This window comes from Hippoglossus hippoglossus, chromosome 9 (genome assembly GCF_009819705.1).
Source record: "Hippoglossus hippoglossus isolate fHipHip1 chromosome 9, fHipHip1.pri, whole genome shotgun sequence".
Taxonomy (NCBI): Eukaryota; Metazoa; Chordata; class Actinopteri; order Pleuronectiformes; family Pleuronectidae; genus Hippoglossus; species Hippoglossus hippoglossus.
In genome coordinates, this window is record NC_047159.1 from 17797683 (window position 1) to 17858630 (window position 60948).

A 60948-nucleotide genomic window follows, 5' to 3' on the forward strand; every position below is an offset into this window, starting at 1 on the left:
CAAGTACAGTTAAACAGGAGCCTAAAACAATAACAGTGCACGTGGCACTGAGTGAACACACTGTGCTGCCAACTACTTTTTATCTCTGTGCAAACCTGCCCTCCCACCTTATTATTCCTGTACAGTGCCAACCTGACTGACTCAGTCAGTTTGCCTTCAAGCTTTTCTCCCAGAGCATCTTTGCACATGATTAACATAGTGAAAGGGTCTATTTTACCAGAAACATGAACCTTTTCTAAACCTAACCAAGTAGTTTTATTTGCTGTAACTTTACTTAACTGCAACTGAAAACTTAAGGGCCTTAAGGCTTTCTGTGCGCCAACTTTTTCCTGCAGCGCTCAGACTGAGAGACAGTTGAATACATGATACATCGCTTACTGTGTAAAATACAAAAACACCCAAATAAACTGCAAGTGCACACGCACACACACACAACCTGCATGATAGATATTCAATAAACCATGGAGTTTCGACCAAGTTGCAAACTTGAATGTGTGTCTGGTCTGTACACAAATTTACAGATATATTACACAGAATGTATCTTTTATATGTGATATGTGAATATACCTCATTTATGATATTTGTATTATCTGCAGTTCCACATAACGCATAATGGGTCCATGGACTGTATATAAAGATGTACAACGTGTCTCCACTACGTCACAATGTCCAGAAATGAAGCCAAAATATCCCAGATACGAACACCGCCATCTTGCACCAATGATTTCGTTTGGGGCATTTTTATAGCATCAGATAAAAACCAAAGTTACCAGGATAATGAACCTCAAAATTCATTTCATGCGCAATTTGACTTTTTAGTCTGGTTGATGCCCCATTCACTAACACGAGCCATTTTCAGACATGACCTGCGGGTAAAGTTCTGAGAATCGGGTCCAGAATTTACCCGCAGTTTTCCTTTCACACATGCACAACGCAGCGGGAGGTTTCCTGCACAGACGCGCTCACAAGAGCAACAAATTCTCTGCATTATTCAGGTGATGGCTGGAGCAGCAGGGTAAAGCAGACAGGGGCAGGAAGTGACGTATAACTCCTCTACAGGGATCACGTGATTTTCTTTACAACACACAGATACCATCATCGGCTCTTATCACCACAAACTCTCGAAACATCTTCGTCGGTGTCTTCAGGTGTATGTCACCGCTTTTTCACTGGGCGACATTTTGAGTTTTCTTCCCCTGCTTTGTTCACACATCGGATTCTCCTGACTTTCTGCGGACTTTATACTACAGGGGCAGGCGGAGAAAGTCCCCAGAAACTCCGGAGGCTCTAACTTGGACAATTGCGTTCACACATGCACCTCCTCAAGTCAAAGTGAGGAGAATCTCCGGAGTTCAGTGCATGTCTGAAAACGGCTATGGAGGAGGCAGGGCTTGTAACATATACTGCAGCCTGTCACCAGGGGGCATACGAAATGCTTAGACTTCACTTTTGGGGAGCAGTCATTTCCTCTCAGCAAAACTGTATAAATAGCAAAGCTGAAGGTTGAGAAAGAGAGACGTCAAACATAATGGTCTCACAGAAAGAATGCATGCGTGTGCACCTGTGTCTTGAGGTCTATCAGCTGGGCTTGGAGCAGGTTATAACTCCCCCTCCTCATATTTCTCCTCAGGCTCCTCGTTTACTGGCTGCTTGTACCAGCACCTGAGAGCAGATTATTGTTTAGGAGACTTGCAGCAGAGCAGGGAGAGTAAGTATCTCCTCTCCTCTGCGCTAATCTAATCAAATTTGATGTTTCCAAACACACAGCAGCTGGCTAAAGGCACAGCGATGATACCCGAGGAACAAAGCCCACGCTTGTAGCTGGAGACTTACTTAAGCTTCTCCAATTCCTGCCTCAATTTGGCATTCTCTCCCTGAAGCTTAACGCTGACAAGAAAGCAATTTAACGGCCCAATACTGTCTCTGTGTGTGTGTGTGTGTGTGTGTGTGTGTGTGTGTGTGTGTGTGTGTGTGTGTGTGTGTGTGTGTGTGTGTGTGTGTGTGTGTGTGTGTATGAAGCACACATCCTTGTGTGGCCTGATGGGGGCAAGTTCTCCATGATCCCTTGTTTACTCAGTAGAAACAGAGCAAGGGAAATTTAAACACCTGCAGAAAGAACAAAAACAAACATCCTTATATAAATATATCTTGGCCCTCAAATTTTTTATTATTCTACATAAAGATGCATTACATGCTGCCATTTGAGTACAAACAATATGATAACAGCATTAATAACCACCACCAATAGGGCATGTTTTCACCCCTTTCCATTTGTTTTATTTGTGGCCAAGATTGCACAAAAACTACTAGGCAGTATTACCACGGGACTTGGTGGAAGGATGCAGTATAGGTCATGGAACGACTTATTAAATTTGGGGCTTTTTCAACATCTTCCATGATTTCTCAGAGAACTAGAATGGCACTCAGAGGGGGCTATACCTCCACCAAGGCCCAACAGTCCCCTAATGAAACCACATCTAAATTCACTGGATACAGATTTGTATTTGGGTCTGCACCAAATTACACACATTCATAAATATCAGTCCCTTAAACATGCCTCAACATCATCAAGATCCATGAATTTTGTGAGAAATCAATGAAAATGCTGAAAAATGCCCTAATTCACAATGTTAAAGTTCTAGAAAAAAATCATGGATTTTCCCCCTGATTTGGATTTCAGACAAAATTTAGTGGATTATATTTTCATGGTAAATCTGTCCAGTAGTTTTTGTATGATTTTGCATAAAATACTAACCTACCAACAAATGGACAGTGGCGAAAAACAAAACCTCCTTGGCAGAATTATTGTGGGTAAGCAATTTGGTACAAAATAATAATAATAAAATATTTTTTGTGTCGCTAAGACTCTGTTTGATTGTCCTTATATCATCAAAATACAAAGGTGTTGGTTTAGCATTGGGTGGGGGTCTCCCACTTTTCAGCTCTCATACATAATTAAAACATAATAAGTAATTTCTTTTTTCATGTGAATGAAATAACAGTGGGAAGGGGCTGATTGCTTTGATGCACAATGTTTTAGATCAAATGCTGAGATCACTTCAGCTCCGTCGGTGCTGCAAAGGTCCTTTCATCACTTTGACCTATCCCGCTCTCACTTTCATCACACACTAACGAGGGCCTTATTAATTTATAATCAAAGGATCCGGATTCACTCCGGGTCCGTGGAGGATATGTTCAACTCTCTGTACACAAAGAAAGTGCATATGGTCATCACATTTTGAACACGCGGACCAGTTGACACACATGAACAGTCACTGAAACAGTAGAACGTTTAGAACAGTTTTTATTCAGATGTATTTGAGTCTTTACAGAGTGAAGTGAAGAAAAAGGAGACGTAAAATGTTGGGAGGCCTGAAGAGAGAGCTGCTTTGTGTTCAAGCGTAGCAAAAAGTTCCCTTACGCACATCTGGAAAAAAGACTCTATCTCACTGTGTGTGTGTGTGTGTGTGTGTGTGTGTGTGTGTGTGTGTGTGTGTGCGCGTGTGTGTGTGTGTGTGTGTGTGTGTGTGTGTGTGTGTGTGTGTGTGTGTGTGTGTGTCTGTGTGCACGCCTGCAGGAATGGCCGTTCCGCCACGTTCCAGATAATTCCACACACAGACGGGTCCACACTCTCCCTCTGTACTCTCGGCCTAACACACACATTGGTCACCGTGCTCTGTGCATGTGTGTGTGTGTGAGACTGTGTGTAGACTCAGGGAAACAGACGAGTGCGCCTGTCTGTTATAGGCTGTTTAACTAAAAAATCTGTGCCTCGAGACTTTCAATCTGCAGCCTGCTGAGAGCCAGAGGAGCAAACCACACGTTCCATCAGTGAGAAACACTTTCCCTCTATCAGTGCAATCAATCATATCTGTACAGATTTCCAACGAGACTCTAAAATGTTACAACATCATATGAAAGAATTCATGTTATTGCAGCAGCACAAAATTAATATCAGAATTCCAGTGAGAAATTGAGTTATGGGGTGATATGATAATCTAATCCAAATCAGAGTTGGTCTATTATTACTCGTGTCCAATCCTGTTACAGTGTTATCACATGCTCCCATTTGCCTCCAGCAGGAAATAGTGGAAAAATGAAGATACACATAAGTAACACACATAAGTTATTCTGCAAGAAAGGGGGGTCGTGACGGAGGCCAAAACAAGTACTGGCTTGATAAGCAGCTTGTTAAGAATCTGAATATATATTCTAAATATATGCAGAGTGGAAAGTTTTTTTAGATATATTTCTATACTTTTAAAGGCCTGAACGTTCAAGAGTAGTTTTTTAGATTGTTGAGAATCAATGAGATGAACATGGTGAAAAACAAATTCAAGGATTTAACACTGGGCAGCAACAATATAACTCTGCTCTTACTCTCATCCTGTAATAGAAGACCTGACCCTGTTAGAAACAGTGTCTGCTTCACATCTGAAGAACACTTCGGTTCGAACAAAAGGCCAGGAAGACACTCACACACACACACGCACGCACACACACACACACACACACACACACACACACACACACACACACACACACACACACACACACACACACACACACACGGGGGAACACAAGGAACATTTTCCAGTTTCAAGCCTCCACTTAAACAACAATGTTCTATCAGACAGAAGACAGCAGCTCCAGTGGTCTACCAGAGTCACAGTGCCATCTAGCATTTAAATGTGGAATTACACAAACAAGTCTTCATGTTTTGTTTCTAATGAGTATAAGTGAAATATCAAACCATGACAACTTAGAACTTTTTTCAGTTTAGGCTCTGTTTGAAATATGCTCCTCAGACTCCATGGTCTTTTTCAGGCTAACTTGTGCAGGTGTTGTATTATATATCATCACATTGTAATATATCACTGTAGTTTTGCACTTGTGTAGAGAATAGAAAAATAGACACAGCTGCTGGAGCTATCAATGTACACTGCAACCTGCCAGTGGTTACACATTTTTCATGTTTATGTACTTTATGCTCCACTACATTTTCACTATGCCTTGCGTTACATGTACTTTGTTTTTATACTTTAAAAAGTAATAAATCATTAGAGGATTGGTCCAATCAGAGCAGGCTTGTAACATTAGGCCCCGTCTCCTGCAGCAGAAGCAACACTGATAAAGAAACAACAGAAACGTTTCTATTATTCTAGTATTTAACAGAATATACAGTAGGCTAAAAATGTATTTAAAAGTAGAAACGTTAATGTGGTACTTCTACTTTATGTATATGTGAACACACAGCATGTGCCTGGACTCTCTTTGGACACAGGCACTTGCTGAACCGCACAATGTTAAATAAACCAGAGAAGGAATTCCACTGAGTCAACACAGTGTGGAGAGCTGTGTGTGTGTCTGTGTGTGTGTGTGTGTGTGTATGAGAGAGAGAGAGAGAGAGAGAGAGAGAGAGAGAGAGAGAGAGAGACTCTGTTTATACCTTACCTGCCCAAGGAATGCACAGAATTCAGCTGCCATGGCAACAGAAACCACTTTCACTTTCACACACACACACCTAACCTTCAAATTTCACTGGGATGGTCCCTGTAGCATCACTTCAGATGTATTTGTTTCATTTTACGATACAGTCTGCAATATACTTTATTGTCCCTGTGGGGAAACTTGTCTTAGCCTTATACAGCAGTGATCGATTGTGATTACAAGCCACAATAAAAATGACACAAATGTCAACTGAGCAGCCAACCATCAAATAAATACTATCCAACACATTTTCATAATAAATAACAATATACACAACATATTCACACATTCACAGAACCTAATATGTTATATATTATATTTACTCACACATTTACCCCTATAACTCTGTTGCACAGCAGATATTTGTCAGTCTTTGGTGGCATTTTGATACGTTGAGCACGGTCTTTGGTAAAATGTTCCAAGATGGCCTTTTGTACCTGATTAAAGGTTCAGTGCGTAAGATTTGATGATATCCAGTGGGGACACCCTCACCTTAGCCTCCACTTCCAAACATGAAAGAGAACCTGTGGAAACCTTCAGTTGTCATAAAAACTCAAAAGGTGTTTAGTTTGTCCAGTTTGGGCGACTGTAAAAAACATGGCGGCCTCTGTAGAGAGGACCCGCTCCTGATATAAATATTCAAATATAAAGGGCCCATTCTAGGGTATTTCTCAGACTTTGAGCAGAGTGAACCCTCTTTTGAATATAAAACAATACAAACAATACATCTCCCAATGAATGTCTGGAAGCACAAGAAGTAAAGTGACTGTTGGACTCGCCGAATGTTCACAGGAGAGAAATGTCTAACATAAGCTGTTTGTTTGGAGACAGAGCTGCTACTGGACCAGATGCTGGGCGGCCATCTCTCCACAGGGCGGCGCCATCATGACTTCTGCTCTTCCATATTTAAAGGCGGAAAGGCAGGATCAATGATTTACACACAAAAAAAAGTGTTAAAAGCAAAAAGATGAGAGACTTTCTGTCTTTGATATTATTTTTACAATATTTATTATCCATTTAGTGCATGCATTCCACTGTATATATTCTGTTTCAATTGTATATATAATTTCTATTATATTTCTTTTTTATACTTCCTTGTTGTTATATTGCATGTTTACTTATTTATTACTTTTATTAATGTCTACTTTTTGACTATCCCTATTACTACTGCACCACAGCAAAGAAATCATCATGTCATATTTTCTTATTAGCAGTAATTGATTATTTAAATCATTGCGGGGCAATAATATGTTGAAGTATATAATGTAGGATGAATATAATATTCTGTGTTGGTACCTAAATTTAATGTCAATTGTACATAAAATAATTGTGGAATCAACTTTATTTTGGCCCCTTTAAAAATCACGGAATAAACGAGAGAGTACAGAATCCAAAGTAGAGGGTCAGGTGACTCTTAAAATACATGTCTAATGAATAACATTCGTATATTTTGATAAATGTATGAGATACTAGTCATAATTATGAGATGCTAAATCATAATAATGAGATACTAAGTCATTATTTTGAGAAAGTCTGTCATTATAATGACTTATAGGATTTTTAATTTGTTCATGCCAGTGGCGGAAATGGGCTTCCATAAATTACACATGTCACACACTCACTCTATAATTGTGTATTTTGTGTCGTTTTCCACGTGGTACCACCGTGTATCACGTGTTTCCGTACGTCCCGATGACGTCAGCGCGCCAGCCCGAAGTAACGTGTGCTCCTCTCGTGGAACTTCCGCCCTGCACGTGTGTTTACTGTGCCACAAGCTAGCTAAACAGCCACATTAGCATCATCCGTTATTACACGGTAACTGTGTGTGAAACATGGGGAAGCTGAACGTGGTGGTGTTGAGATATCTGTCCAGAGATGACTTCCGGGTCCTCACAGCGGTAAGTCCCTGAGCTCCGAGCGGAGGGAGGTAGCATGTGCTAGGCTAGCTCTAGTCCTGTAGCCTGACATCAACACTACCACACACTAACACCTCACTCAGCTGTAACAACACACTCTGATCACCTGTCACCGCTGCAGATGGTTAAATACAGTCAGATTTATTACTTTGCTGTTAATTAACACATTAGAAATCCCCATATGTAAATGTTATGCTGTATAAACGCGTGCTTACATGTAGAATGTGGTTATGGTGCCATCAGCAGCCTCTGGGTAACACTGCATCATATTCCTTATGGAGACATGATGTCAGGTACAAGCAGTTGAATGACAACCAGAGATCAATACGAATTTTTAAATAATATTTCTGATTTCTCTTAAGTCAACATTAAACATGCTCCTTTATGAAGTAATGTATTTGCTGTGTTTATTACATCTGTCCACATTAGCCTAGCATAAATCCCTGTTTCAATATATATCAGTGTTGGTGATGTTAGACAAAATTCTCAGTAGAGCTGATCTAGTAATCATTATGTCAATCAATAGAAAATGATTCTATAACTCTACTGATAATTGATAGATTGAGTTATTTTATGAAACAATTTTTACTCAGACCAAACTATGGAAGGCTGTAGGCAATTCAGATGTGTATCTTTTAATCGATGTCTTGAATTTTAAGGCCCAAACAAAAACTGGTTAGTAAAGAACATAACTGACAATTTAATCGATAGTTCAAAATTGGTAACTACAGCACTGATAACCTAAACCAACCAGTGTCTGTGCATAAATGTTTAATCCATTTAACCTGAAGATAATGTGAAGCTTCGGTTGTCTCTGTTCGACGAATCAAGTAGATATCTTCTGAAATTACAGCATGGTATCATTCCCTAAACTGCATTCTTGCATAGAAAGAGTGCTGAGGATTTAGTCTCCCATCACTTACAATGGAATCGCGTTAGGAAGAAATGACTTCAGGAGGGCCAGTATAAATAGACTGGAATGATTACAGCAACAACGACTGTTTAATCATACATATGTACCTGTAAGTGTTGTTTCAGAATAATGTTAAATGTTTTGTCCTGGTAATTTCCCCACACAGGTGGAGATGGGGATGAAGAACCACGAGATTGTTCCAGTGAGTCTCTTGTCGTCCATCGCGAGCCTCAAACACGGCGGCTGCAACAAGATTCTCCGAGAACTCGTCAAGCACAAGCTCGTAGTCTACGAACGCTCAAAATGTAAGACGACACACAGCAATGCTGACTTTATCTCACAAGTACAGACAGATAAACCGTACATGGAGGTTCTTTTTGTAACATGGTGTGTACATGTTGATTTCAGCTGTGCAGGGCTACAGGTTGAACTACGGAGGATATGACTACCTTGCCTTGAAGACTTTCTGCGCCAGAGAAGTGCTCCTTTCAGTTGGCAACCAGATGGGAGTGGGTAAAGAGTCAGGTAAGAAAACGATCTCAGTCTCTGTTAAACATCTACCTGGTCTGGTCCCTCAAATAAAGACAATTTCAGAAAACACTCAAAATAATATAATAGTAATATTGAATTATTCGTAACACAAGTTGTGAGAATGTGTCTTTTTCTTACTGATAACCATAAATGAGTGCTGAAAAGGCAGCTGAACAGACGTGAACATAAATAAATCAAATCGAACAAGACATCAGTGTTAATGATTTCATGCCAAGGCCAATCTCTCATTTGCTCATGTTCATGCTAAGCTTTTCTTTTTGTTTACTTCCTGCAGACATTTATATTGTGGCGAGTCCAAGCGGGGAGCAGTACGCACTGAAGCTTCACAGGCTGGGTCGCACGTCCTTCAGGAACCTAAAGAACAAGAGAGATTACCACCAACACAGGAAGAACATGTCCTGGCTTTACCTCTCTCGCCTCTCTGCCATGAAGGAGTATGCCTACATGAAGGTAAACAAATCAGACAAAGTAGAAATAAAACACCACCAGTTACTGTATAACATGTACAGCAGGAGACTGTACAGTTTTGTATGGTGCATCTTTTGAGTTGTCTCCCAATCTTTCAGGTATTGTACGATCAAGGTTTTCCCGTTCCCAAACCTGTGGACTACAACAGACACGCTGTAGTGATGGAGCTCATCAATGGATATCCACTGTATGTAAACAAGTCTTGCTTCTTTCTTGCTTTAGAATATTATATAGTTCACTCTCTCTACTCTCTGTTCCTTTCTATAATGTGTTTGTATGGTTTCTCTCTTCCAGGTGTCAGGTACCTAAGCTCCAGGATCCATCAGCCCTGTACAGTGAGTTCATGGAGCTCATAGTCAAACTGGGCAATCACGGCCTGATTCACGGCGACTTTAATGAGTTCAACCTCATGTTGGATGACCAGGACCACATAACACTGATCGACTTCCCTCAGATGGTGTCCACGTCACATCTAAATGCTGAATGGTTGGTGTTGCTGCCATAAAGTGGAAAATCAACAGTTAAAATTGATAATAAAAAAAGATGTAAATGTTCTTTTTTTTCAACTTTTGTTTTCAGGTATTTTGACCGAGACGTGAAATGTATCAGAGATTACTTCGCAAAAAGATACAATTATGAGAGTGAGCTCTTTCCAACCTTCAAAGACATCACGTAAGTCCTTCTTTATGTTTTATATTCTATTGATGGGACAGTAACATGAGGAGCGAGAGCAGAGAAGACACACAGAAAAGGGCCTGTGCTGGATATATACAATATCTTTATTTAGTGGGAACATAGAAATCTCTCTCCCGTTGTCTACATTGTTTTACCAAGTTAAACTACAAATGTTTTTTTATCATTTAGATTTCTACTGCTCTCACCAACACAGTTTATAAATTGCCGAAGATACCGAAAAGGTTTGAAGTGAAACAACTCTTTATTGATCTTCTGTTGTCGCCCAATCACAGGCGGTCATGTTCTCTAGATGTTGAAGTCTCAGCTAGCGGCTTCACCAAAGATCTGCTGAGAGATAGCGAATTTCTACACCCAGCAGGACCTGAGGAAGAGGAAGATGGTGATGATGATGATGAAGAGGAGGACGAGGACAACAAAGATGAAGAGGCAACAAATGAGGAAGTAGAAAGAGAAGAGGAGAATGTGGACATGGAGGAATACAAACATGCAATGCTGGAACTAGAAGGTCTGAAAGTCAGCGATTCACATGTAGACAGACAAGATGAGGAGGAGGAGGAAGTGAGTGAAAAGAGGGAAGAACAGAAAGAGACTGAAACAGCACCTGCTCCCACAAGGGATGAAAAACCAGAGGAAGGCGTAGAGGAAGAGTTGAAGGAAGCGTTGAAGGAAGCAGAGGATGAGTGTCCAGAACTTTCCACCTCCAACAAAGAGTTCAAACCCTTCAGGTAATGACAAGTCAACACAATACAGACGACAAAATAAAGTACACATGATAAGAGGATGATTTTAGGTTTAAGTGCTCCACATGTAATCTTTAATTTTCGGTGTGTTTACTCCTGCAGAGACTCGGACAGTCTCCTGCACTTGGCAGAACACAGGAGGAAGAGGACGGACAGTGAGGGCACAATGGGCAGCATAGGGAGCTGCTCTACCATACCACCAGTAAGTTCAACACACACACAGAGCTGTCTGCACTTGTATTATAGAGGAGGAGTCAACGTGAGAGCAGGCGACATTATTACGGTACCATTACAAATACTGATTTGATCACATATTTGGACATTTGACCACAAACTACAGCAATACTAGAACACCGTTTTGGGCTAAAACTGATCTGTCCTGCACTGTTTCTAAAGAGTGTTCACATGCTGTTTCAGTTTGTGAAAGAATGAAATGTAGCAGAGACAACACATCTACATCGATTTCTGTCTGTTGTACAGTGACACGGTCCTGACATTCGTCTGTGGTAACCTGCCGTGGTTGTTATTGTGTGTGTGCTGCAGGACGTGGTCCGTCAGAAGGTGCGGAGGCAGCTCACCAAACAGCAGAAGGCGGCACAGAGGAGACGTCTGCAGAAGGGAGAAGCCAACTTGGTTACCGAATCTAGGAGGGACAACGAAAACAACATCAAGTCTAGTATGGATGGCGCCGACTTCTGGGGATGAATGGGACTGCAGTGATGGGCAGACAGCATTCATGTCAACATGCCTTTTGTTTGGACAACATGCATGTGACATGGGTCATCCTTCACTGTCTGAAGAGTTTTAGACCCATGATGGTTCCTGGAAAAATCCAACAAGACTTTGGAAAACAGAAAAACCTGAGGGAGGAGTTACAATTTAGATCTGAAGTGAAAACATTGTGAATCTATTTCCCTGTATTTCAATAGGTGGCTCCCCTCAATGTATAATGATGAGGAAACAATTGTCTGTTTGAGCTGCTGTGGATTATAAAGCTGTAAACACAGTCTAATGTTGGTATAATGAATCAATTTGACAATTAAACCATTTATATGTTACTGCCGGGTGATGTTTTTCTGTCCAAAATAATGTTTCAACAGGAAAATATGTTTGCCTCACACATGACTAAATAACGTACAATATTCCTACAACAGACAGAAATGTAAAGACTAACCTGGAAAGTCTCAAGTTCATTCTCAGTTTGCATATACTACTGACCAACCAAATGCATTATGGGAGCGCTTTTCTTTATGCAAATCACATTGTTCATAGGTCTCCAACTATTATGCTAGTTTGAATAGTTTGCTACCTCCGTCCTCCCAGCTGCCAATCAAAAAAGTAGAGATTGACAGGCATGTGAGGAACATGCACGTTCCAAAACACATCAGTATGTTTACTATGAAAAGTTCCAAGGAAAAGTTATATACTTGTTCACTCTCTCCCTCCCTGAGACATTTTATCAGAGGGTGAGACATGTGAAAGACGAGAGTAGAGAACCTGGGAGCTGAAGAAACCGCTTCTCCCTCAGCATTTGGTTCATTTATGTAAGAGGCTTTCAGAGAGCGGCTGAATTCAGACCCGAACAATGGCCATTCATATTGAAGAGGGTGAATGGAGCTCAGACTCTGGGCTCAGTGGGCTCAAATTAGTGTGTGAAGTCAAAACTATCCCACCCCCCCCCCCCCCACACACACACACATCTTAGACACTACATGTTGGACAGAGTTCTTCCTTTATGGTCCTGGATACTGACATTAGAAAGAAGCAGCTAGTTATTCTTAAACAGCAGTTCATCATTTTCATGTTCCTCAAGATGGGGCGTTGTGTTGTCTGTGGTTCAATTTGGCAATTTTGTGCAGGTCTTCAACTTTCCAGCTCTGTTCAGGGATTAGCCAGCTGCAAGGCCGGAGGGGAGGGGCTCAGCATTCCTGCTCGGCACCTCTGTGTGATTGTGTGTGTGTGCATGTGTAGAAAGAGTGAGGGGCCCTCTGAGCTAATTGGCAGTGAGGGTTACAAAGGTGGTCTGCTTCAAAAGAGATCCTGGTGAGATGTTCACACAGGAGAGGAGGAGGACGAAGAGCAGTAGCGAACGGGAGAGTGGTGGGCCTTTCGGATGTTTGATTATTTTTTTTAATGTTTCCATTCTGAGCCATGATGACGGTGGTTGCTCATTTCTGAGGACGTCTGTAGTGTTCTGATGGACAGTTCTGGAGAAGCACGTGGCAGCTGAGGAGAGAGGACTGACGGAGTTTCAGGTGGCTGTGGAAGTTTAAACGCTGAAAGAGGATGAATAAACTGAGAATGGAGGAGAGCATCATGTCATACCTGGCGCAGAGTGAGACTGACACCAGCCCCAATGACCGTGAGTATCAGAAACACATTCAATGGTCATATTTGTCAGTTTTATATATCTGATTGTTGCAACTTACATCTGTGTTCACCACTGACCTGATACTGACGCAGTAAAATAATACATAAAGTAAGAACTTCATTGTTTTCTAATATTTTAGCAAGATTTCCTGTGAGTATGATGCCGGCAACAAGTGTCAGTCAAGTGATGCCTGCACTGCAGTGAATTGTTTGGTACACTTGAAATGTTCAGGGCCAGAAAAAGCTCAAAGGTTCAAAACAGATGATTTGTTTTAGTTATGGGATGTTTCCCTGCAGTTCGTGATTCTACTTAAATACACATAACTTGGTATAACGTCTGTATTCATATATACCACATTTCTGGTTTTGATGACCACTCAAAGCGCTTAACTGTACAGTTTTTCCCATTCACCCAGGAACAATGTAATTTGGGGTTCAGCATTTGCCCAAGGACACTTTAGGGGGGGGGACTGGTATCAAACTGCCAACCTTCTGGTTAGTGGACGACCCGCTCTACCCCCTGAGCCCCAATAAATGCAAATTTACATAAATTGGACTTGTATATTCACTGCAGGTTAACATTTACACGTTATTTTACCAGTTTTCTCTGACCTTTTACTGAAAACATCAGAATTAAATATAACCCATCATTTATTTGACTATTTTATGCATCAGACTGGAAATGAAGACTGATGAATTGTGTCTCCTTGAGATAAATGCTTGCCTTTACACTCCATCAGTTCCCTTTCTGTCCTGTTCAGCACTGTCACTCTTCTTTTTTGACGTCCACCATGTGTGCAGTGAACGTGGTGGCCATGCTCCATCACTTCTGGGAGCAGAAGCAGACGAGTCAGTTGAGTGGTTCCCTCGGTGACCCAGGAGGTTCCAGTGGGGACACAGCCGTCCAGACAGAAAGCTTGTTGTTGTATGAATCTGCACCGTCCCCCGGTCCCCCGTACATCTGCTACGTCACCCTTCCTGGAGGAAGCTGCTTTGGGAACTATAAGGTGTGTTGGTCATCATCAGTGCTTTCTCGAAACATTTCTCCTGCAGCTGGTTAATGTAACATGCATGTGCTGCCTTAAAAAACAGACATGAACTCTAGTTATTCATAAAATGCTGTTGTTGTAACATGTTGTAAGTGACCACAAATAGAGCTAAAGTCACAGGTTTTATAATAGTTGATGCAGGTAATGTTCCTGTCCTGAGTTTATTCTAAGGATAAAATTACAGAGACCAAAGAAAGTGTAACATCAGTGGAAAGTGTAATTTAAGTCACCAATTCATTCCAATCTATGTAAATAACTTATTATTATTATATTGTTTCAATTTAAATATAAGTTATTGAAAGTTATATTCCAAAACTGCAATTAATCCGCTTCATTTTTCTGCTGCAGCACAAAGTATGCAGCCACCAGAATCAAGTTTTCTTACAAGTTTAAATTTTTCTAGCAATAAGCATTTGAATTTGTGTCAAATTGTATCACATCAGCTTCCACATGCAGAAGTGGGTGCTTGCAACACTTGAAGGCCTTTCAGTGGGAATACACACACACACACACACACACACACACACACACACACACACACACACACACACACACACACACACACACACACACACTTTTAAGGTTGTTTTAAATTGATGTTGCCCAGTTTAAATCCCATGAAGCCTCTCAATGGGCTCATTGTGACCCACACAGCAGCTCCCCAGCTCAGAGCAGGCATGTGATTGCTTATCTGTGAATGCCTCTAATGTCCTGATCTCATTGGTCTCACTTCTGATCCCATGATTAGCTGAAGTGAAGTGTGAAATCATCATAATGTAAGAGTGTGTGCCCATTTAGGCCTGAAATTTCTGTTTGAAGTGACAAAGTTTCACATCAGTTTCCCCCCCCCCCCCCCCCCCTCCTCCTCTCGTCATCGTGACTCGTCATCTTCATCCTTTCCTCGTCCTCAGGTGTGTGACACTCAGGCAGAAGCTCGGAGGGACGCAGCTCGCGTGGCCCTGATGAACTCCCTCGTGAACGAGCTGCCGTGTCGACGCATCAACTCTCAGTTCATCATTCAGAGTTTGCAGCAGGCGGCCACACACAGTGCTGTGAGTTTAACAGTCACTACTACACTGTGTTGTGACGACACGGCAGAAGAATGAGTCTCGTCATAAATGTTGACTCTTTTCTCTGTACAGGTCTCTACTGAAGATGTGTGTGATTCCAGCACCAGTATAGGAACCTACAGTTCGCTCCTCCACTCCTACGTAGGAAGGACGATGCTGGAGTTCCAGGTAAAACCTCAAACTAAACTTTAGCAACTCTGTTTTTCCTTTTTTCTTTGCTCATAAATCATCTGAGGCCATGTGGCAATTGTGTAAAAGATCGATTTAATTCAAAGGATTCAGGCTTTGTGAAGTGCTTATTTATAGTTCTAGGATCTTGAATATACTTGGATCCCAAATTAGAGCATTGTCATTTTATATAATTTGGAATTATTAAGCCAAACATAACAAAACCCATAACTGCTGGGTGGTAATTCCAGCATACATTGTTATCATTGCACTCCTACTCTTGTCTGAGTAAGACCCTGGCAGGGAGTCTTGGAATGAAACACCTAATATTTCTACCTTAGTGTAAATAAGCATATGTCTGCAGACCGAGGGTTGTTATTAGGGGGAAATGGGTTCATTATGCTTCCAAAGCACGACTCAAAAAGATGGAGGGCTTCCAAGTACTATACACACCTCCATATGTGCACAAATGTACTGTTAATACACTGGCACTGAAATGTAGTCACACGCATGTAAAAGCCTGCAGGCGCAGCACAGCATTATTCATGATGTATGTGACTTTCAGTGCTTTCTAATATGTAGAATTGGTAGCAAATATGTGGTAATCAAACAGACTCATAAACAAGGGCACAAGGCAGAGGCAGAGCTGGAACCAGAGTAAACAGGCAGTGCAGCGTGGACTTCAACCCCAGACTAGTTACGTTTTCCATCTGTGCCTCATTAGGTCAATTTCAGACTCTCTGTTTAACTCTTATGTCACCAGCTCTTACACATGGCAGCTGCTCAGCCAGACAGTGTTTTTATAAATGACAATGAAACCTACCTGGTGCATAGCGATTTACAAAATCTTTTCAAACCAATCATCCACAGTTTAGTTCACAGACACATTATGGGTTGTCTTTGTCAGACATATGTGCACCGAGCGTTAGAGTTTGTTATTCAAGTCATTAACTGAGGAGTTGCACAAGACTTTCTTTATATATATGTGTGTGTGTGTGTGTGTGTGTGTGTGTGTGTGTGTGTGTGTGTGTGTGTGTGTGTGTGTGTGTGTGTGTGTGTGTGTGTGTGTGTGTGTCTCCTCACCCACTTTCTCACTCTCTCTCTCCCTCTGTCTTACTCGCTCCCCGCACAGGAGATGATGACAGTGTTCCAGCTGCTGCACTGGAACGGGACACTGAAAGCATTGCGGGAAAGGCAGTGTTCTCGACAGGTACAGGCCTTATCAAAGATCTCAGTTCAATCAGGAGAGACTGCAGTTAAAAAAGGAAGAGAAGAGATGAAGTGAAGTGATATAAGTGAGATTCCATTTGGTGATTAGACCTCTTGAGAGGTTTTAAGCGGGTGAGCCGTGCTTAGTGTAGGACACATGCAGGGTCTAGACACTGGTGGTGGTTTATGGGATGTAGAGAATGTTGAGAATCTGAATAAGACGAGATGAGTGGACAGGATATGGAGATTTGTTATTGGATGATTGAGGTGATTTGGGAGGAGGAGGGTCAAATCATTGAAATGACAGCTGACAGCAAGAGAGCGGAGAACAGATTTAAAGTTTGACAGCAACAAAATGATTGGCTGATTGAGATCATGGCAAAATCTGATTGGATTACTGTAAACACCTAGCTGCTGGTAGAGGATGATGATTGTTTCCAGAGGTTTCTTTCTGGGGGTTTTTCTCCACAGTCGCCAGTGTTTGCTGTTGGGTTTCTCTATAACATAGTATGGTCTCAACCTTATTATGTAAAGTACCTTAAGATGTATGGAAATTGAATTGATTAGAAGAGGAGGGGAGAGAGAGAGAATTGTAATTGAATGGGTCAAAGAGAAAGTCTTCCTGATTGAACTAATGCTAAGCTTCCTGGTTATAGTAAACCGTGATGAAACTTCAGTGTGACGGTTGCATGTTTCTTTTCCTCCCTCCCAGAGCGTGATTTCCTACTACACTCAGCGAGGTCTGGATGAGTACATGCGCAGCAACATGGCTCTGGATTGGCTCGAGCGGGAGCAGAGGTCAGCGGGGCAGCTCGGGGAGGAGCTGCAGGTGGCGCAGAGGGAGCTGGTGCTTGCCCGGCGTCGAGGCATAGAGCTGCGCTTCCACAAGGAGAAGACGGAGATCCTCAGCTTGGCTCTGAGTCAAGCTTACATTCACCACAGCTCCGAGGCCTCAAGCCCGACGCAGAGTCACACCTACGAGCAACTTCCTCTACACGCATTATACAGCCAGGAAACAGAAGACCAGATCACACCGCCCTGCAGTCCATCACCAACCCTTCATAAAAACACAAAGCAAACACTCTGGCAAACCCCTGGCAAACACGTGGCCTCCAGCAGTCCTTCACCATGCTCACTGCAGACTTATGGGACTTTAAATAGACCGAAGAAGAAGGGTAAGGATGGACGATAAAAACTTTCATTTGACTCTGAACGAGCTTAACGTCTGCCACTCGAAATGTGAGAGAACAGAACATATCCGTCATTGTCTTCAGGTATTTTCATCAAGGGCTACAAATACTTTGTGACTTGTGTATTAATAATGCTCTACGGAAATAACACTCTTTTATGAATATACAGTAGGACTAAGAGTTAGTGATGCCTGTGTTGCAACTTTAACCACAAGAAATGCAGCAAATGGTTTAAATCAAGTAGTATTAATGTAGTTAAAGTGTATTGTACAATATCAATAATGACGATATTATTTTCATCAATAGCAATATAACAAAAGTCAAATATATAAATCGATATAATGTCTGTGCAGGCACAGTGAGGAGGTATAACACATAATGAATCTACCTCAGATTGTGTTTGTCATTCTGTGCCCATAAAAAAGAGTTTTAATCCACAGCCTTCACTCTGGAGCAAAATCAAACTTTAAACCATAGACTGTTAATAACAATGGACTCCGGGTTTTCTATAGAAGTCTCTAAACTGACTCTACTTCTCACTTGATTTATTACGTCAGTGAACATTTTTCTCAGGAGTTTATGGTTTCAATCAGTTTCAAGTCTTTTCCTATACAGCTAGATGTTAAGTTAGTAAATAAAGGTTCCATTTAGAGTAAAGCAAATGATGAAGCATGGTGGTATAGGTGGGCGTGCGGTGTCCTCACTCTCTCAGTCAGGCTCCAACCTGTTCCTCCAAATATGGTTACTTATGGTTACCAAGATGGCGCTGACCAAAATGCAAACTTGAGGCCTCAAAACGGCGGCTCACATGTGATGCAGTTGCCACTTGCATTGAACTCAATAGAAATGATAATGTGACATTTATTGTGATAATTGTTGATTTTGACTGTTGTAAAAATGTCTATCATGATATGATTTCTGGTCAAATCGCCCAGCCCAAGCAGTGACCATTTAAATGTTTTTGTATAAAGTGCAACTCTGTCGTATAGACATATTATGATTATGATCATATTATGATATTACATGTCACCTATAACTTAAAATACAGGAATTTTAGAGTTGTTTAAACTATTCAGTAAACTGTTAAACTAACAACAACTCAGGGCTTCTGCCTGCCTCACTCTCATGTCATCTGATGTGTTCATGCTTACTGGATACTGAGCAACTGAAGTGAATGCATTTTAAAGGGAAAGATTTAGCTTGTGTCTTAACAGACTACATGTTGGAGAAATAATTTATACCAAGTTTAGATTATTCTTATACTTGTCTTGCCTGGTTGACATAGTTTTTGATAAGGAACCATCTATGGAGGGTTTATAGTTATTAATGCTTAATAAATCACTTACTAACATAATATTATAGATGCATAATATCTTTCCAGTGCTGACACGTCATGTTCCTCACCATAACTAGAATAATGTGCAGCATTCACAACACACAAGAGAGGATGAAAGAGAGAACCAGTATTATTTTTCAAATAATCTAAAATGTTCACTAGTAACACAACACTGCAAACAAATAGTAAAGAAGCTGCTCGTGGCTCTCGTTATTTTATTGTCAGTAAATATGGAAACTTAAACAGACAAGGCCATTAATTGTCGTTTTTCTGTATCAAGAGCTGTGTATATGCAACACTGCACCAAGTTTTATCCACGTTATCCTTTATTCTAAATTCAAATGAAAACCATTAAAAGCATAATTCAGGCAGGCTCCCACCTCTGGAATGAAAATGTCTGGTTAATTACATCGACTCTGATACTTTCCTGACATGATGAATATACAGTCATTACAAAGCAAATCCAACTAGGAATCCTTGTCCATATGATTATTCAGTTTTTGGCTGCATTCTTTAGTTTCTTCATTTCATTGAAGTTCATTGTCTTCAAGTTTAAAGCTCAGTTAACTCATAGAGTTTTGCTTTAGAACAACTGGATGAACTTAGAATGAAGCCTGAAGTAGTGATGCTTGTTCAGTAAAATCAGTTTCAAAGCAGCATTGATTATTATGTTTAAGTTCAAATTGAAATATAAATGATTATCCGAGTGGGCTGAAAGGCACTTTTTGACTCTTTGTTTCTGTCCATCGTTGTGTCTGTGAGGGAGTTTGATGTAGTTGCACTATGTCCTGATGGTCCTGGATGAACATCTTGATCTAACAGGGAGACAGTAGGAAACAATGATTAGTGTCTGTTGCCTGTGGCTGTCTGTCCCCATCTCTCTCAGGATAAGTACCTTGTCCAGCTGTTTCTCAGTGTCATTCATCCCGACACCTTCTTCTCCTTCTATTTTGCCACCTGTCGTTTCATAGAGGTTGAGAGTCGCCATCTTCATCTGTCCCAGGAGGAGTATTTTCTTTGCAGCGGTTTCCTGAATGGTGTTCCACTTCCTTTCCTGTGTGAAGACGGGGACAACTGAGTTCCATACAGAAGATATGTTCAACCTCTAAGCATCACTTGACTTATTCCATATGACTCAGGATGATGTGTGGTACCCAGATCAGAGCTCCAGAGCTTGTCTCGTCCAGCTTGGCCTGGAGCTGGGACAGCTGGTTGCTCCTTTGCAGCTGCATCAAGTCCTGCTGGTTGTCCAGAGCTGCGAGAGCTTTTCTCTGCTGCTCAACCTGCTCCTCTGCCTCTCTCTCCCTCTGACAGAGCTGCTCTCTCAAGTGCAGCTGACTCTCCAAGTTATCCGCCAGCAACTCTGCATCTTTGAACTGTGACAGACACACACACATACACACACATAGAAGCTGCAGTCCCAAAATGTAACCTCATTTTCTCCTCAAAACATGTCACGGTTTTCAAAAGTGACATTTCCACAAATAACTACACTCATCCACCTCTCACAAGTTCACACAGTGTGGCTACTGTTTAAGTCCTCATCTCATGACAAGGTGAATCAATATTTATGGTGGCTTACCACTATAATCAAACAATTTCAAGTCAAGCAAAGAGATGTCACAGTTTGGGAATTAGTTATTTTTAGTAAATGCAGTGGTTTAATAAATGCATCTTATTGCCTCCACCAAAGGAAGCTATGTCTTCATCTGTGTTTGATTGTGAGCAGGATTACACAAAAACGGTTTACCATGAAACTTGGTGGAAGGATGTGGTGTGGGTCAGGAAAGAAAGCGACTACATTTTGGCAATTTGGTGCAGATCCAAATAAATATCCAGCTCTAGTGAGATTAAATCTGATTTCATGGCGGATGTATTCACTCTAAGTATTAAGCAAGATTATGCAAAATGATTTCCATGAAGGGGCGGGACACGACCCCAAAAAGCCCATTCATTCTCGGAGTTGTTCCAGATAAAGAAGCAGATCCAGGGTTGTTTAGTTGGAGGTATGTGCACTTCGAGCAGCCTTCTTGTTTTTTATTGGTTTCGTCAAACGTTTCTCTGCCATGTAAAAACCCTCACATTAAAGTATACCTTCGTCATTGTCACCATCTGCTCCATGATGTCCCGGTACACAGTGTGTCCTTGCACCTGATGGTCCAGCTTGTGCTTCTTCTGCATCAGTTCAGCCTTCTCCTCCTTTAACGTCTCTATCTGTTTGTCCTTCTGAAGAGCCTCTCTCCTCTCCCTCTCTGCTTTCTTTACAGTCTTATCAACATCTGCCTCCTGCTCAGAAGGACACAGAGGGGTGTTTAGTTAGTTAGGCTGATGTCATCTAACACAGGAGTCATGTGTGAAATATGGTTCTCTACTGTACCTTGAGGAACATGTCAAAGCTCAAGTGTAACTCCTGGGCTTTGCTGTGGTCCTTTTGCAGCTCATCTATGCGCTTTTGCAAACTCTCCGACTTCTAAATAAAAACACACAAGTTTATTAGTTCATACTCAAAAGTAAGTCTTCATTGACTTTTTTTCTTTCTTTCCATATTTGACTACCATAAGAAAGATGGAGACATTTCCTTTTATTCATCTTATTTACGACACTGAAAGGTCAGGAAGTAAGGTTTTTTAAAACTGAGCCAAAGAGGTATTTTATATTCATTAAGTCATCCAAAAATATTTTAGCATTAATTCTGTGCTTTTACTGACTGCTTTGAAAGATTCGGTTGATTTATTTTATCAATGTTATGTTGTTGGGTATTCTTGCTTCAGTATCAAACTCAGAAATCCTTTGATGGATGAAGAATAAAACTTCAGCTGTCAGTGCCTCACCCGTTCACGCTCCTGTATCTCTACTTTCAGTTGCTCGTCCTCTCGGCGTTTATTCAGCAGATCAAAGATTGCAGCACTCCTGTCAAGTGCTCTTGTCATCACAGGGCTACACACACACACACACAGGGAGAGAGAGGGAGAGAGACAGGCAGACAATAAGAGAGAGAGAGAGAGATTTAACCTTACCCATAATTACTATTTGCCTTTATTAACATAATCTTAGCCTAACTTTAAACCATGTCCATAACTTAAAATGTAATTATTTAAGTTACGGGGTCTTGCTTTTTGTTAGCCGCAATGTGACTGTGGGATCAGATTTAGATCCATACCACATGAACAATATGGACCACACACACACACACACACACACACACACACACACACACACACACACACACACACACACACACACACACACACACACACAATGAACTCACCATGAAAGCTGCTGATCACTGCTGTGCTTGGATAGACTCATGACTCCTTTGAACTCATGACTCATTTGAACTCTTCTGCTTCTTTAGTTGATCAAACTAACTTTGTTCAAACTTTCTGTGCGCGTGTGCATCCAGCGTTCCTGCCTGTCGTCACCATGGTAACACAAATCAGGAACCTTTAAAGGTGCAATGCCACGTTTCTGTTTCAGTGACAAAGAGAAAGTTAAGTTGGCGGAACAACTTTCAAACAGACTTTACATTATGTCTGTGAGTAAGAATCTATTAGCACTGCAAATAATAAGTGATTAGTTAGTTAATCATGAGCATAAGAGATAATAATTTTAACAGACAGCGGTTTACAAAAACATAACATCTTTATTTGTCGATAATGAAACACTTAATTCAAGCTTATAAATAATATCAGAAAGTGTTTTTGCTCTGTTTGGCTCTGTCGGCTTGCCGTAGGGAGGTGGAGTAGTCACGTGGTCAGATATTGTTATCGCGGAGTTCCTGGAACAAACAAAACAAATGACAGCTGACCAGCGGAATGGACGATCGCCGCCTGTCACCCGCCGCGACGTGTTGAAATCTCATGTTGACAATGTCAGCGACCACACGGAAACCACGTTAGAGCCGCTGGGGGATTCATAACGAAGGAGGAAAGGCAGCGGAGCACACAGACAGTTAGCCGCTAGCTTAGCTTAGCCTTGGCAGGGGCGTCCTCTTCGGGGGTGGACTTTCGTTTTCTAGAAATGTGTTCAGTGTTTACGCTAACCTCCATGCTAACACCGATGCTAGCTGCTGCCTTGCTGTTCTCCGGCGCTGCCTCTTCTCAGCGGGTCTTATCAGAGGGGTTTGTTTACAGACACTGACCGTGTTTATCTGGACACCGCAGCCTCCAGCTGCTTATCACAGGAGGCACTCACTTACTGCTCCAGCGTGTTTATTATGGTGGTTATTTGTTTATGTGAGTACAGCACATGTACTTTATATGTGAGAGACCTCGGTCCGCTGGATGTCAGTGGGATCTGACGTGCGAGGAAAGCTGGGATGAACTTTAACTAAAGATGGAGGCTGTGAGACCAAAGAAGACCAAGGCCAAAACCAGCGGAAAGTCTCAGGTGATTAAACCAAGTTCTTTACACTCCTTCTTCACTTTCTTCTTCACTCTCCTATTGGTCTGGTTAATGACAGGACCCTCCAGTCTATCAGAGTCAAACATACAAACACAAAACAACTCAGAGTAACCTATCCAACTTTTATACCTTGAGAAATTATATCTTATTATATCTTCATCTTTGGGCCCTAAAACAAAAAACAACACAGCTGATGACTGACACATTGTGCTGATACCTCATGACTAACTTTTTTTTGCCATTTTCACCGCGATAATTGCGCTTTAGTCACATTCCGTTTGTCACAGATAGAAAACTACAGCAGTGGTGGAGTTGTTATTCGCTTGTCAGGTCATCATGAAGTGTCACCAAAAAACTGGATGTAGGTTGTAGTGGGTGTTGCGGTTGTGAGAGAGATCAGTAAAATTAAATAAATACTTTTTTGTTTTTGTATTCCAAGTTCACTTTAGAAAACATGTAATTATTAATTTTTCTAAGAGTTTTGTTGTTTTGGATAGTTGCAGTAATGAAAGTTTGTAAGGACTTGTTTGGTGAAATGTAAATAAAGATGTGATAAGGAGATCAATAGAAATCAATAGTCCTGATCGCATTTCAAAGAAAATGTCCTTATCTAATCATGTTTGAAATCTTTGAAACCAGGATTTCATGAGAATTACCATTTTATTGTCTTGTGTTTTCAGCTGATCCGGAAGCAGAGGCAGTCAGGGGAAGAAAAAAGAGCCACTGCTCCTTCAGCAGTGTGTGATGAGGCCTCCACCACTGGCTTCACTGACATCCCCCTCAGTCTGCCCTACCAGGAGCCAGAGGAGAAGCAACAGGAGCCTGCTCAGCTCCCTGAGACCACAGCACAGCGGGTCCATCTGCCCTCTGACAAACAGAAGAGCTCCTCGTCGCAGACTTTATCCGCTTCTGTGTTAACTCAGACTTTACAGTCAACTCTCAGCTTGTCAACAGAGACGTCACTGAAGGAGTCAGAAAATGAGAAAGATGACCATAACAGAGTTGCAGCTCAGGCGGCTGAACTTCAAGCTGTGCCACACAGCACTGAGCTGGCAAAAGAACCACAATCATGGAATCAGCCTTGTGCTTCAACTCAGTTTGAGGTTCCAAGTGCCCCTGCCCTGTACCCATCTCTTCCTGCACTGGAGGAGGGTCCTGTGATGCAGCTCAATGTGCAAACTGTGAAAAATGTTGCAAAGGGACCTGCAGTGCTGGCGCTTCCTGAGCAGGAATCTTCTCCTCCGAGTTTGGAGCCTCTGGAGTCTGTGGCTGAACTTTCCAGGAGCAATCTTTACCCAGAAATACCCAAGACAGCTCCAGAAATTCAGGTACTGTCCCATACCAAAATAATACATGAAACTCTACAATGGATACAGACTGAATGTGGTTAGTTAAATAGTTTATAATAAATGTGCCTGTTTGTAGTGAAACACCTCAGTATCACAAAGTCATGATTTTTTATCCGTCAACCACAAAGATAAAATAATAATTATAATCTCAGTGTTTAATTGTATTGTATTCTCTGTTCTCATAAAAAGACATTTAAACAGATTTCAGAAACAAAAAATTCACAAAATATGTATTAACATGATAATAGCCATCTTTATGTTTATGTCATGTTTACCGGGCGGCTGCAAACCAGAAGGTTGGTGGTTCGATCTCCGGCAGCTCTAGTCTGCATTCCGAAGTGTCCTTTGGCAAGACACTGATTCTTACAATGAACACTTAGTGTATTGAGTTGAAACAGGTTGAATTCATATTTTCTCTTTTGAAAGTTGCTCATTAGATGAAGTGAACAACAATCATGTCTGTTTATTTGGTCATGGTAACAACATTATCAGTGATTTTTGTTTTAAGAAAAATCTACACCTACAACATTGTATCAGTAAATATCAAAATTAAAGTACTTAGTCAGAATAATGTGATGTATGATGGGTCAGTATTGCTCGAACCCCAAGTGTCTTTGCAAATTCACATCCGTTGATTTGGAAACTGTCCTCGTGTTTTTTCCTTCTGCAGCCATTCTCACTGGAGCAGCTGAGCGTGTGGGAGCAGGGTGGAGGTTTGCGAGCGTGGTTAGAAGGTGTCGAAGTGTGTGCAGCCCAGTTCTGTGCTCTGGCCCGGCAGGAGAACCATGAACTTACTGAACTGCTGCAGAATTACTGGCGCTGCCGCAGACAGCTGACCCAGTCTCACACGCAGCTACACACACAGACGTCGGACTGCAAGAGCACGCAGAACCGACTCTGGAGCTTCAGAGATGAACAGCTCACACTTCAGGTAAGATACAAATATATATTAAAGAACTGTACTGATCATCTGCTGTTATACCACCTTTAATATGAGTTCCTTCCCCACAGGGTGTGTGTGCGGACCAGTCTAAGGTGTGTGGGTACCACCGCTTCCAGCAGGCGGATTTCAGTCAGAGTGTGTTGGCTGAGCTGAGCAGACTGTTCGAAACCCGCAGTGAGCTGCTCCATCAGAAGGTGGCGCTGCATGCATATACTGCCCTGCTGTCACGCCTACAGGTGGAATCCTACTTGTATCGTCTCCTGAAAGGTGAGAGACTTATACATTACACTTGCCTTGAAGTAGCAATAACATGCATGAACTAATGTTCAGTGACGACACCACATCAGTTTGTTCTCGTTTATTTTTTGTTTTCAGATTGTTCTGGCAGCCAAACACAGCCTGGTTCTCTCCAAACCCTGAAAGAGGCCATCAGTGTCCTGTTTAGCTTCACACGCAGAGTCCTCGATGACACACAGTTCCAAACAGACATCCATCACTGGCTGGAGAGATTGGTATTCACACACTAACCACATTTCTTACTCCATCTCCCGGCGGTCGAGGTATCTTGTTGGTACGTTTGTTCACGAGGCTCTGGTCCACTCTGCAGGTGGCCGTCCTGCTGCATGTTGGGGGGTCAGGAGAGCATCTGTACCTGCTGTGCCATCTTCTCTGCTGTCCTGCTGGAGTTGGGAAGTGGTCTGCACCCTTCCTTCAGGTTATTGATTTATTGTTCTGTTGTTTAGTTCCATACTTGTGCAAACAGATGGCTGGAGTTTTCTTTTTTTCTGCCTCAGATTCAAGTTTTTGGAAACACCTGTGGAGTGCAGGACTTTATGCAAGCTCTGGCCATCCTAATGTCACCTTCCAGGTGAGTTCAGAAGCCCCTTCAACAAAGAGTCTTTTTTACCTACTCAATTTGAACTTTCCTTACAGGTTTAAGATTATGGTTTTACATGAGAATCCAAGTCATCCTCTCAGAGTCTTGCAACCTCACAGCTCTAACCAGCGGCTTCTCTGTTTATAATCAGACACCGTGCAGAGTTTCTGGGCCACATGAAGCCATGTGAGAGTCAGAGCTCCTCAGCTTCTGGACCTGAGTCTGGAAACTGGACCCTCGTGGACGAAGGTGGTGAGGAAGTAAGTGTAGGGAGGCAATGGTTCCATTCTGAGAAAATAATGAAACGTAAAAGTTTGTATACAAGATAGAAGAAATAAAAAGTTGATAGTAAAAAACTAAATAACCACAGTCATTGTGAAAAATATATTTTTGTTATTTCCTTCACCGATTGTGATTAAGTTAAATGTCACTGTAGATGATCATCTTTAAAACAGAATGTTCTCGTTTTTGTTCTGATCTGCTGAGTCACATTTGAAGCTGTTGGATAAAAGTGCCAAAGGAGCACCTGTGGTCATTTAAATATCAGTCTGCATTTTTAAACCACGGCTGCTGCCATTACTAAGTTGTTGCTTAGGAACCACTTGGTTGGAAGACACCGATATATTGGCCTAAACATATTTAAAAATAGAGGATGACTGATTTTCCTAAATTAGATCAAAAATCCTGTCATTTACTTGCACTAACCTTTCACCCTCTGTGTTTAGGACGAGGATCCAGAGAGCAGCTGGCTGCTGCTCTGTGAGGAGGACCTGATCTCCTTGCTGACCCAGTTCCCCTTCCAGCAGCTCTACTCACACATGCTTGGCATGAGCAAGCAGGGTACAGTATTCTGTCTGTCCTTCTGTCTGCTGGTTTGAAACACTCACTGTGTGAACTGACAAACCCCTCTGTTTCCAGGTGTCTATGAGCCTCAGGCCTACTCCAGTCAGAAGATGATGCGTGTGTTTGCCTTTGCTTCCTCTCTCATCGAAATCCTGGCGCTCGGACTTCAAACCTACAACAGAGCGCGATACAGACAACTGGTCAAACGAATAGGACACATCATACGGTCAGTTCCTGCTCACACAGCAGGTTAAAACACCATTACCATCAAAAGATCCATGACATTAAAGTCTGTGTTGTTTGTCTTCTTTCCTCTCCCGCAGAATGACAGTGTGTTATGTGAGTGATCACTGGGCCCAGTATGTGACTGTGGCTGGTGCAGCTGGATCCAGCTCTCATGTGCACTCTCTGTCTTTGGACAAGCTGCAGCTGGAATATGATCATCTCTTCCTCAGAGCTGTTTTACATGTCCTCAGAAACAAAAGGTGATGAATTGGCCTCGTGTTTACACCTTGACTGTAAATCATTCACTTTGTGGACTTTTGTATTTCTATTTTGTTGTCCTCTCTCACAGGTTGGGGATTTGGTTGTTTATGTCTGAGATGCCGTACGGGACTTTGTCGAGCTCAATGCTGTGGAAGGTGCTTTACGTCATGCAGAGCGCAGAGACAGCAGGACAAGGAACACTCAGCGCTGCACCTGACACACACACCTGCATTCAGTCGCTCAGAGGTAACAGCACGCACACTTAACCTGCGCAAAATATAATCTTTAACCTAAAAATCGTAACAGTCACAGGTGTTACAATGTGACACAACAATTTCCTGAACATATTGAAAGCTTACTTTTTTTCAATTAAGAAGGCAGTTTTAAAACAACACCAAATCTTTTGCATTGAACTTTTCTCATATTACTTCAACTCAATTTAACATTTCACAAGACATATATGTCTGGGATTTTGTGGAGCTCATTGTTTTGCAGTATATGCCACCAAACTCTGGTATGACTTACCGGCTGAGATCACATTAGTACTTTTAAATCTTGCCTAAAACGTTCTTGTAAAAAAATCTGTGGGTGAATTACATTTTTATTTTATTTTATTTTAGTCTCCTGTGAAGCACTCTAGAAATTAAGCTTATTATTATTTAAAAAAAATTATTTGGTGCTTTTGCTGCATTGTTATAAACGAACGTCTCTGTCACAGACCCAGAGCACCAGGTGAGATTTGAGCAGTGGCTGTGTGAGGTGAACAGCTCGGACGGAATCTCCCTCCTCACTGCACTAGCGCACATGGCTACACCCACTCAGCACTGTGACCCCACCTTCATCACTACAATCACTCTGCTGATTTACCAGGTAGGGAGTGGATGCAGCCTGAATTATACTATAACAAATGTCTATAAGCCATTAAAAGAAAAATCTGATGTTAAACACAACAGATTCTGTCTCAGTTTGACATTATTTATACACTAAATTAACATACTGGAGCAAATATTGACTGAAGGAAAGACTTTGTGAAACATCATAAACCTGAATTTGCTGTATGAATAATGGATCTGTTGTTTTTATCTCAGTTGTTTTATATGAAAATTACATGAAAATAGATTAATCCACTTTCATCCACCGTGAGTGTAGAATAGAGAAACAGATACAGTTTGAAGGATAAAGTGATTAACACTGGTTCAGATTCATTACCCTGTCCCCTTGGATACAAGACATATAGTGGCTAACTTTTTGTTGACGTCTCTTTTCTTGTTTTTTCCTCAGGTGGCCTATGTGAGCACATCTACCAGAGAAATATACTCTAAGGTGGGCAGGGAGTTGCTGGCTGCCATCGCAATAGCCCATCCCTATGTTATTTCTGTGCTCCTGGAAAAACTCAGAGAGACGATACAGACTGTAGGAATGGTCAGTATTACTATTCTATGCAAGTGGATGTGTATTTATTAGAAAAATATATAATGTAATCAGTCTTTCTGTGTGATTTGTGTGTGTCAGGTGGCTCTATACCTGTGTAAAGAGCTGCCCCTGAGACTGTGGCTGCCGCTGCAGGAGGAAATATGTGTGATCGGAGCCTGGCTGCTCCATCATCCTCTTTCTGCTGTGGAGAACCGGCTGGCCTGTGTTATCCTGGAGGGTCTGAACTGGGGCTACGTACAGGTAGTGGTCGGAGCATCAGATAATACCTTCCTGAGAGTCTTGACAGCACAGTTGTGAGTTTGTAATGAAACAACTAAACCTGTTTCCTCTGGCAGGATGGCTCCTTGGCCCTGTCTTCGTCTATCCACAGTGAAGTGGCTCTGCTGGTGGCGGAAGCTTATCAGAAGTACCTTACTGACAAACCATACAGTGGCCTCATATCAGAGGGCATCAAACAGGTGACACGTCCGCTTGTCAAACACATACATCTAATCTGACCTTGGCTTCATTCATTAACATTACTTTACATTTCCTCTCCTCAGGTGTCTTACCTCGCCAGTGTCCTTCGTCTGGGTGTATCGGCCGAAGCATCCTTCAGTCAGTGGGCGTGGCAGCTGCTGTTAAGGCTGAAGCTCCATGGCAATGATCAGAGTCCTAAAGGAGCCTGGTCAGTTCCTGCTCTGGCGTCCAACCCACCTCCAGAGCTGACGCACACTCCCAGCATGCATCCTGTTGTCAGGGCTGTAAAATCAGGCATCCCAATTGGATGCTACCTTTCCATTGCCATGACAACCGTGGGACACAGGTTTGTACTTGTACTAACAGGATATTTATGGCTGATTTGCCTGTTGAATTTGAATTAAGTTAATATCCTTTGATTTTTCAGCCTTGAACACTTTTGTACTGATGGAGTTGGTCTGTTGAAGAGTCTGATTCAGTCTCGACACCTGAAAGCTGCTGTGCATCTGCTGGACAACATTCTACCCCCAACGTACCCGCTCAGCTTTTACCTGCTCAACAACTCTCAGTAAGACGGAAACACCTTTTTAAACACAGCCCACAATAAAACCAGAAAGAAAGGTATTAATTATATCAGCTACTGCATCTCACTTTCACTTGTTGTTGTCTCTACTCTCATCCTACTGTTAATGGCAGGTTTGTAAGTTGTATGCAGCTGTTCCTGCAGTACGACAGCGTGTGTCCTCAAGGTGTGACGCAGCAGGTCACTCACCGGGTCGCACCGCTGCTCACAGGAGCCACCTACGGAGACAACGTCAGACTGCTCAACAGTGTCATTCAGGTTGGTCACTGAGAGCTTTTGATACAAAAACAAGATAATTATTAATATCCTATAATGATTAGAAGGACGAAATAACCTGTACAATTATTGTCCTTTAACTACTGTTCAGTCAGAAATAAAGGAAATATTGATCTGGGTTAAATGTTTTAATTAACGTCATTTTGTAGGAATGTTGTATATGTTTTCTTATCTTATACATACTCTCCAAGTCAAAGATGACACGTTAAGATGCTTTTATCTTCCAGAGTCACGTTGGGGAGAGTTCACAGCCCGGTCGTGTCGGACCTGCAGCAGTGCTGGAGTTTTGGGTGGGAATTCTGACTCAGCAGAACCTGTGGTACCGAGACAAAACCGTCCTGTTCCTCATGGATCAGATCTGCTGTGCTGCATTCACACACCACCAGGAGGAATGTGTGCAGAAACTCCTCTACCAGCAGCACAAGGTATTTACTCATTATTTTATAGTATTGCATTATTTTGGGACTCTCCTTGGTCACAAAGGTCCAGACGTATGATTTTATCACTGTCAATTACCTCATGCGATTGGTGGGTTACACTTTACAGAAAGAAGAAGAGCTTAGTGGTGATTTATGCTAAAAAGTAAACCTAAATATTGTAATGTTAAGCGGAAACTAGCAGGCTATCATTGATTGACAAGTGAAAGGTTTTCATCACGTCGCCTTGAGGTAAAATGCGCTACTTATGAAGAAGAACAGTCACAGTGACACCAGTAATGTTTGTAATTTTTTTTCCATTTTCATACCTCATGCAGAATGCCTTGGGTTACCATGGAGATCGGGGTCTGCTCTCCTCTCTAGTTGGCTGGATAGCTGGAAACGCCACACCCTCCTTCATAGAGGGCCAATCCCTGAGTGCAGAGGTAAAGTTCCCCAAAGCGCAGTACAAACAGTATGAGCAGGTACTGAGGCTCGTCTCAGTAAAGCACTCTGTCCTGAGAGACTGTGTGTTTTGTGTGTTTGTAGGTCTGGTTCGCCTGGCTGGTGCTAAACATGGAGGGAGTGTTTGAAGAAGATTCTCAGCTGAGACGCTGTGTTGAACATGAGCTCTTGTCAGAGCCAAGCATCTCCCCAGAACAAGCCTTAAAGGTACACTGACAAACACACAACAGTTATACATACTTTATTACTTTCTTGCAAAGACAGTGTTCACAGCAGTATCATGGTTGTGAGTAGTCTGGTCTACTGCTGGTTCATGATCCTGGGTATTGTATGTAGCTGGTGTTAACAGTGTGTTTTTGTCTGAGCCAGAGGGCGCAGCAGAGGCTGAAGTTGCCGGTAGCCCCATCTCTGCAGCGGCTGCAGGTGTACCGCTGGGCGTGTCAGGCTTTAGTCACGCCCCCTGACCACCCACTCCTTCCTCTGATCTGGCAGAAGTTCCTGCAGCTCTTCCTCAGACAGCCTGGGCCTGAGTACGGGTAAGATGCACCCACAAATATTACTACTCCTAACCAGAGAAACCAGGAAATAACCATGTGCCTCTTCCATGTACCTGTTTGTGTATGTTGTCCCCCAGGCTTGCTGCAGGCGGATGTATCGGGCGAAGGTTCTTCCAGGCTTCATCTCATGCGGCGTTGCTCAGAGATTTGAGACAGAGAATACAAGTGGTGTCAGACTTCCATCATGCTGCTAGTCAGGCCCTCAGGGTGCCCCTGCTGCACACACCCTCATCAGACAGCCAGGGTGACGAAACCCCCGAAAACCCCCATCCCCCTTACCTCACCTCTCCTCAGCTACACACAGAGCTGGTCAGGTGGGTCTCTCATGCTTAGACTACATCCAAACATTTGTATGTTTACAGGGTTTCAAATCTCAGCTGATTGGTTGTCTGTAGGTTGTTTGGTGTATTCGCTGTGTGGTTGGATGACGAGACTCTGCAGAAGCAGGAAGTTTACATCCCCTCCCTTCCTGCAGAATATGAACCTCACAGACTGGCACAGGTCATGCAGCGGCATCAGGTAGGGGATATGTCTTATTATTATTATGTGTTTGTATTCACAAATACAAAATACTGTATGTTAGTTACTCAAAGAAGCTGTTGTTTGTTATATCATACCGCTCATTTGCGTGTTGTTCTGTTGTTTTGTAGGAAATGTGGCTTGAGTATGTTGACCAGGAACGTCTGCAGTATGATGAGAGGGAGGTTTTGTCTCTGTGGGAGAAGGTGCAGAGTGAGCCAACGTTCCTACAGGCTCAAACCCCCGGTTTCACTGACTACACCAGCACCAACAACGGTACAAACCTTAAACACACGAAGTCTTAAATCTAGCAGAGGTTCATATGCTTTAGAAATATTGTGTTAATAATATTTCCCTAGCAAAAATAACAAGTAACTAAATAATAATTGCCATTTCTTCCTGTTTGCATGAAAAATATTTTTTATTTAGTTTTTCAGTTGTTTTAAATTGTGCTGTGTGTGCAGCTCGGGAGCGTATCCTGTCCAACCTGCAGAAGCATCCAATACCTCGACCAGCTCCAGAGCTGCAGCAGCAGAAGGCTCCAGTGGCTGAGGTACCAACCACCTGCTTCACTGACTCTAAAGGTGCTGTTGAGCTAATGAGGCAGGACCTCTGCATTCTGCAAGACCAGGCTAGGTATATGGACATCATACACACATTATATCATAATCAGTGTATACATGCATACACATTGTTTGTTTGTACACACACACAAAACATATGTTATACAAAGCCACCCTCAGATTCTGAAATTCTTGGTCTTGGTGTCAGGACTGCAGTGGCGAGTGAAGCCCAGCAGGTGGCGATGGAGCAGGAACTTCTGGAAAGCCTCCCTCTGCTGTATAAGAACCGATCAGAGCAGGTCACCATGGCCCTGGAGTGTAAAGGAAAGGGAGGGATGCCATGCCAGGGACCTGCAAACATCACCGTCACAGTACATCCACTTAAACTGCATATTTTTCACATCATGAGATACCACTGTGAAGTCTTTGCCATGGTTTGTTAATCTGTGTGTGTGTTTGTGTTTGTGTATCCACATAGTGTGAGTGTGTGCAGAGACAGGAGGCAGTACAGACTCAGATAACAGCCCTGCGCAGGGACATCAAAAAACTCCAAACCGACGCCATGGCTCCTCCTCCTCAAAGTCTGGCCCAGGCTGCGGTTCACACTGAGAACTTTATCACGTCAGTATAAACAGATTCTTCTACATCACTGTAAAACCCATTTGGGAGAAAAAAAACAAGTGCGCTATTTGATTAAAATAGGTTGGTTTAACTACAGTGTGATGTATAATTATGTGCTCAGGGCGCTGGTGAATATGTACAAGGCACAGAAATCTCCTGTGGTGCAGCATGTCGGCGTGTCAGCCTTTTACCAGGTGGTCTCCTTTGTGTGTGAGGACACACTGCGACATCCCCCAACACGCCAGTACCTCTCCTCCTGTGTGGAGATACTGGGACAGGTGTGTGTGCACACATACACAAGACTATTACACATATGTGCTCCACAGCGGCTCCAGTAGCCTTATACTATCACAAACCTAACAACAGACCCAAAGCATTGTGTCTTATTGAATCAGAAATGTTACATTTTAATATTCTGGCTCCCTGTTATTTCTTAGTAGATAGGACATCTGCCCTTGAGACTTGACAAGCAGAAAGTAAAGCATTTGAGGCTGTCACTGTACGTTTGGGGAAACCACATCATATGGATATAGACAGCCTGTTTATTCTGACTCATGCAGGATAGTGTGGCAAACCTTCGTTAAAACCTGGTGTCAGGGCAGAGTAGGACAGGTGCTAACTGGAACACAGACAGAAAGAGAAAGAGGACTTACAGATAAGTAGAGTACAGATGTGAGCAGAGCTGAATTAAATCTTATTTGTGTGTAGGTGTTTATCCAAGGCAACGCAGACGAGTGTGGTCGTGTCCTGAAGACCATCCTGGAAGAGCGGCGTCTTTGCCCCCTCATTTCCCCCTTCTTCACCCCTAACACAGCACCCGATCAGCTCGTCTTCCTCTACCAGGATGTGGTGACGTCCCTACACCTCGACAGCGCTGACGTCATTTTCATGCTCCTCACGAAGGTCAGTCCAGACACAAATGCAACACACTGAAGAAATATATTCTGTGCATCTACAGTCATCCAGTTACAGCAGCATCTTCCACCTGCAGTTCGACTTGTACCAGTGGCTGAGTGAAGCCCATCCTGTGTTTTCGGAGAGAACCCGCTTGCTGGAGTTGATCCACGGAGCTCTCTGTGTCTGCGGCAGAGATCCGGAGCCCGAATTTCTCATACCTTTTCACCTTTTCACCAAACACTGGACGTGGCTGCTGCGCCACCATTTCCCTGATCACTACAGTGACTGCCTGCGTCTGCTTATGACCAGTAAGAGCGTGTGCGCGTGTGTGTGTCTGCAATCATTATCCAGGTGAATTAATGACAAAATCATTAATAAAGGAAGCCACAACTTACTAACTCATCATTTACTCAAACATCCTTGCTGATTAAACAACACACAAAGGTTAAACCACATCAGACTAAACACGAGCCCTGAAGGAAGAATAACTGACAGAGAATTACTTGAGACAAATCTGTCACATTCAGGAGCAGCGTTTCATTGTCTTTTATGTTGCACGTTGCCTGTTAAAGCACTTAGGGGCTGCTTTGATAAGTGTTCTTGTTCCTCCATCAAGTGATTCAGAGGAAACACATTCATCCTCCTCATAAACGCCTCCTACTCATCTTCCCACCAACAAAAGATTAAATAAATTAATGAATGTCATTAGCTGAATCATTCCCTCAATCTACGGGATCATGTCTGAGATTCAGTATTTTATATGAAGAATATTGGTCATAGAAGTTTGATGTGCAACTTCTTTAAAAAAACGAAGTTGTTCTTTAACCTCACCAGGCTCGTCAAACCAGTTACTGAGTCCAGAGTGCTGGAAGGTGACTCTGCGAGTGCTGGGCTGTTTGCCTCCATCCCGCAGCTCCAAGAGCAAAGCCGAACAAGCCCTCGGCACCCCCGATGGCCCCGGCCGTGCTGCTGGGGCCCAAGCATCTTCCTACAGATCCACCGTCAGCCTCTCTCCTCAGCAGGTAACTCATGCTAATGTTGCTCATATTAGATTCAGTCTGTGGCCCTCGAAGAACTGTAATAAACATGAGCAATCGTGTCATTTGGACTCAATCCAACAATTCTGTTTTGTTTTATTGGTTGCTAACAGGTGGACGAGACAGTTGACTGGCTCAGTGATTACTTCCTGCGGAGTCGTCTCAGTAAGCCAGACCTCCGCAGCTTCGGACTCTACTCTGCCTGGACTCCGTACATCACTGAGGTCGTTTCCCTCTGGGATTATTTGATTAGTTGTCTAATCAATGTGCAGCTCAGTGCCTGTGCCAGAGAGTCAGTGGGCAGCAGCAGAACAATGAAAGGTAAACACCAAATGTCAGCATCCACTGATTTCCACCTTTTGTTTTGTGAATATTTCTTTATTGTTAGCTGCCATTTTGACAGAGAAATGTCTCTTCCATTCTCACAGCTCTGCAGGACCTGCACAGTAAGATTGTGAAGTTATTCAAGCCGTGGATCTTTCCTGTGGACACAGATGACGGCGGGTAAGCATTTACACCTTAGCTGAGTTATAGATGGTGGAAAGATGTGAGACAGATGTAAGACAGACAATAGAAGCTCCAGAGACGGCAGCAGATAAAAAATCTTTATTGTCCTTTTTAGCCGATGTAATCCTTGTTTCTTTTACAGGTGAAGAGCAGATGTTGATCCTGTTGTAGTTGTGTTTCCTAATGAACCAACTGTGAGAGATTATTCTATCCATGAAGCAAAATCAAAACGCAAACATGACACTGCTCAGAGAGAAGATTAAATGTTTACTGATGCGTGTGAGGAATGAGTCATCCATGTCCATAATGCAGCCAGAAGTTTGTGCTTTGATTCCCCTGGTTCATGCAGAGAGCAGTTAAATGCTTTCAAGTGCAAATGAAACAAAGACAATGTCAATATCAGTGTTTCTTTGTCTCAGTAATCTCAGGTGTTACCCGTGGCTGGAGACCGATGCGAGTGCAGCAGCCAGTCTGGTTGGACTGTACGCTCAACTCACTGACACGCTGCATCACAGATTCAGAGGTGGGACCTCAGAAGTGCCGCTTTCACACATGAGTGACTGTTCAAGTGCTGCTCTTCTGTGTTGCCTGGGCTGTTCAGGTTATTTTTAACGTGCATGTGCTGGTACGTTGCAGATCGTCTGCTCCCTGGTCAGAGAGGGGCTCTGTGGCTATGTATGATGCAGTACTGTGAGAGCTGCACCTCGCCCCGAACACCCGAGTACCTTCTCTACCTGTACCACACACACCTCCACAGCCTGCCCTGGAGACACCTGCACCCTGACACTCGGATCATGGAGCAGCTCTTCAATGTGAAATACCCCCCCAACACTGCACACTGATCTAGACATTCATTACACAGGGGAGCTTGTTAATTTGAGACCTCGGTCCTGGGCCTCACGTCCTATTATTAGCCTCGCTTCACGTAATTTTAGACTCAACATCCTGTTCCTAGACACAGGAGCCACGTGGGTCCCACATGCCTTTATACAGGCTACTATACACGTTTTCAAAATATTTAATGTTATTAAAACGAAAATAAAATGACAAAGACGATGATTAAAACATACCAGAAAAGGTACAGAAGTGAGCCAGAGGAGGTAAAGAGAAGGCAAACTGCACTAAGTTTACACTTCACCTCACACTGTACAGCCACTAATTGGACACTGAAGCATGCATTTTTAATTCACATGCTCTTTTAAGATGGACGTTTTATCTTATCTATTATATTAACAATAGACGGGACTCAGGGACAATGTGTCTTTTCCTTTTAGTTTTTGTTTGTGAGATCTCCTCTAGTCTTTTATCTTATTTAGTGATCCCAGGGAAACAACATCTCATTCTGCCTGCACTACTGTTATGTGTCTGGTAAAATGACAATGAATTCTGATTTGATTTGAAATTTTCATCTCTCATTCCATTTTATTTCTTTGTTGAGGTCTCTTCAATTAAGTTTAATATGTTTCAACAGATTTATAGTCCAAAAACTTCAAGAGCTGGATTATCAATTTAGTCATACAGTAAATGTACTGCTTATAGTCGGACATAAAATGGATCATCGGACGTAATAAATATTCTGAGTACAGTCATTTGAGAGTCGAGAGGATTGATTTGTCTGTAGGTTTGTGTTTGGACTGCAGATTTTTGTTTATTTTCTCGCCTTGCTCTGTCTGCAGGTGGAGAGAGGAAGTCCCAAGAGCTGCTTCTTGTTTATAGGAGAAGTGTTGTGTGGGGTGAACTGGATCAGCGTCCTGAGTGACCACTTACAAACACCTTCTGCATCCATAGCATATCCAGCTTTACCGGAAGCGCACCCTCAGAAGGAGTCACACACCATGTTAGTCTATCTGCTCTACATGCTGGTGTTTCTGGCAAAGGAGGAACAGCTCCTGAGTCAACAGGCGAGTCCAGACGATGTTAGTTACAGGCTCGGACATCTTAGTTTTCTTTCACTGATCCTCCAGTTTCTCTCCTCCTCTACCTGCAGGACTCCCCTCTGCTCGGCCTGTTGGTCCAGTCCTCCTCTCTGCCCTGGCATCAGCTGGACCTGTCCTCATACCAAGGCATTCTGGGATATGTCAGCACCCACTACCCCCCCTCTTTGCTGCTCAGCACTGAATCTGCCCCTCAGCTGCTGTTGAAGTCACTGCGCAGTGCTGCCGGACTCCACCCTCTCTCCAATGAAGCTCCACACCGGGTGAGACAATAAAGTGCTGTTTGTTTTACAAATGACAGATTGATCAATGTAAAGCTGTAAAATCCTGACAAATGTTGCTGATGTAGAGTTATACTATACACAGGGCAGCATGGTGTTTTTGTTTATTTGATTTTACCAACTTCATTCTGAGAAATAGCCTCAAGATAGTAACTACTAACTATAGTAAGAAAAATATGCATGAAAAGCTGTGGAAAAAGATACACTCAGCATAAACCATGATCTGTTTTTCGTCTGTCAGGAGGAGACACCGAAGGCCGGAGCATACGTGTGCTGGTGTGTGCAGACTTTGACGACTCTGGAACAAGGAGGCAGCATCCCCCTCAGCAGCCTGGAGGCTCAGCTGGAGACTCTTCTGGAGGGCATCGTCACATTCAACCCACCAGGTGAGATGTCCTCGCTGTCACCTTTAACAACACGGCCACACATGGAGCAACCCGATAGCGCTCGTGCCACATGGGCAAAAATGCACTGAGAAGCAAGTCTGCAGTTTTACTCATGGACAGCTGGAGTGAGAAAAAAAAAAATTCCCACCCATAAGTGATCATCGTTTATCCACATTTTTCCTTTGCAGACACGGATTTGGAGCAGAGACACATGGCGTTCTGCAGCCTCTTCAGCGACACCCTGGCTTTGCTGAATGGCGTTGGCGTTTCAACAGGCGAGGCACTCGCTGCTCATGTCATTACCTGGCTGGACAGGAAGGGGAGGGGTTTCCCTATTCTGCCTCTTCTAACAGCTTGCACGCGTTGTCTCGCATCAGTACGGCACATGACACGCATCATGGAGGCATCCATCACAGCGTACTTCAACCATGGTAAGCAAAGTAACACCAATGTTATTTAACTGAGGATTAGTGTTGTTTGTAGAGTTGTTGCCTTAAGTCTTTGTGTGATTTCTCTACTGCCAGCAAGCCAACTGCAAGTTGACCAAAAAGTTGGTTTACTCCTTTAATTTTCTCTCTTTCATATAGACTGTTAAATGTGACGTCAATGGTTTAAACATTTCTCCTCCCACTGTCTGCGTCTTTGTTTCTACATGTTAAGCTGATGAGGAGTCTGTAGGTTGGAGTCCCGTGTTGGCATCGCTGCAGGTCCCTGAGCTCACTGTGGATGACTTCCTGTCTGAGAGCCAATCAGGAGGCAGCTTCCTGACGCTCTATGCCTTCGTCCTGCAGCGCCTTATCTCTGAATCCACAGCAGCCAATGAGAGACGGACTCTGGCTCTAATTAACTCATGGACCATTCAGGTCTTCCCAAGGTTTGCCCCGCCTCATAATCTAATTTCATGTGGCTAAAATGTCTATTATTTAGTTTTTCCAGATTGTGTTTGACAATATGTTGCAGCTTGAGTTTCAGGCATAGTAACCAGTATATGAGCTGTGATGTCTTCTGCCTGTGCAGTGGTCCAGGTGACGAAGCCAAGCTGTTTCTCTGGTGGCACAAAGCACTGAACCTATCAGTGGAGCAGCTGCAGCCACAGGCCGGCCTGACTGAGGTGTCGGGAATCGTCTTGGGTCTGTTGAGGTTGCAAACCAGGCTGCTTCAGCTGGGAGAGGAAAGACTGAACTCTGGGCTGCTGGGTGCAATTGGCCTGGGAAAGAGGTCTCCTGTTTCTAATAGGTAGGTTCACATGCAATTTTATTAACAAACTGGAATGGTAGAGCGCATTCCTCGGCCAAGGCCCAACAGTTGCCTTAAATTCAATCAAGCTGCACCGAATTTCAAACACTCATAGATATCAGTTCATGGGTCTGATTATTTTCATCAAGATCCACAAATTATTATCTGGGAAAATGTGGGTTGAAAATCCTCAGAATCTTAAAGAAAGTGAAAACAAATTCCTGGCTCTGCTGTCGATCCGGATCGGCACCAAAATGTAATCAACTGACGAACAAAGGGACGGGGGTGAAAACGTAACCTCCTTGGTGGAGGTCATGAAAACACCTTTAGGCTAAATAATACTTGCCACTGTTGATAAACCAGCTGTTAATGTGTATCTCCTGTACGTCCAGGTTCAGGGTGGTGGTACGCAGTCTGGCAGCGTTCCTGTCAGTCCAGATACCATCAGAGACCGAGCTTCGACTCGAACCCACCAGTGACTTGCAGCTCTCTGCGAAAGCACAGCAAGTATGCAACACAGGCTGCAAATACAGTGTTTTAATGTTCTACTCTGCAATTATCTCCTAAAAATAACTTTGTGTTTCTCATGTTTTTTTTTTTTTTTTCGTGAATGCAGACGTTGGGGATGTTGGAGGCGATGTGCGGCAATAAGCAGTACGCCGAGTTGGAGGACTCTGTGAATAAGGCCGTCCAGTTCATCCGCTACCCAGGACACTGTCTCAAAGATGCACCCCGACTTCTGGCCCTGCTTGCCAACCTCCTGTACCCTGAACTCAGATACCTGCACATTATCCGTTGAAGTTGACTTAACCAGACACGTATGCTGGAGATCGAGAGGATGTTACCTTTCCGTGACAAATACAGTGACAGTAAACGTCTGCTCTGCACAGACACAAATCATGCTGGAGCACAAAGTTTCCAAGTATTTGCACTGGCACTGAAATGCTTTTACTATTATATCAACAAGCGCAACAAGAGCAAGGGCTCTGTGAGACAGAAAGTGACTGCTCATCAAAGCTTTCTGTGCATTCATTAAACAAAAACATCTTTTGCCCGATAAAGTACAGACTACAGTGACGAACCAGCCAATCAGGAGCACAAGAAATGTCATGTGCTGAGCTCGGACTAGTTCTCACACGTGTCTTTTCTTCCCTCATGTTCATGCTTTGTTGCTTTTTAAACAAGTTTTAAACACCATCCGTTCTGTTCTTGATTTGAGAGAATGTTGCACATATTTATTGAAGCAGAATTCACGAATCAGAATTCAGCTCCGTGCTTTAGGTGTCAATTTCACACCTGTACGTGGAATCTCACAGAAAAAAGTTGAAGGGTCCACAAATTATTTGGAGGAAGTTGACGGACAGGTCTTATAGGCTTATTACTTTAGTAGTACCTTCTTAAAAGGGGGAGGGAAGGAATACCGGGGGGGGGGGGGAGAGCTGTTTGACTAGGTTCAATGACTGAGCTACAATCTGAAACATCTCCATCCTTAGTACTGTATACAGATCAAAACAGTGGCTGCCTGTATGAAGTGAAGTGATGTTTAGTTCCAGAACATTTGCCAGTATTATGTTTATGTTCAGCCAATAGTGCTTTGCTTGTTTCTGCCAAAGACATTTTGTTTTTATCTGCTCAGATGCTTAAACCCTCTTGACCACGTGCTCACCACCTGTGTCTATAAGGTTCAAAAAGCACACACACTACATAAATACACCAGAGAATACTTACAAAGTGCTACACCACTCGGCTTCCTTATAAAGTAATCTGTGCCCTGTGATACAAATTACTAATTCCAATAGAATTAGTAAATATCTATATCTGGACTTGTATAGACGCATATAGTGGCATTTGAGGATAAAGGCAGAGTGTAATCTAGATTGAGCTGACTGTACGTCCAAAATTTCATATTTTAATTACCCCATGTCATTTTACCTCCTTTGTTGCTCTGTGCCGTCTCAATAATAACTCTGCTGCACCTCTGCAGCCTGAAGCTCGCCTTATTGCCTGTGTTATTTGGTGCCTGTGAATGTCAGAGGCGTTTCTTTTACATGAGTCAGTGAACAGGAATGGGTCTGTAGGGGCTGCACAAAAGAAAAACAAGAGTTCAGTAAAGGAGAAACTCAGGGTCTCACAGCTGGTATTTAACAATGCAGCTCTGTGATCTTGGACCATATGTTATACATGGAGAAGCCTCTCAGGGAGCAGGAGGGCTGATCTAAAACACCCGGGACAGGTCACATGGGCAGACACCTAAGTGCTGAGACGCTCATGGATTGAGACGTAAGGAACAAGAGCCAGACAGCGATTGGGGACACAATGCACTGAAATCAGTATTCTCTCTGCATAATGCTGCAGATGGTCAGATTGATTTAGAAAGCTTCCTTGTGTGAGAAGCCTGTTATGACAAGTGTTTGCTAGAAGTGTTCTGACTGGCATCCGCATCCTGTTGTTCTCTGCATCTTTGTGAAAGTACATGTCCACAGCCGAGAGAGGAGCTTTTACAGATTGTTCAGGGGGAGGGCTGTAAAGAAATCTGTGTGTTTTTGTGTGCATTTCTGTGTGTGTGTGTGTGTGTGTACACATACATCCAGCATCCTCATTTGACACCACCACGTCTGTCCTCTCTTCAGGCAACAGTGGTCTCTATGGTTACGGGAAGGGTAGAAGTGAGAGAGGAGGTGGAAAGGACGGGGTGTTTTGAGGCTGTGAGAGGGAGAGAAAAGGAGGGGAGGTGGGAGATGCTCACAGACGCTCGCTGCTGCCTCCTCTTCATGTTAAAAGAAACCCCATGTGAACCCATCGTCTGCTGTCTCTCACCGTTCGGTCGCCCTCCTGCACTCCCGTCTCTCGGCTGAGGTGGTGGAGTACTCTCCAAGCAGTCGATAACCATGTGACAGTCTGCTCTCAGACTTTAGCCTGAGTGAATATCTCTTTGTTGTCTCATCACACACACACACACACACACACACACGTGCTCAGAGGACCCGTTGCTGAGAGTTTTCCTGGCAGACACATCACTGTCTGGCAGATTCCTGTGTCGCCATGGAAACGCAGCATCAGGTCAGGAGCAGTTGCCCCTAGACTGATTTCCGTGCACACTCAGCATCGGAGCAGCACGTGGATCAGTGGTCATCAAATGCAGACATAACACACAATCTGTTTTATTCAAGAACCTCTCACAATGACGGAGGAAGATCAGTTTACTGTGTAATCTACGGGCTCACTTGGCACACACACACACACACACACTCCCATGCAGATTTCACATCTCTTCCTAACCGCATGTTTCCATTGCTGCATTGCAGTTGATTTCACCATGTTTCCCCGTCACAGGCCAAACAGAGCGCCCTGCGTGCATAATGCTCCTCTGCTGACCAGTTGCTTTTCTGGGACAGCTGCACTGGCCCCGAGTCCCTCCCTGCTGCCAACACACAAATACACACACGCGCTCAGCTGGACATGTAGGAATGTCTCTCTCCGGGTCTCCACCGCAGATCGTCAAAACAGCGGCTTCTCTGCACACCTGCATTGTTTCAAGCAAAGTACATGCACGTGCGTGAGAGCCAGTGTACATTTGCGTGTGTCAGACAGACTCCTCCATTGAGACACCCACTTTTTCTCTCACCTCCTCGCCTGTCCGATGGGGAATGATGACTCAAGTTTAAATCAGTCTCTCTCTCTCTCTCTCTTGCATCGACCCAACAGAGCTGAAAAGCTACTCCCCGCTGAGTGTACCTTCCTATGCACTTAACAGTAAAAGTCATCAATAATGACTCAGAGCTCATTTGGTGTTGTAGTGTGTGTGAGATGTTTTTGGAGAGCTGGGCAGGCTGCTTGTTGAGCCGCTTTGGACGGAGAACAGTGGTGAAGTCGGGGAAGAATTTTTGGCCTTCAGGATGTACCCAGTGTCTTTTCAGCCTGTTACAAGAGGAGCCAACTCTCCCCCACAGTGAAGGACGGATTTTAAAAACAGTTCATGTTGGCTTATCTCTGGATTGTGTAACTGATGATTCCAGGGCCAAGAGATTGGGGTTAGTTTGAAAGAATACTTGGTTTAAAAGTGTATTAAAGTTAAATTAGGGATAGAACAAGACTTGAATTAATAGTCAAAGTGAGTGATTGTTCCACAGTCTCATAACTTCAGTTGGTTCTAAAAGTTCAAGCCTCACATGTCAACCAGTATTTTAGTTTGACATTTTTTAATGAGCACTATTCAAGGACACTATCTGCAGACACGGCAGGAGCCTTAAGGAGCTGCTTCATTACCTGATCTAGAAGCCTTAAAGGGATTTACTGTGTAATACTGGGGTAGCTCTTTTATTACTGTTGGAGGTTATGTTTTCTCCCCTGTTGGTCTGTTGGTTTATTGGTTGGTTTGTAAGCAGGATTACACAAAGACAACTTGACTAGATTACCACTAAAACTTGGTGGAAGGATGCAGTATGGGTCAGAGAGGAACACATTCAATGTTGGTGTAGATCTGGATCAGGGGGCGAATCAGAAAACATATTTTAACCGTTTTTAACAAAGCCAGATTGAGTTATTATTATTAATTTTTTCTTGATTTCTCAGACAATAATTTATAGATTTTAATGATTTGGGTTTCATATAGGGCCTTGGCAGAGGTATGCGCTCTCTGAGTGACCTTAGTTTGTTTGCCAGCAGGGTTACGCAAACACTGTTGGACAGGATTTCTATGAAACTGGGTGGAAGGGTGGGAAATGGGCCAAGAAAGAACTCATTCAATTGTGGCACAGATCGGGGGCAACAGGGCAGATCCAAGAAGATTTTTTTTCACTGGGGATTTGGCCGTTTTTGACATTTTCACCAAATTCTTAGATTTTGATGAAATCAAACTTAATTAGGGGACTGATATCTACGAGTGTGTGAAATCTGGTGGGGCTTGATTGAATTTAAGGGGGCTGTTGAACCTTAGTGGAGGTATGTGCTCTATGTGTATCACTCAATTGTTTGGGGAATTGTTTCAAACTAACAGTTCCTGTTGGGGTTTAGTTTAAGTTTGAGAGGAGATTTTCAATATCCAAGACAATCTCCAGATTTGACCTTAGGGGGTTACCACTGGAATTTTTGTTGGGGTGAATTCTGGTATTAAGGTCAAGACCAGGGTTGAGGGCTGGGTGGGTTCTTTTTGGGAGGGTCTGAGTAAGAAAGGGTGGAAGATGGTTTTATTTTAGGATCTGGTGATGGGAAAGTAGGAGTATGAATAAATCTTTAGTCTTTACAAAGACAGAAGATCAGATCTGTGTGTGTGTGTGTGTGTTTGTGTGTGTGTGGAGTCAACACATGACTCAACAGTGTTTATACTCAACCCAGGCACGACTACACGATCATGCATACATATTCACACTTACGCACACCGTTTTTGATCAGGTATTGTTAGCGTGACAGCCCTCCCCCACTCTCTCCTCCCCCCACTCTCTCTGCTCTCTCTCTCTCTCTTTCTCCAAATATGACTGTGTTTGTCTTCACAGTGGACCCCCACACCTCTCTCAACCCTCTCACCAGCAGAGAGTTAAAACAAAGCCACTGGTCAGTTTCTCCTGTCAGAGCTGGAGCCCAAATGTAACTCCGTGTGAGGGCTGAGTGTGTTTGTGAACAGACTCTGAACAAAGAGAGAGGGAGGGGGAGGGAGGGAGGGGGAAAGAGAGACAGAGAAAGGGGGATACAGACAGACAGAGAGAGAAACACAGAGAGAGAGATAAAGAGAGAAGGAGATGGCTGGGTTTGCTCCCCAGAAGGATTTTTAGTCACTGAAGGACCAGGATCGGACAGAAAACAAAGCAGCGGTAAGGAAAAAAATCCCACAATTTTAAAAATGCATTTTAACCAAAATCTGCCTAAAGTGGTGCAGATGTTTTACAGTGCAGATAAGATCCAAGGACAGATGTTTATAACCCTTTCATCACTGAAAGTGACTTTTACATATTGGTTATTTATCATGGCTGAAGCAGAAGAGGATGAACTTTAATGAGGTTTTCTCTTTATTTATGTATTTATTATTCTCGCTCAGTGACAGGGATGCAGTTTGACTGACAGGTGTCTGAGTATAGTTATTTTTTTTGTATCACTCGTTATTTCCACTGAGTCGTTTACGCCAGACGCTCAGTAACTGGTCACCGGTTATTTCGGCGGCTGTGATCGTCCCTGCGTGCTGACGTCACGCTATAAGGAGCCAGCGGTGCCGGGGCGGCAGGCAGAGAAGTGAGGGCAGGACAGAGGGAGAGAAAGAGATAGAAAGAGAGAGACAGAGAGAGACAGAGGGGCAGACCGGCCGGACCATGTTGCTGTGATATTCTCCATGTGTTTGCTCATCATCCCGGTAGGAGACTCTTTATTTAGTTTTACCTTTATTTCTCCGAATCTGCTTTTTATTTCGCATTTGCTCCGCAGCGTGTTGAACGTGGGTCTCTGCGACCACTGATTGGTTCTCAGTGAATGGACTAATACATAACTGCTTCTGTTTAACAGGCGCTGTAACACAGTGCTTGTTGGAAATTGAATTAAATTACAGCCTGAAACTCATTATATACAGTCTGTGGTTTGAATTGTGTGTTTATAATGTGGGCTCTACAGGCTTCTGTAGTAGCGAAGCGCTGTATTGCTTTGTGTGTTGTTTGCAGCCTATATAAAGATAAGAATAATAAAAATGTGTTATAAAAATACAGATGTAAGAAGACTTTGTAGTGTCTCGGTGAAAATAAAAGATAAGACTTAATTGGGGGAAATGTGTTTTGGACATCACACTGTCTTGTATCCGTCGTCTGCATATAGATTGAATGTACATATAGTCTAATATAAAACAGTGAGGAAGAGGAGGTGCCTGGTGTCTGAGAGGCTGTGTCTCTAATCATACATCACAGCAGGAGGCAGATCAGTCACTGTCATCTCTAATCAGTCAAGTCTCAATTTATTGAAAACGACTCCATTCACCCACGTACTGTCTCTACCTGTCTGAGCTGACAGGGAGATGCCCTTCGATAAAGCAGATGAAGGGGATTCCTCGGCACTCTACCTGACTCTACAACCGGCTCAGTAACCACATCCCCATAGCAACAGTTAGTAAAACCAGCACTATGTGTTCCCGTGTCCAACTCTCACTGGATAAATTCACAGAAAAAGCCCCTGCAGTAGAGCACTCGAGTGCACGCTGCACCTTTCCCAGGACTAATATAGTTTCTGGCTTTGAGCAGCATCCGCCTCAGAGGAATAATTATAAGACCCTAACTCTAACGCATCTCCTCTATCTCACCAGTGACTGACCACGGCCGTAGCTGAGTAAGTGCGGGGGGGGGTCCCCGAGTCCCAGTCCAGAGAGTGTATGTTTGTGCGCAGCTATGGGGAAGGACTACTACAAGACCCTGGGCATCCCCAAGGGCTCCAACGAGGAGGAGATCAAGAAGGCCTACCGACGCATGGCGCTGCGCTTCCATCCCGACAAGAACAAGGACGCCAACGCCGAGGAGAAGTTCAAGGAGATCGCGGAGGCCTACGAGGTGCTCAGCGACCCCAAGAAGAGGGTGGTCTATGATCAGCTGGGAGAGGAAGGTGAGTGAGGGGGGGGGTCGGTGTCTGGGTTTGGTAATGCCTGTCTGAGTCTGTCGGTGAGAGAGTGCAGGCAGGAGCACTCTGTTAGTGAAGCCTTGTTAAGCAGACGTTATGATGGATTAAGTTGTTATTGAAATAGCTCAGGAACAGACTCAGCATCTAATATCACAGTGGAGGACTGAGGTGTTATTACTTCAGCCACTGAAGTAACAACGCTGTGTCTCCTCCATGATTTATAGTTTGTGCATGATTGTCTATTGTTATCTTTAATGTCAAAAACACACCCAAACTGTAATACCTCATCACCTACCTCAACTGCTAGTGTAGTGTGTGTATAACTGTGTGCGTGTGTGTGTTAGTTTGTGTATTTTATGAGGTCCTTCACTCTCAGTGCTGTTGGAAGATCACGATGATGCTGTGGGATTTCTTCCTGCCCACGTGGGCTACACTCTTCTCTCTGCTGTTAACACCACTCAGTCTTTTCTGCATCTGGAATCTGAGTTCATTTTAATGTGTGTTTTCAGTTTGTGTGTGCATGTGCTCAAGTTCTCACACTCTGTTCCACCTGTTCTCTCCCAGGTTTGAAGACAGGAGGCAGCAGCTCCTCAGGTGTCCCTGGCAACTCAACACACCACTACACCTTCCATGGAGACCCCCACGCCACCTTCGCCTCCTTCTTCGGTGGCTCCAACCCCTTTGACATGTTTTTTGGCTCCAACCGCAGCCACAGTCGCTCCAACGGCTTCTCCCACCACAACCACAATGACCACAGCAACGACATGGAGCAGGACATGGACATGGATGAGGATGACCCCTTCACTCACTTTGGAAGACAGTTTGGCTTTCCAGGAGGGATGAACAACGGATTCCCTGGGGAGGGACGCAGGAGGAGGGGGGCGCCGTCAGAGTCCCTGGGCACCAGCAGAAAGCACCAGGACCCCCCAGTGGTCCACGAGCTGAAGGTCTCGCTGGAAGAGATCTTCCACGGCTGCACCAAGCGCATGAAGATCACCCGCCGCAGGCTGAACCCGGACGGCCGGAGCATGAGGACAGAGGACAAAATCCTCAACATCATCATCAAGAAGGGCTGGAAGGAGGGGACCAAGATCACCTTCCCGAAAGAGGGGGACGAGACCCCCGAGAACATTCCTGCCGACATAGCCTTTGTGCTCAGAGACAAAGGTCACGTCCACTTCAAGAGAGACGGTTCCAATATCATTTATAACTGCAAGATCAGTCTAAAAGAGGTGTGTCTGCACATTTTCACCTAACCTCCCTCTCTCTTCTCTCTTGCTGTCTTTTTCATCTATCTATTCTCTCTTTATGATTCTGCATGTAGATGAGTAGCTAATGCTGCTGAGGTTGAGAGTTTGAATCCCAGTGGAGCAAACAAGGCAGAAGCTTTATGCACTTATGGAGCTGCAAAGTTTTGAATGAATGTGCGTGCGTGTGTGTGTGTTGCTGGAGGGTAAGATCAGTGAGAGCAGAGTCTCTGTCACAGCAGTGTGAGGGAGGCAGCAGGAATGTTGTGTCCTTGTGTGACCTGCTCAGAGCGGCCGTCGTCCTCACTTGTTCTGCACTGCCGTATAAATACATGTACATTAACACACCAGCAGGCGGGCACACTCTACATCACCACACACAGACATAGCCATGCATGCGAGCATTCACACTCTTGCATCTTCAAGCAAATTTGCGGACACCCTCGGTTAAAGATGGATTGTAGTGTGGTGGTGGTGACAATCCAGGCCGCTATTACTGTGACTGGCAGGACATTTAATTAGCCGCTCCTACGAGGGCAACGGGTCCAGCAGGGCTCTGCTCCGTCTGTGAATTACACAGGCTTTTAATGCCTCTAACAGCGCTGCCACTCACGGGTCTGCTCTTCACATGGTCGGCTTAATGGCAGGTGCTCTCAAAGAGTTGGAGATGTCAGGGGAGTTGTTTGTTCGCAAGTTTTTTTTCTCTAAAAAGCAGCATCGACTAGGAAATAGTGGGCGCCTGCGCACAGCACATGTGAAGACAGCCCAGTTAATGAGAGCGTGATAAAGTTTGTTGAGTCACGTTAAAGAGGAGGTGGTGCTTGATCAAACCTGCACAATGATTAAGTTTGCACTGCAGAACTCCCACAGCTAAAGCCCTGTGGTCTGAAAAGCAACCAGATAAGAGACTTAAGTCTGATGCAGCCAAAGACAGGATGGAGGAGAGAGGGGACTTGAAGATGTGGATTGGGGAGGTGGGGCTGGGTATCCGGGGAATATTAGTGAAGTAGGTCAGATGATTCAGTATCCAAAGCAAATAGGAGCTCATATTCCACTGCTCCGCTCTGCTCTGCCTCCCTCATGATGAGATGCGAAATGCTGCAGTGAAGCACAGCACCGGCTACATGCTGCACACAGGACGACCTGCCACATGTAGTATGGTCCGTGCTCCAGTAGATAATATGACAATAAGATGATTATTTCCATTCTGAAAGCTCCGAGTTAGTAACATCTAATCCATATTGTTGCGGAAGTTTTCTGGAAGCTGGTGAAAGGAGAACTCAGGCAGCAGCTGATGTCTTATGCAGAAGAGTTTAATCTAGACTTGATGCATCAAGGAGACCAGAAGGTGAAACAATATACAAACGCTAACAGAGCAACATGAGCAATAGTCAACCCCAAGTCTCCAGATGTCTCACACAGCATCTGCATATATCTCCCTCTACTTGCGTCCATGAAAGGCTAGAATTGCTGTCACTCTCTCTATGTTACATGTAGGTGTTCACATCCTATTGGATAGTTAAGCCTAAAGTATACATTCCTAAATTCCATACTATCCTTACGTCTTGCCACTGGTCTAATACGCAAAAGAGTTGGAGTTTGTGCCTCTCTCTCTGGGGCATCTGAATTGGGTAAGAAAGTCCTTCAACTTAGACATACAGCGTGCTGTTGGTTGGCCCTTTATCTCTAACCTGACCTTGGGTATTGCTGGGAGAGAGAAGGGAGTATGTGTGGAACTAGACAGGCCATATTCTCCTAATGGTCTACAGATGTAATGTGTGAGGATGGTCAAAAGTTCCTCAACATATATATAGTAATTTTATCATATATCACCTGCTGTATGATTCCTCTGCTGTTTTGTTGCTCAGGTCTGTTTTCTGCCTGAAGCGTGCTGCGATGAACGACCTCATTTAGCTCCAGCCGACCTCGTTTGACCACTCTGTAAACTCCTGGGGAAGCACTGCTAGAGGGCAACTGCCAGCCCGGCAGAATCTTCATCACGACAGCAGCCAGACTCAGTTAGAGAGCCCAGTGAAACTTTGACACATTGATTTCCCGGCTTATACCTGGATCTATATGGTGGCTCATTCTGGCATTAATGAGGATTCTGCAGTGCGCTGGTATCATCCATGGCAAGTGCTTTTCTAGCTGCTGTCACAGCTGCTCTCAGCAGCAAAATCCAGTTCCAAGCACACGTAGGTGCTAACTGTAGCTGCTGGGCTCTAAAGACTAAGCTCCACCTCATTTATCATTTAGAAATATACTGTTTATATGCAGTGGTCGGAGGTGTTGATTCCATCGAAGAAAAAGGCAGCATGCGCTTTTTTACCAGCTAATTTTAAACAAACAAATGCCGACAACTACAATTGAGCAAAAACCTTAACTATTTTCCTGGATGGATGGACAGATGGACAAATGGACGGATGAATGGACAGACCGCATTCTTACAAAGTAAAATCACAGTGTACGTGTGTGTTTGTCTGCGTCTGTCTGAGCTGTGGCTTATGCAATCAGTTGGCCCGACGATCAGCTGGCAGTGTGTGTCGAGCATCATGGCAACCCGTCTGTGTGTGTAAGACTTGTGTTAGTGAATGGAAGTGTTCATACCGAGAGGATGAGCCACCAGTCTCCATGACAGTCACAGGCTAAATCACCCCACGCTGTACGTATAGCGGGTAAACGGAGGATGATGTCATGGCTGGAAAACTCTGAAGCAGCTGCTCTACTCGACTGGACTTCAACCGTCCACATGTCCATCCCTGTTTGTTAAAAAAACCACCAGACGAGCCGAGAAAATCCCCCAACTGTCTACAACCTTGCCCGTGTTGTGACATAGACTGGGGTCTTAGAGGTTTAGTACGTGTCAATACAGACAAAATGGCTTTTACATCATGAGCGGCAAGTTGACTTGAATGAATGGTGGTAGAAGTTGGTATGTTTGGAAAATACCGAGTGGGATACTTGAACTCATTCTCCACTAAAAGCTGTGAAACATTTAGCTTAGCATGTTTCCAGCAAGAATTCCTTCCTAACTAGAATATTCTAATTTTAACCAGCGAACCACCAGTCTCTTGAGCTTTTCATATCCGCCCCCTCTTACCCCTGACATTATGCAATTTCTCCCCACATAAGGAAATATCCTGAACTCGTTTGTCACGCGAGCTTCAGTTCTACATCTAAACTTAAAATTTGTACACTGTCGATTTTAGTGCAAATGTTTAGCTATGCTAGCAGTTTTGCACTAGCAACAAATACACAAACGTATGGTGTTTCCTTTTAATCCGTATTGCTATTCAAATTGTACCGATACTCGTACTGCTAAAAGGATGAATTATATCAACAACGGGTTTTTCATCTAGCACCACCAGCAGGTGAAGATATCACTCATCGATATCTCTGCATTTGCTCAGGACTCGGCAGACATTCGTGGTGACTGTATTGATCAACTGACTGATAATTGATATAATTTGTCCGTTATGTCCAATTTGTCCTTTAGTGTGTGACCAAATACCTTCAAAACTAAATACACTTAATCAGCTTCAGCTAAACCTTGTTTTCACTGCTAACTTAGCATGTTAACAAGTAGCTACAGTATATATCACAATCATTTTAAAGTACTTTTTGGGTCACTTTTGTAGAGTGGGGGTAAAAGGGGAGAAGTCATTTCATAAAAGTAATCGGACAGACTCAAAACCAGGGACGTGACAAACCCTTTTACAAACAAGACTCCCCATTATCACTCTGTCTTCTTTTATCCCCGAGTAATTTTTATAAGTGGCAAGTTTCATCGTTCACTTTCTTGACCTAAACTCTTTCTCCCCTGGTGAGTTGTAGGTCATCCACAATGGCTCTCCGTCTCGCTCTCTGCACACCTTTATGTTATTTATTCACTGACCCTATTCTGTGTGTGTTAAACCATTTTGTAACAGTTGCTTAGAAATACGTTATATAAGGAAGGTTTTCTATTCATCAGGATTTCCATTCACAGACTTGTGGATTTAAATACTTCGCTCTGTTCGGCGCAAATCTGGTGAGTGATGCTCACTGGATTAAAAAGCCTGCGAAGTCGTGATAACCACAGGTCTCTGTGTTTAGTTTAGCACTTACCCTACTCTGTGTGTGTCTGTGTGTGTGTGTTAGTGTGTTCTCTCTCGTCAGCCTGACAGCCCATCTGACAAGCCCTCCAACTATTTACGAGCTCAGCCGATTCCTGCCTCACTTCATTAGCCATGAGCTATGCTATGAGGTGGCTGCTAAAATTAGCACTGTGTGCAATTTGTAGCCCCCGCCAACACTTACACCCACACAACCTCCACCTACACAGAGAGACGCACAAACCGGAAAACCTTTCCAGTGCCAAGTTATGTTTTACTAATATTCCGGTTATGTAGACCTCACAGAGTTGATGTTGAACTATTTGTCAGGAAGACGTACTCACTGTCTCTTTATAAACAGACACACAAACACCCACATGATGAACACACACAGAGAACATGAGGATGACGTACTGAGGGATGAGAAACCATTTTTTAGTTCATGGAAACACGAAGTCATTGGGATATTTATGGCTTTGGCGTATCATTCCTTCTAAAGATATTAACCCTCTTAATCCTCTCTTCCTCTCCTCTCCAGGCATTGTGTGGGTGCACGGTGAGCATCCCCACGCTGGAAAACCGCATCATCTCCCTTCCCTGTCACGACATCATCAAGCCGGGGACGGTGAAGCGACTCAGAGGGGAAGGCTTGCCTTTGCCCAAGAACCCGTTACACCGTGGTGACCTCATTGTGGAGTTTTCGGTCCGTTTCCCTGACAGGATCCCCCCCCAGTCCAGAGAGATCATCAGACAACACCTCCCCCAGTCATAGGAGGACTCACCTCCAACCTCTCCAGCCACCGCACACTCCAGCCTAATCCCAGAAACACATCCTGTCGTCGTCCCTTAAAGTTTGACCCTTATTTTGAGTCCACCTTCACATGTCTTGTGTTGACGCACACAGCATTAAAGAGACGCTGTGGTTTGTAGGGACTTCTCAGTGGGAGGATGAAGGAAGGATGCCAACACGGTATCAGGGTGTAGTTATTTGTGTTTGTTTTGTCTTTTGGCACAAGCACGCACACACACACAAACACCCGAGCGGTGGAGCAGTGCTGAGGGATGGGCTCAGCACAATCCAGGCTTTTACCGAAACTTCTTTTCTTAACTGTTTTTTACACATCAATCGGTGGTTTTATAAACTGTCCAACTCTCTGATCCTCGTCTTTTTGTGATAGGATGAAGTGTGAGATGTTTTTTAATAAGAGACACGTTTTTTTCAGGATTTATTTTTTTTCCAAAGGAGGTTTCAAATTGAATTATTTATTTTTAACTTGAGTGTTCCAGCAGCATTCAGCGTGTTCAGTGCCATCCCCATAACTCTCCCGCTGCCACTCGCTTTTCTCATGAAGCATCGTGCTAGAAGTCTGTAGGCTGTCTTACTGTTTAGTACAATCTGTCAGTTGTGTTCATTACTCCAAATAACACTAGCATGTCTCAGCTGCATTGGAAAATCTGGGAGTGACAATCACATTCTGTAACAGCAGTATAAGCTTGGATAATACAGTCTGCACATAATATGGGTGCTTCCCCTTCTGAGCCACACGGCCTGGCTTCATATCTGAGGAACATTTTGGTGCCTTAGCCCTGTGTCATACCACATACGTGCACACACACATGCACACAGACCACACTGTAGAACGACAGTGTGATACAACCAGCCATGTTAAGTGCACAACAGACGATGCCCTATTGCTGTGTTAGACGCGAACACTGGGAGCTGGTGACCTTGGGGAAAACATCAAAATCAATCACCACATTTTACCGCATGTGAGCGAGGACGTGTTTGAAAGAGAGATCTGATACAAGACTGGTGAATTTAGCCAATACATCCCTGTAAAGTGCCGTACAAATACAGGCTGGATTTCCCAGAGGAACGCAAACATGAATAAATCTGAAGTAATGAGTTTATATTCCTCTAGGAAACCCAGCTTTGTTGTGTATAATCAGCTTTCTCCTGTGCCATCTGAAGGCTGTGTCCCTGGTGCTACTGTGAGCTGTGCCAAAAATAGACCATCGTAGTTCCTACTTTTTGGTTTCATGGAGTCCTCGTTTCGTGATTTGATGACTGCCTCTGTCCTCTGTAACATCTCCACATCGAACGTTACGCCTGGTTTTGTTTTTAGTAGAAAAACCCTGTTTAGGAAACAGGTTTTGTAATATTGCAGCAGTTCTCTGTCTCAGCTGCAGGGGGCACTGAAAGCTCTCTTAAGCGCTTCCTACTGTACTTTACAACCATGATAATATGTGTGTGTTAGGATGGTTTAGACAGATATACTGTATATCACGTGAGAAAATGTTTGAATGCAACATGTTGAAAAATGCACTTTGTATGTCGTAAGAGATGAAACTATGAGACGGTGGGAGAGACTTGAGTGACTTGTCTTGAGTGTGTGAGCGTCCTGCGTCTTCTCTGAGCCTCAGAGGACGTCGGACCGCGGCTGCGACCAGGAGGCACATGTGCTGCTGCTGCTGCTGCTGAAAGACTCGCCGTCACTGCTTCTGTGCATTTGAAGATATTTATGATCTTTTCAAAATTAGAAACAAATAAACCAAATGTGTGAAGTTAACAGTTTGTGTCATTTGTCCCTCAAGAATAATCAGTATCAGTATCCAGGTTTCTGATTCTCTACACTCTACTGGATTTAACTTTTCCATCTAATAGAAAACTAGGTCTACTCTATCCTCTAAATGACCTGACAATTTTTCATTATGTCATTTATCATTATGTTTTTGTTTTACTGGCTAAATACTTTCCCCAACTCCCCTAGTGCATTTACTCAAGTACTATACCTCTATACACGTCAATATAAACTTCTTTATCTACTTCAATACATCACAGCTGCAGTTTCTATTTACTTTTTATAATAACATTTTACATTAAAAACATAAAACTTCAGCAGATTCCCTCTAGACGTGTAATGCAATTTTAATTTTAATTTTATTTTCATTTCATACTTATACTGCGTGAGGCCCAAAATGATCAAATCATAAAATGATTCTGTCCATGAATAAAATTAGTTTATTCTTCTTTCCGTCTTTTCCATTAGTCAAAACTTATTTTGTGGCCGTTTAGAGGGGCCCCACTCCGAGGTGCGGAACCATTAGACTAAACAACTGAGCTGTAAACAATTTAATTGTTTAAGCAGCTACAACATTGATGCATCCGTAGCAATAATCTAAACAGAATGACACACAGTAGAGTGAATACCTCAACCAAGGCCCAGCAGTTCCCTGATGAAACCACGTTTGAATTCATAGATACAGTTTCACTGCACCAAATTGCACACACTCACTCAACATGTCTGACTTTTTTCATTAATATCTGAGTTATTCTCTGAGAAGTCAACGAAAATGTAAAAAAAAGGCCCAATCTCACAATGTTAAAGAAAGAGGGAAAAAATATTTAAGACCGCCCCCCCCACCTGATCCCGATCTGCACCAAAATGTTACAATCGGTAATATATGTTTAACTGTGTGTTATTTTGGGAAGTTCAGTGGAGTTTGGACTTTTTCCATCAGTTTGAGTTACAGATAAACAAATGATGTCAGACTTTGACCTCAGTCTGTTGAAATCCAGGACGACCACTGGTCCCTCCACCAGAACGACCCCAGGTAGGAACTTTATAGTTTTGGATGAAAATAGAGACTCCTGTTCTCTGAAGGTCTAATCTGTGTTCCATTTACTCTAACTGTGTCAGTGCATTAGTTAATTACACAATCTGTTCTGCTGCTGGGTCACGAGACAGTCGGGGCAGGTGATTTGTGTTAAGAGGCTGATATCACGTGAAACAACTGTGTGTGTGTGTGTGTGTGTGTGTTAGGATATGGCAGACAATTAATGAACTGTGGGAAGAGAGCTCTCTGAGATGTGCTGCAGTAACACCACAGTGTGACTAATGCCTTATAGCTGCATCAGCTATTTCTGGCTATAAGTCTGAGTTCGCAGAGAGTTTATATTTCCACTGAAACGCCCTTTTCAACTCCGAGAGAGAAAGAAAAACAAATAATGATCAAAGAACAGCTCGTGGAATATTAATTTTCTCCTGGATGCAGAGTTGTAACTGAGTCACCGAACCACGAGTCAGAGTCAGAATCCAAGTCCCCAAAGACAAGTCCAGTTTGAGTCAGAGTGGTGTCCCTGTTACCAGAGGCTCAGGTTCGATCATTATTGTGCTGCAGTGAAAAATCAAATTTGAAATATGAAGATTCATATTCAGAATCATTAAGGCATTGGATTAATGAACTTGTTTCTTACTGAAACCCGAAAGGATTTTGTATGGCATCAGACAGAAAATATGAAGCACCTTTATCAACACTCTTACTTTGTATTTTTACATTGAATGTTTCAAATAAAAGGGACTCTCTCCTCTCCTCTGAAATATATGTTTCCATGCACGTTTGCCCCCCCCCAAAAGAAACTGTACAAGCAAAGTGCATGACATGAGATGAATAAATAATGTTACAGAGTTAATTATGGCTACAAACACACCAATGTCAAGTAATAACAGCTTAATGAAGCCTAAACAACCAAAAGGTTCCTCGTCCCCGACTTCCAGTTCAAGTCAAATCCATGGACGTGGCTTTGTTAAAGGCTCTTGCACATGTAGAGTATTTTGCATGTACACTTGACCCCTGCTGCAGTGCAGGAGTTAATGAATTCAGATGTGAGTGATAATCAGTAACAGAGTATTAGAACTTAGTCATGATGACTGGACAACCACTGGGTCTGTTTCCACAGGACAGGTTCTACATGTGAACACCTCACATCACTCGCTCCTCTGCCTCTGTCTGTCCTCCGTCAGGTCCTCACAGCTGGAACATGAGCCGCTTTGTGACTCTCTCAACAGGGCAGAAGATGCCCATAGTCGGACTCGGCACATGGAAGAGTGGCCCGGGACAGGTAGAGCTACACACTTTCACAGGCTCTGTTCCTTAACACTGTTACATCGTAACATAAGTGACTGATCCGAGTGTTTCCCAGGTGAAGCAGGCCGTGTTGGCTGCTTTAGACTGCGGGTACAGACACATCGACTGTGCTGCTGCGTACAGCAATGAACTGGAGGTCGGAGAGGCACTGGCTCTGAGGGTCGGACCTGGGAAGGTGAGGAGCTCCAATTCTAATGATTTTACCAAAATTCATTCTTTACTCGACCCTGGAATCAACAGCATCAACTCGAGGATCCAGAATCTCACTTGTTTCAGAGCTTTAAATCACTTCATCAGTAGATTTACTAAGTGCATCTGTAGAGGTTTAGACCTGTCATTATACTAAACGTTTTTAAAACTGATTATCCACTTCTTGTATTTACTTTTATCTTACCTTTTGTGTATTGGACTGTGGTTTTTTTCCTCTTGCATAGTTTTTGATCCCACCTTTGTACTCCTGATCCTTCTAATCCAATCTCATGTTGTTTTTCCTTTGCCATGATTTGTAAAGTGAAATGGTTTTAATGTGCTTTATACATTTTTTCTTGATTTTTCTTCTTTTAGTTTATTCTTTGCAAAAAGTGTAATGGCTTAAAGCTGCAGGAAAGCAATGAAACTATTTAGAACTTCTTTTAGATGTTTAATGTTGCTAATCAGTTCCCGACAGGTGACTATGTCCTCTGAGATTTGGATTAACATGAAGGTCAAGGTTGATTGATGACACATTTCTAGATTTATACTTTTAAACACTCGATAAATTAGCAAACATTTAATCAGTGTATATGTGTTATATTTTCCACAACAGGCTCTGCTTCGTGAGGAGATGTTTGTGACGTCCAAACTGTGGAACACCAAGCACGACCCGGAGGATGTAGAAGAAGCCTGCAGGACCAGTCTAGCCCACCTGGGTCTCTCCTACCTGGACCTGTACCTGGTGCACTGGCCCATGGCATTTCAGTGAGCAGATCCACACACGATTAAAGTGAATTTGTCTCCCCCTGGTGGTCACTGTGTGGCCCAGGGTCAGTGTGAAGGTGAAATTGCACACACGTTCCCCATCTCTGTCTCTGAATCAGCCCTCTGTGCGTTTTATGCCTCAGGCCGGGGAAAGAGCTGATGCCTCGACGGGACGATGGAAGTATCTGTTACTCGGACACACACTACAGAGACACGTGGACGGCCATGGAGAGTCTGGTGGATAAAGGTTTGGTCCGGGCAATAGGGCTGTCCAACTTCAGTGCCAGGCAGACTGATGACATCATCAGCGTGGCCAGACACAAACCTGTGATGAACCAGGTACAATGGGAATTTGTCACAGGCCAAAATAAACACATTAGTTTGGGCTTCACCCACAACAGAGAAGATGTGGTTGTTAAATATGGTCAACATTGTGTGTATCATTGTGCCACAGGTGGAATGTCATCCTTATTTGTCCCAAGCTGATCTCCTGTCACACTGTCGGTGAGGGTAATGCCAGTTTAAGCACACTGGTATTTTCTTTTCTCTGAGATACATGCAATGAAAGTGATGTCCGTGCTGCGTCAGTAGTAACAGTGCTTGTACGTCTGCCTCAGGTCGGTGTCAGTGTGTGTGACAGCCTACAGTCCCCTGGGCAGCGGGGACAGACCCTGGGCCTCCCCCGACCAACCAAGTCTGCTGGAGGATCCTCGACTGGCAGCCATCGCCCAGAGATACCAGAAGACACCTGCCCAGGTCATTCTCAGGTGAGGCAGACCACAAACTAAAAGTCTGACACCTTTCTGTTGCAACTTTGATATGTTACTTTACCCCACCCCCATCCCCATCCTGTGACATCTGCAGGTGGCACGTTCAGAGAGCTGTGGTGTGCATCCCCAAAAGCGTGACGCCCTCCAGGATCCAGCAGAACTTGCAGGTGTTTGATTTTTCCCTGACGGATGACGACATGAAGTTGATTGAATCCTTCAACCGAAACGAGCGCTTCATCGTCCCAACAGTCGAGGTGAGTCACTGATCTTGTGGCGCCTCACAATATTTCCCAACTTGTGTATATTCATCCTTAACTGACATCTCAGGCAAATAAGATTGTTTTTAACGGAACATGTGGATACATCAGTGTGTTCCCTGAAAGATGTTTTCAGACTTGGATTTTGTAAATATACATTATATCGGACTAATTTTATTTTTCTTCCACAGCGGGATGGTAAGAAAGTGTGGAGAGATGCAGAACATCCTCATTTCCCCTTCCATGACTCTTACTGAGTTCATCCCCACCGACTACAATACTGTTTTTAATGATCATTGTCTCATACAGTAAGAAAGCTATTTTTTAAATTAAAATATAATTTCCCTCTTTAAGATCAATAACAATTTATTGACTTAACTTTTCGGTAACATTGTTGGTTACATATTTTCCAGCCAATTCTTTACTTTAAATTGCAATGAACAATAAAAGATTATTCCAACACATTACATTTTCTTACTCTGCCAGAGCGCCCCTGTGTGGCCAGTGACAGAACTACCTCTATGCTTGATAATAATGGTGCCAGCATGTTTCACTGAGTGTAAACTCCTCAATACACTTCTAACTAAACTGACAACTTGGCATCTTAACATATTTTAAAGATTTTTACATGGTCAGGTCCTGTATTAATGCAATCAACATGGTCTGATCCTATGGCCTATCATACCACAAAGATCACAACGCCCTGAGGAATCGTGTGTTTCCAACCTAACTACTTTACTTTCTTTTACATGGAATCTCCGTCCCAACTGTCGATCGAACAAATCAAAGAAGAAATGTACGTCAACTCTGTGTCAATAAAGAAATTCAAAAGCAGACATTGATAACGCCCTCCATTTCGTGAGATTTTATTTT

General features: G+C 43.4%; 6 protein-coding genes across 11 annotated transcripts; 5 read left to right on the forward strand and 1 right to left on the reverse strand.

The window, feature by feature from the left end:
- Positions 1 to 7213: 7213 nt before the first annotated feature.
- riok2 (RIO kinase 2 (yeast)) lies at positions 7214 to 11833 on the forward strand. The gene is made up of 10 exons (XM_034594713.1): positions 7214 to 7388; positions 8486 to 8624; positions 8728 to 8844; positions 9146 to 9321; positions 9438 to 9526; positions 9634 to 9825; positions 9919 to 10011; positions 10308 to 10760; positions 10878 to 10977; positions 11319 to 11833. The coding sequence occupies exons 1-10, from the start codon at positions 7323 to 7325 to the stop codon at positions 11478 to 11480; spliced, it is 1587 nt and encodes a 528-aa protein (XP_034450604.1). The 5' UTR covers positions 7214 to 7322; the 3' UTR covers positions 11481 to 11833.
- Positions 11834 to 12416: 583 nt separating this feature from the next.
- Positions 12417 to 19266, forward strand: LOC117767265 (protein limb expression 1-like). Its single transcript, XM_034594740.1, has 6 exons — positions 12417 to 13137; positions 13947 to 14152; positions 15106 to 15246; positions 15337 to 15432; positions 16565 to 16642; positions 17354 to 19266. The coding sequence occupies exons 1-6, from the start codon at positions 13062 to 13064 to the stop codon at positions 17831 to 17833; spliced, it is 1077 nt and encodes a 358-aa protein (XP_034450631.1). The 5' UTR covers positions 12417 to 13061; the 3' UTR covers positions 17834 to 19266.
- A 286-nt stretch (positions 19267 to 19552) lies between these two features.
- Positions 19553 to 22576, reverse strand: LOC117767269 (coiled-coil domain-containing protein 42 homolog). The gene is made up of 7 exons (XM_034594743.1): positions 22436 to 22576; positions 21999 to 22104; positions 21545 to 21637; positions 21262 to 21453; positions 20322 to 20543; positions 20063 to 20221; positions 19553 to 19982 (listed from the first exon to the last, which is right to left on the reverse strand). Exons 1-7 carry the CDS (start codon positions 22498 to 22500, stop codon positions 19866 to 19868), a joined length of 954 nt encoding a protein of 317 aa, XP_034450634.1. The 5' UTR covers positions 22501 to 22576; the 3' UTR covers positions 19553 to 19865.
- Positions 22577 to 23166: 590 nt separating this feature from the next.
- Positions 23167 to 41494, forward strand: epg5 (ectopic P-granules autophagy protein 5 homolog (C. elegans)). 3 transcript variants are annotated; one of them, XM_034594647.1, is made up of 46 exons: positions 23167 to 23288; positions 23413 to 23556; positions 24252 to 24899; positions 25591 to 25851; positions 25932 to 26130; positions 26239 to 26375; positions 26471 to 26578; positions 26658 to 26731; positions 26892 to 27000; positions 27466 to 27580; positions 27659 to 27809; positions 27907 to 28068; positions 28158 to 28315; positions 28788 to 28939; positions 29351 to 29491; positions 29582 to 29743; positions 29839 to 29961; positions 30046 to 30308; positions 30390 to 30530; positions 30659 to 30803; positions 31049 to 31246; positions 31576 to 31683; positions 31787 to 31909; positions 32072 to 32238; positions 32337 to 32573; positions 32655 to 32778; positions 32910 to 33054; positions 33243 to 33414; positions 33550 to 33712; positions 33820 to 33962; positions 34084 to 34240; positions 34671 to 34865; positions 34954 to 35167; positions 35694 to 35881; positions 36010 to 36217; positions 36325 to 36400; positions 36823 to 36926; positions 37040 to 37215; positions 38080 to 38304; positions 38391 to 38600; positions 38860 to 39004; positions 39193 to 39435; positions 39665 to 39878; positions 40022 to 40240; positions 40633 to 40747; positions 40857 to 41494. In XM_034594647.1, exons 2-46 carry the CDS (start codon positions 23503 to 23505, stop codon positions 41037 to 41039), a joined length of 7755 nt encoding a protein of 2584 aa, XP_034450538.1. In that variant the 5' UTR covers positions 23167 to 23288; positions 23413 to 23502; the 3' UTR covers positions 41040 to 41494. The 3 variants fall into 3 exon arrangements, with proteins under 3 accessions (XP_034450538.1, XP_034450539.1, XP_034450537.1); XM_034594648.1 differs by having other exon boundaries at positions 23286 to 23556; positions 24252 to 24470; positions 24504 to 24899; XM_034594646.1 differs by having other exon boundaries at positions 23286 to 23556.
- A 4422-nt stretch (positions 41495 to 45916) lies between these two features.
- On the forward strand, positions 45917 to 55727 carry dnajb5 (DnaJ heat shock protein family (Hsp40) member B5). 2 transcript variants are annotated; one of them, XM_034594737.1, is made up of 4 exons: positions 45917 to 46047; positions 47514 to 47806; positions 48386 to 49053; positions 53701 to 55727. In XM_034594737.1, the coding sequence occupies exons 2-4, from the start codon at positions 47596 to 47598 to the stop codon at positions 53932 to 53934; spliced, it is 1113 nt and encodes a 370-aa protein (XP_034450628.1). In that variant the 5' UTR covers positions 45917 to 46047; positions 47514 to 47595; the 3' UTR covers positions 53935 to 55727. The 2 variants fall into 2 exon arrangements, with proteins under 2 accessions (XP_034450628.1, XP_034450627.1); XM_034594736.1 differs by lacking the exon at positions 45917 to 46047 and adding an exon at positions 46075 to 46580.
- A 973-nt stretch (positions 55728 to 56700) lies between these two features.
- Positions 56701 to 60537, forward strand: akr1a1a (aldo-keto reductase family 1, member A1a (aldehyde reductase)). 3 transcript variants are annotated; one of them, XM_034594733.1, is made up of 10 exons: positions 56701 to 56777; positions 57968 to 58065; positions 58147 to 58266; positions 58897 to 59048; positions 59192 to 59387; positions 59503 to 59552; positions 59666 to 59815; positions 59913 to 60072; positions 60146 to 60205; positions 60267 to 60537. In XM_034594733.1, the coding sequence occupies exons 1-10, from the start codon at positions 56705 to 56707 to the stop codon at positions 60330 to 60332; spliced, it is 1125 nt and encodes a 374-aa protein (XP_034450624.1). In that variant the 5' UTR covers positions 56701 to 56704; the 3' UTR covers positions 60333 to 60537. The 3 variants fall into 3 exon arrangements, with proteins under 3 accessions (XP_034450624.1, XP_034450625.1, XP_034450626.1); XM_034594735.1 differs by having other exon boundaries at positions 56710 to 56777; positions 57978 to 58065; XM_034594734.1 differs by lacking the exon at positions 60146 to 60205.
- Positions 60538 to 60948: the final 411 nt, after the last annotated feature.

What these genes read in the sequence shown, in the direction of transcription:
- riok2 (XM_034594713.1), top strand. Translation starts at nt 7,323, where the DNA reads ATGGGGAAGCTGAACGTGGTGGTGTTGAGATATCTGTCCAGAGATGAC. An exon ending in GGGAGTGGGTAAAGAGTCAG is followed by an intron (nt 8,845 to 9,145) that starts GTAAGAAAACGA and finishes TACTTCCTGCAG; the next exon opens with ACATTTATATTGTGGCGAGT. An exon ending in CTCATCAATGGATATCCACT is followed by an intron (nt 9,527 to 9,633) that starts GTATGTAAACAA and finishes TCTCTCTTCCAG; the next exon opens with GTGTCAGGTACCTAAGCTCC.
- LOC117767265 (XM_034594740.1), top strand. Translation starts at nt 13,062, where the DNA reads ATGAATAAACTGAGAATGGAGGAGAGCATCATGTCATACCTGGCGCAG. An exon ending in GCTGCTTTGGGAACTATAAG is followed by an intron (nt 14,153 to 15,105) that starts GTGTGTTGGTCA and finishes CCTCGTCCTCAG; the next exon opens with GTGTGTGACACTCAGGCAGA. An exon ending in GGACGATGCTGGAGTTCCAG is followed by an intron (nt 15,433 to 16,564) that starts GTAAAACCTCAA and finishes CTCCCCGCACAG; the next exon opens with GAGATGATGACAGTGTTCCA.
- LOC117767269 (XM_034594743.1), bottom strand. Translation starts at nt 22,500, where the DNA reads ATGAGTCATGAGTTCAAAGGAGTCATGAGTCTATCCAAGCACAGCAGT. An exon ending in AGATGGTGACAATGACGAAG is followed by an intron (nt 20,544 to 21,261) that starts GTATACTTTAAT and finishes TGTCTGTCACAG; the next exon opens with TTCAAAGATGCAGAGTTGCT. An exon ending in GCTCTGGAGCTCTGATCTGG is followed by an intron (nt 20,222 to 20,321) that starts GTACCACACATC and finishes GTCTTCACACAG; the next exon opens with GAAAGGAAGTGGAACACCAT.
- epg5 (XM_034594647.1), top strand. Translation starts at nt 23,503, where the DNA reads ATGGAGGCTGTGAGACCAAAGAAGACCAAGGCCAAAACCAGCGGAAAG. An exon ending in CTACACACAGAGCTGGTCAG is followed by an intron (nt 32,574 to 32,654) that starts GTGGGTCTCTCA and finishes GGTTGTCTGTAG; the next exon opens with GTTGTTTGGTGTATTCGCTG. An exon ending in CAGCAGCAGAACAATGAAAG is followed by an intron (nt 36,218 to 36,324) that starts GTAAACACCAAA and finishes CCATTCTCACAG; the next exon opens with CTCTGCAGGACCTGCACAGT.
- dnajb5 (XM_034594737.1), top strand. Translation starts at nt 47,596, where the DNA reads ATGGGGAAGGACTACTACAAGACCCTGGGCATCCCCAAGGGCTCCAAC. An exon ending in TGATCAGCTGGGAGAGGAAG is followed by an intron (nt 47,807 to 48,385) that starts GTGAGTGAGGGG and finishes GTTCTCTCCCAG; the next exon opens with GTTTGAAGACAGGAGGCAGC. An exon ending in GCAAGATCAGTCTAAAAGAG is followed by an intron (nt 49,054 to 53,700) that starts GTGTGTCTGCAC and finishes TCTCCTCTCCAG; the next exon opens with GCATTGTGTGGGTGCACGGT.
- akr1a1a (XM_034594733.1), top strand. Translation starts at nt 56,705, where the DNA reads ATGATGTCAGACTTTGACCTCAGTCTGTTGAAATCCAGGACGACCACT. An exon ending in TGAGGGTCGGACCTGGGAAG is followed by an intron (nt 58,267 to 58,896) that starts GTGAGGAGCTCC and finishes TTTCCACAACAG; the next exon opens with GCTCTGCTTCGTGAGGAGAT. An exon ending in TCATCGTCCCAACAGTCGAG is followed by an intron (nt 60,073 to 60,145) that starts GTGAGTCACTGA and finishes CTGACATCTCAG; the next exon opens with GCAAATAAGATTGTTTTTAA.